The 69,597-nt window shown below is 53.6% G+C and overlaps 2 protein-coding genes across 6 annotated transcripts in view; one reads left to right on the top strand and one right to left on the bottom strand.

Moving 5' to 3' along the window:
- Window positions 1–735, bottom strand: part of RFT1 (RFT1 homolog) — a 44,072-nt gene extending 43,337 nt beyond the window's left edge. For 2 of the 3 annotated variants that reach the window (XM_003894296.4, XM_021934325.2), the window contains exon 1: window positions 606–735. In XM_003894296.4, coding sequence (XP_003894345.2) covers window positions 606–668 — 63 coding nt within the window. In that variant the 5' untranslated portion in view covers window positions 669–735. The remainder of the gene's footprint in view (window positions 1–605) is intronic. The other variant, XM_017955394.3, reaches the window with a different exon arrangement.
- Window positions 736–36,614: 35,879 nt separating this feature from the next.
- On the top strand, window positions 36,615–68,064 carry PRKCD (protein kinase C delta). Of its 3 annotated transcripts, none has more exons than XM_003894293.4 (19): window positions 36,615–36,839; window positions 40,438–40,549; window positions 53,710–53,843; window positions 54,908–55,107; window positions 56,542–56,602; window positions 56,780–56,942; window positions 57,037–57,068; window positions 58,458–58,543; window positions 58,784–58,913; window positions 60,188–60,288; window positions 60,918–61,014; window positions 61,257–61,357; window positions 61,495–61,668; window positions 61,931–62,022; window positions 62,665–62,727; window positions 64,036–64,174; window positions 64,365–64,553; window positions 65,166–65,294; window positions 67,448–68,064. In XM_003894293.4, exons 3-19 carry the CDS (start codon window positions 53,729–53,731, stop codon window positions 67,604–67,606), a joined length of 2,031 nt encoding a protein of 676 aa, XP_003894342.1. In that variant the 5' UTR covers window positions 36,615–36,839; window positions 40,438–40,549; window positions 53,710–53,728; the 3' UTR covers window positions 67,607–68,064. The 3 variants fall into 3 exon arrangements, with proteins under 3 accessions (XP_003894342.1, XP_003894343.1, XP_009198820.1); XM_009200556.3 differs by having other exon boundaries at window positions 36,623–36,839; window positions 54,908–55,041; XM_003894294.4 differs by lacking the exon at window positions 40,438–40,549 and having other exon boundaries at window positions 36,618–36,839.
- Window positions 68,065–69,597: the final 1,533 nt, after the last annotated feature.

Raw genomic sequence — 69,597 nt, 5'->3', positions numbered from 1 at the left:
TAAATGCATACTAAGAGCCGGGTACTGTGTTAAGTACGTTTATTTGAATGATCCCAATCAATTCTTGCTTATGAGCTAGGTACTACATATTATTACCCCCATTTTACTAGTGAGGAACTCAGGCTCTGCAGGTGAAGTCACTTGTCCTGGGTCACGGAGCAATCCAAGCCTAACTCCAGATTCCTGTTCTTAGCTATGCCATATGGTCTCTCGGAACTCAGTGGGACTCAAAGTTTGAGGGCCGTGTTTGATGAAGGAAATGAACCCCTTGCCTGAAAAATACCAGATTCTCGAGCACGAAACACCAGTCCCTCACCCCGACCACCTGATCTAATTCACTCCTCCTGCCATATGGGAAATAGAATGCTCTGAAGGAAAGCGGCTTGTCTGCAGTCACCCGGCCTAGACTCTGAAGGCAGGCTCCCATCTCCGGGCCAGGCACCCCCCTCACCAACGCCACCGTCTCCGGTAGACCCCCACCCCCTCCATTGCGGGGTCCACCTCGGAACTGGGTCGGCCCTGGGGCAGGCTCTCAAGGGCCCGAGGGCTGCCATCCCGCAAATCTCGGCTGCAGTACAAGCTGAAACCTGACGGGCAGAGAGTACCTGCAGGATGAGACCGGAGGAGGCCAGCCGGGCCGCCTGGCCCAGCACCTCCTGGCTGCCCATAGCCTGGCCGCCAGGCTCAGACACCGGGAAATGCCGCCGCCACTCCGCTTAGTCGCGATAAGATGGCGTCACGGAGCGCCTCGCTCTCTGATTGATGGCCTTGAGACAGGGGGGCGGGGCACGAGAGGTTCTGGCCCTTTAAGTGGGCCCGGCACGGTCGGTCTGTTATGGCGCCTGGCTCTTCCTATTTCAGTAGGTCCTGCGCTGTCTGTCGCTTGTGCGCTGTCTGTCCCTCTCTTCCCCGTATAAACGAAATAGTGTGGCGAGTACTAAGAGATACTGTTAAAGAAGTCAACATTCCTTCTCTGAAGCTTTCAGCCACCAACCAAGAAGCACTAACTTTCCTGGCCTCATCTGCCAAAAGGGGAACAAACTTCTCATTGGCCTGTTAAGAAGATTCTTACCATTGACCTTTGCTTACAAAATCACAGCCACAGCCCCACTGAATTAGGCTGGACAGGAATTGTCCTCATTTAACAGAGAAAGAACTGAGGACCAGAAGTTAAATACAGCACTGCCATGAGAATGGTTTTGTGAAGTCCATCGGAAAGCTCTGAGAATTGGCCCCTGTGGTTAGAGATGAGTAAAGCCTTGGAGATGGGAAGTGACTTGTCGAATCTACACAGCTTGTTTCCTGACTGAGTAGATGTCAGGCTCCTGATCCTAAACGTATCACTCTTACCTGTATGCTAGAAATTGTGAGGGCAGAGTGGAAGAAGGACTGGAAGTGCTTCGTAAAATGTAAAGCGCCCAACATACACAGTAAGCCGTTGCTCTGTCAGCGATAATCTGTGTTCTTATTATCTACCACGCAGGCTGTAGGAAGCCCAGTCTTTCCCCAGTCTCTTTTAGGCCTCACATGATTTGGCCCCAACCTATCTTCTACTGCCTTTCACACGATCATTGCCCTTCCCAACACTATCTAGGCCATAGCCATTCCGAGTCCTTACCGGTCCTCAAACAGGCGGTGACTCACTGGCCTTTGCTCCTCCACCCTCTCTGTCCAAAGTGTCTTCCCTGACAGCACCCCTTGCGCTCCTAGACCACACTGTCCTGACTTTCCTGGCCAACCACACCTGGTACCTGCTGTGGACTAAATGTTTGTGTCCCCTCAGGATTCATGTGTTGAAGCCTAATCCCCAGTGTGATAGTATTAGGAGGCAGGGCTTTTGGGAAGTAATTAGGTCATGAAAGTGGAGCCCTCATAATGGGATTCATGTCCTTATAAAAAGAGATGTCAGAAAAATGATCTCTGTGTCTACCACTTGAGGATACCGCAAGAAGGTAGCTGTCTGCAACCAGGAAGAAGGCTTTGTAAAATGTAAAGCGTCCAACATACACTTAACAGGAACCAAACTGGCTAGCACCTTGCTCTTGGGCTTCCAGCCTCCAGAACTGTGAGAGAGAAATTTCTGTTTTTGACTTACCCAGTCTATGGTATTTTGTTACAGCAACCCAAGCAAATTAAGACAGTATTCCTAAAATACTTTGTACCCCTTTACAGTTCCTGGTGCAACCTGCATTATAGCAGAAAGACTAAAATATGTGTCTTTATTTAATCAGCCCATGAGCTCCAAGAGGGCAGAAGTGCAGCCTGCCTGGTTTTGCCTCCCGAAGTAGTGGTACAGAGCATTCCTAGGGCTTGCATAAATGTCTCCTGACACATGATTGCTGTTACTGCTGCTGAAAGCAGACTGTGGAACTCAAAGCCTATACACTCCCATCTTGCCTGGTAAAATGACCTCTGTCTTAGTGTGGAGGCCCAGAATGTGAGGTATTTTATTTTTCTTTTCTTGTCTTGTCTTTTCTTTTTTTTCTTTTTTCTTTTCTTTTCTTTTCTTTTTTTTAAACAGGGTCTCACCCAGGCTAGGGTGCAGTAGTACAGTCTTGGTTCACTGCAGCTTCCACCTCCTGGGCTCAGGTGATCCTCCCACTTCAGCCTTCCGATTAGCTGGGACTACTGGCACGCACCACCAGACTTGGCTAATTTTTTTGCAATTTTTGTAGAGATGGGTTTTTCCCACGTTGCCCAGGCTGATCTCCAACTCCTGGACTCAAGTGATCTGCCTACCTCAGCCTCTCAAAGTGCCAGGATTACAGGCATGAGCCACCGCACCCGGCCCAAGAATGAGAGCTTTTGACTGTCAGAGAGAACTGGCCTTGAATCTTCATTCTACCACTCACTGACTAGGTGACCTTAGTATGCTCAGCTACTAAATAGGGATATTATCTGTCCTGTAAAAAGAGTCATAAGGATTATATCAGACAAGTCTGGCCCTCAAGGAGCTTAAATTCTAGTGAAAGGGAAACTGAAAAAAACTCAAACAAATAAAATTTCACATAGGGCTAAGTGCTATGAAAGAATGAAACCAGATAAGATCATAGAGGCTTTGGAAGAGAGAGAGGGGTGCTGTTTTAGGAGGAGTGAGTCGGGCACCCACCTGGGGAGGAGTGTACTTGGAGAATAGAGAAAGTGCTAGAGGGTCCAGGTATTTGGCATAATGACTGAGATGCTAAAGACCTTGACCTGGGCAGCCTTCCCACCCCCATGGACTGTGGGCCAGCAGGTGAGACGGCCTCCCACTTCCTTTATTCCCAGCCAAGCAGTCTCCTCCTCCACAGCTCATCGCCAGAGAAGAACCAGCCAAGAGTTCATCATGTGCACACACTCCTAAGCCTGGCATCCGTGTAAGCTGCTTTGGGAGGGAAGAAGTGATCATTTTGCTAGGGAAAAAAAGCCAAAGGGGAAAAGCTCTAAGCTAAGTATAAAGGGCAAAGCATTCTAGGACCCCAAGGTATGGACTCTGTGGGGCTCCTGGGTGAGGAATCCAGGGACTTTTTCTCTTATTTTGGAAGTTAACACTTGGCAAGGAGGGACTGAGCAAAGCCCAGAGCCATGCTGGATTCTGGGGTGGGTGGGGAAAAAGGAACTGTGAGGAGAATCCACAAACATTGACCACTGACTCCATGTCAGGCACCTGTCTGAGCACTGTACATGCGTGTACTCCATCCTCTCAATACCTATGAGACAGGGACTGCAGATCAGGAAACTGAGGCACAGGGATGTGAAGTAACTCATCCAAGGTCATTCAGCAAAAGAGTGGTCAAGGAGGTGTGTGAACTCGGGTCCCTTCTAATTCCAAATGTGTGAACAGTAATGTTCTTCCCCTCAAAAAACCTTCTGATTGTAAAGGAGACTTAAGAGTCCCTATATGTAAGCCACTGAGAACATATGTGGCATTGAGAGAGTGGAGTCTGGGAAGGCTGCAGTGGTAGAGCTGTGGTAGGCTTGGGGGCATACCCTCCTCCCCAGCGAGGCTCTCCAAAGGTCTTGACCCTGTTGGAGATACTGGCCTGCACACTCCACTGGGTGTCACATACTCCATGGTCTTGCCCATGGAGGACTCAGCTCAGGGCTGGCAAGCAATGGCCCACTGGATGTTACATTTTGTATGGCCTACAAGCTAAGAATAGTTTTTACATTTGTAAATGGTTGGAAAAAAATCAAAAGAATATTTCATGACACATGAAAATGGCTGGCCGGGCGCGGTGGCTCAAGCCTATAATCCCAGCACTTTGGGAGGCCGAGACGGGTGGATCATGAGGTCAGGAGATCGAGACTATCCTGGCTAACCCGGTGAAACCCCGTCTCTACTAAAAAAATACAAAAATTAGCCGGGCGTGGTGGCGGGCGCCTGTAGTCCCAGCTACTTGGGAGGCTGAGGCAGGAGAATGGCGTAAACCTGGGAGGCGGAGCTTGCAGTGAGCTAAGATCTAGCCACTGCACTCCAGCCTGGGCGACAGAGCGAGACTCTGTCTCAGAAAAAAAAAAAAAAGAAAATGGTATAAAATTCAAATTTCAGTGTCCACCAGGTACAGTGGCTCACACCTGTAATCCCAGCACTTTGGGAGGTCAAGGTGAGTGGATCACTTGAGGTCAGGAGCTCGAGACCAGCTTGGAAACATGGTGAAACCCCACCTCTACAAAAAAATACATAAATTAGCCAGACATGATGGTGCGTGCCTGTAGACCCAGCTACTGAGGAGGCTGAGGTGGGAGGATCATTTGAGTTTGGAGAGATCAAGGTTGCAGTGAGCTATGATCATGCCACTGCACTCCAGCCTGGGCAACAGGGTGAGACCCTTGTCTCAAAAAAAAAAAAAAAAAATTTCAGTGTCCACAAATAAAGTTTCATTGGAACATAGCCACACCTACCCATTTGTTTACATATCAATAGCTACTCTCTTGCTACAACAGCAGAATTAGGTTGGTCCTATTGGGATAATATTGGCTAGCTGAAAATATTTGCTAGTTGGCTCTTTACAGAAAAATTTTGCCAATTCCTGGTGATCACCATTGAGCACCTGGGATATAGTAAACATTTCAATATTGAATGAATGAATGCATGGGTAAGTGCATTGGAATAAATGAATGATGAAGGACTAGGAAAGGAAGAAAAACAAGTACATAGGGCTCTTTCCTGGGGTCACCTAGTTTGGAGAGGAAGTGGCCTCTTGAGAATACCAGACTGTAATTGATGGTCATTAAAGGAGCCGTTTTCCCCAGCCTTCCTCCCCGCCTCCCATGTTTGTGCCAGGTAGCCTCCCTGTCAGGGAAATCTGACCCAAGCCACCTATTTTATTACAAAGCTGGAGGGAAGTGCCAGAGCTGGTACCAAGCCAATTAGGCTCCCAGGGCAGAGGGGCAGGGAGGGAGGCTGCCACTGGGCCAGGAGACAGGGTGGAACCTCTGGTCAGCTGGGCCATGGATCTCAGCTGGGTGGAGGCAGGAGAGCTGGGCATGGTCTCACACACCAGCCACTAGGTGGCAGATGGTTCTGGGTGAGGGCGCTGCCTGGCCAAGGCTTCTGCTTTCCAGAGCACCACCATCAGAGCCCCTTCCAGAAGCAGGACCTCAAGGCTCTGCCTCTCTCAAAAGTCCCAGGGCATGAGAATGCGGCTGTGATACTAGTCGTCCACATCTGTCCATGTAAGCACTGTGCTGGACACCTCACTTTCGTGATCTCATTTAATTCCCATAGCAGCCCTACAATGTAGGCACCATTATTATCCCCATTTTACAGGCCAAGAAACTGAGGCTTAGCAAAGTTAAGGGACTTGCCTAAGTACTAGTGAATGGTAGTGCCAAAATTTGAACTGGGTACGTACTTTCAGTCCCCTTTAACTGACGAACCCAGAAAGCGATATACGCTGATTCCTAATTCCACCTCAGTTAATCTGTGGCCTTTGTGGACCCAGATTTCACTCAACACTCTGCGGGCTTCTTCTTCTTCTTCTTCGTCATTGTCGTCGTCTTCGTCGTCGTCTTCGTCTTCTTCGTCGTCGTCTTCTTCTTCTTCTTCTTCTTCTTCTTCTTCTTCTTTTTCTCTTTCTCCTCCTCCTTCCTCTTCCTTTTTGAGATTTTGACCTCACTCCTTGTTGTTCAGGGCTGGAGTGAGAAGGATCTTGGCTCACTGCAACCTCCGCCTCCCAGGTTCCAGTGATTCTTCTGCCTCAGCCTCCCAAGTAGCTGGGATTACGGGCATGCGCCACCATGCCTGGCTAATTTTGTATTTTTGGTAGAGGTTTCACCATGTTGGTCAGGCTGGTCTTGAATTCTGACATCAAGTGACCCACCTGCCTCGGCCTCCCAAAGTGCTGGGATTACAGGTGTGAGCCACTGTGCCCAGCCTCTGGGGGTTTCTGATACAATGGCCTAGGCTCTGAGAAGCACTGCCTGAGGGCAGATCTTCAGGTACCCTGGAAAAGCTGCCTCCTTCAGTGAGCTAGAAAAGTCTCTCTGCCTCAAAAAGCAAAGCAAGTTCTGAGATCTGCCCCCAGGCTGGACAAGCCTTAGCGTTGGGCCCAGGGCCAGAGGTCAGAGCAGTAGGGGCTAGAGGCAGTGCCTACGTGAGGGCCTAGGGGGAATTCAGCACCAGGAAGAGTATACAGGGCAGCCCCTGGGACCCGGGGTCTGCCCATGGGTTGCAATGAGCAGTCATGGGGCTTTGGCTTTGCCTGCTCCTCTGGGCATTGATTTGGGTACAGAGAAGAGAGTGACCTGCAAAGTTGACACATCAGTATGTTTCATTCCATTCAGCACTCTGTGGTGGGCATCGGGAGGGGGCACACGGATGAATAAGCCACAGTCACTACTCTCTCAGGCAGCAGTGCTTCCTCCTTTTGAGGGGAACACAAGTGTGATACCAGGTACATTGAGGTGGTAAAAACTGGTAAGGGGAACTCAGGAGTCAGGGGGCAGAATTTTTTGGCTGGGGAGTCAGGGAAGCTTTCCTGTAGGGGGTGTTTTTGAAGTGATTCTTGAAGGGCAAAAGGGCTTAGTCAAAAAGAGGGACATGCTAAGCAGAGAGCACAGTAACAATGAAGGCTCACAGGCAGCAACTTGCCGAGCCTCTTGGAGGACCTCTGGGGACTTCTGATACAATGGCCCCTGTGACTGCTCCCGAGTGCAGAGGTTCTTCCACTCTCTGGTCAGTGGCCGATGCTGAGCTGGTGGTCCTGAGAAGAGCAGGCTCATGGGTGTGGATGTGAGGATGTGAATGAACACAAATTCAGGTGCATATGTTCACGCGCATGGGGGAAAGTGAGTGTGCATTTGCATGTGTGTACAGGCCCATTTGCCAGTCTGCATTCAGATAGACAATGTCCATGTGTGGGTGCATGTCTACCTGCATATGAATGGGCATGCTTGTAAGTTTACCTGGAAGCATGGATGTGAAAGCGGGAATGCAAGGTCACGTGCAGTGCATGTAGTGTTGGGGGTGAGTATGAAGGTGTGCATGGCTGCAAGTACACAAATATGTGTGCTTGTCTAGGGTCAGCCTTCAAGCTCTCTGATTCTGAGTCTGTGGGCCCCATAACTGTAATCATGGTTGATATTGTAGTCTTTTCCCCTGAGTCAGGCCTCCACCTTCCATGCATCACTCCAATTAATCTCGTTGATCTTATGAAATGGGATTACAGTAATATGCTGTTGGCCCTCAGAGGCCCTCTTTACCATTTTCTACAAGCTGCTCCTTAGCAATTGAAAAAGCTCCTGGTGAGGAAGTGCCCCTGGCACATGCAGGGCTGGCCTGGATCAGGGGTTCTCATGCACTGAGTGGGAACGGACAGTCCCTGGGGCCTGGATCTTGGGACCCAGACCTACACACATAGAAAGGTCACACAGAGGTGAAACGAGGTAGCCCTTATTTATCCAAACACCCAAAGAATTTGGGCCAGAGCCAGCTGAGGCCCCCAGCATGAGCACCTGTTATGTTTCCTGCCCCTTCGAACAACAGCCCAGCTTGGAGATTTGTCCCAGATTCTCCTGGGCCAGTTTCTCAAAAGCTACTCATAAGCACCTGCTCCTGAAGAGGGCTGTGGTCCCAGCCTGGAGACCTGCTCATTGCTGGGAACCAGGATGCCCTTCCTGAGCCCTGAGCACCTGTCAGATGCAGCAGCACCACCAGCTTGCATTCCTGCCTTTCCTCTTGTATTGAGGATGGTTTGCCATGTAAAAAACAAAACAAACAAACAAACAAAATAACGGCTGGTGCAGTGGCTCATGCCTGTAATCCCAGCACTGGGAGGCCGAGGTGGCGGATTGCTTGAGCTCACGAGTTTGAGACCAGCCTGGGCAACATGGGGAAACCCCGTCTCTACAAAAAATACAAAAATTAGCCGGGCGTGTTGGTGTGCACCTGTAGTCCCAGCTACTTAGGGGGCTGGGGTAGGGGGATGGCTTCAACCCAGGAGGCAGAGATTACAGTGAGCCGAGATGGCGCCACTGCATTCCAGCCTGGGCGACAGAGCCAGACCTTGTCTCAAAACAAGAACCACCACCACTGGGTCACTCAGAACCATTTTCCCTACCATCTGGAGATGGACTAATTTAAGCTGAAATGCCTCTTGGGCAAGTCACTTCACCTCTCTGAGCTTCCACTTCCTCATCTGTAAAAATAAGGATAATAATAACACTCACCACATGGGTTGTGGTGAGAAACGAATGAGATAATGCATGTGGAGGCATCCACACCATCAGGCACATGGAATGAGTGTGCTTAACAAACAGGATCTGTTAGTGTCATTTTTACATAGTATTTACTGCATCATGGGGAGCTGACATCATTTTCATCCAACGGCATTGGAAAAGTTAATATTTCTGGACCTCCATCTCCATCCCCACCGAGATTCTTCTGACCTTCAATCCTCCCTTCCTTTCGCCCTTATTTCTTCTCTCCCTCCTCCTTCCTTCTTTTTCTTCTTTTCTTTTCTCTTCTCTTCTCTCTCTTCTTCCTTTTCTTCCTTTCTTTCTTTTCTTTTCTTTCTTTCTTTACTTTCTTTCTTTCTGCTTTCTTTCTTTCTTTCTTTCTTTCTTTCTTTCTTTTCCTCTTTTTCTTTCCTTTCTCTCTCTGTTTTTCTTGCTCTCTCTCTCTCTCTCTCTCTCTCTCAGCATAGCACTGCAGCCTAGCTGGGTTGCGTTTTCCCAAAAATAGACCAATAATTTAGGGCCAGGCCAGGTGAGGCTCAGTACATCCCAACCCTTTGGGAGGCAGGCAGGCCGGATCATGAGTCAGGAGATCGAGACAAACACAAGCTGGTGAAACCCGTCTCTACTAAAAGTACAAAAACTAACTGGGCGAGGCGGCGGGCACCTATAGTCCCAGCTACTCGGGAGGCTGAGGCAGGAGACTGGCGTAAACCCGGGAGGCGGAGCTTGCAGTGAGCTGAGATCCGGCCACTGCACTCCAGCCTGGGCGACAGAGTGAGACTCCATCTCAAAAAATAAAATAAAATAAAATAAAATAAAATAAAAGGACAATTTAGTGAGTTTTAGTATATTTACAGAGTTGTACAACTATTACTACTATCTAATTCCAGCACATTTTTCATCACCCCCAAAAGAAACCCCATACTCATTAGTAGTCACTCCCCAAACTCTCTTCTTTCCAACCTCTGGCAACCACTAATCTACTTTGTGTCTGTTTGGATTTGCCTATTCTGGACATTTTATATAAAAGGCATCATACAGAATGGAGTTGTCTCCATCTGGATTCTTTCCCTTAGCATGCTTTTGAAGGTTATCTATGAAGAAGCATGTATAAGTACTTCATTCCTTTCTTAAGGCTGTATAATATTCCACTGTATGGATATCCTATATTTTGTTTTTCCATTCATCAGTTGATGGACATTTGGGTTGACTATTATGAATAATGCTGCTGTGAACATTTGTATACAGGGTTTTGTGTGGACATGTGTTTTTAATTCTCTAGGAGTGGGATTGCTGAGTCTTGTGGTAACTGTATGTTAAACAGGCTGTTTTCCACGGTGGCTGTACCACTTTACATTCCCACTAGCAGTGTTTAAGGGCTCCAATTTCTCCATGTCCTCACCAATACTTATTATTGTCCATCTTTTTGGTTATTGCCCTCTTACTGGGTATGGAGTGGTATCTCATTGTGGTTTTGATTTGCATTTCCCTAATGGCTAGTGATGTTGAACATCTTTTCATGAGCTTATTGGACATTTCTATATCTTTTATGGAGACATGCCTGTTTAAATCCTTAGCCCACTTTTTTATTCTTTTGGTTTTAGCTAACATTTACTGAGTACCTCCTGTGTGCCAACATACAGGGGGACAGGAAGGGGCACACAAAGCCAGGGACTCTGCCTGGGGCATGAAGGCCTACCCACCCCTGCTCTGCCTCCCAGGGTTGTCACATGGCAGCATGTGTGTAAAGGAAGGGACACTGGCCCTAAAGGGAAGGAGGTATGGCCTGGACAAAGGCTTTAGGTTTCAGTCTCTATCTGTGCAATCCACCCTCCCAGAGGCCTGCCTGACATACCCAACGCCAGTGAGATCAATACCTGGCAGCTAGAAGCTAAACACACATGGCAGCCACCCAGGCCACCAACACAGCAGGCACCCCCTGGGTATGCACCCTTGGGAGTCCCAGTTTAAACCCACCACCCAGCCAAAGCCAGCCTCTTAGTCCCCGGTCACCAGCAGGCAACTCTGCAGGGTGAGTGCTAGAGACAGTGGGGCTGCTGTGGCCTGAGCAACAGGAAGACAGAAGGACCCTGTTCTGTCGCCACTGCTGTGTGCCTTATGCATGTCCCTTGACCTCTTTGAGCCTTACTTTTCTTATTTGTGAAATGAATAGCACAACCTCTTAAGGTAGTTATGAGGCTGCAATGATATCTTGCGTGCCAAGGAAATGTTCACTGAATAGAACGCATTTTTTTTGGTCATGTAAAAACTGAGAGGGACAAGATGATCCATAAAGGCTGTACTCTTTTATAGAAAAGAGCAGCAATAAGGAGCCAGGGGCACCCCCAGGTCAGATGGAAGAAGTAAAGAGGGAGGTCAGACTCCCTGAGACACAGTCACGTTTATGGGGAGCAGCTGCCCTGAACTCCAGAGTTACCCAAAAAGGACTTCAGAGGCAGTGGCCCTGGCTCAGGCTACTAGACCATCTTGGGAAGCCCTGCCGCCTCTGCGGCTTTCTGGCCTCCGTCCTGGCTGGGCCTCAGCCCTCCCAGCCCACACCACATTAGCCAGGAGTCTTCTCACTGATCTGCCGAGCTCATAACCGAGAGGAAATATGTTTCCAGATAAGATGAAAATAGATCCTTCTCCAAATATGCTCATCATGGCTAAGAAAAATAAATAGAACCAAGAGGGAAAAGAAAGCAGGGAGCAGCCATCAGAGGAGGCCAGGCCTGGATAGCCTGGAGGGGCAATCTGCCCATGGGTGGGGGTTTAGCTTGTGCAACAGAAGGGGGTGAGTGTGCATGTGTGCATGTGTGTGTGATCAAATGAGTTTGCATGACTACATGAGTGTGCAGGTGGGACAGCAAATGTAAGTATGTAGATGAGTGTGAGTGAGTGGGTATGTGTGCATGTGTGTGAGGGTGTGTACCTGTAGGAGGGTATGTGTGCTGGTTGAGCATGTGAGCATATATGTGAGAGACTGTGTTAGTGGATTTGTGAGGTGAAAGTGTATGAGCATGTGCCAGCGTGAGGGATTGTGTAAGCATTGTGTGAGTGTGAGTAATGCAAGTTAGTGCATATATGGCCGTGTGCAAATGAGTGTGTGAGCGTGTATGAGTACAAATGTGTGTGATCGTATGCCTGTGTTCATGAATGTGTGTGTGTGCATGTGTGAGAATGTGTGTGAAATAGGATGTATAGGAGTACATATGTGTGTGTGTTCACCTGTGTTGTGTGGTGTGCTTGTGTGACTATATATGGGCAACTGTGTGTGGAGGGCATGCATGCAGGTATAACTCTGTGTGTGTGTGTGTGTGTGTGAGAGAGAGAGAGAGAGAGAGAATGAATGTGTGTGCATGAACTGAGCATGCGTGTGCATGTGTTCCTGTGAGTGGTACTGTGTGTATGTGTGCCCTGAGTCACGTGCTAGGGTAAGTGGCCCCAAAGGAAGGGAGAAGGGAGAATTCTCTAGGCTTACTCACTCATGGCTCAGGCACAGCCAATCAGAAAATATTTCAAAATAGACTTGCTTGCATTTGTCATGGCAACTTCCTGCTACCCAGTGGCCAGAAGGCTTCCTAGAGTTGCAGCTTGTCAGGGACCTCTCAGAGGCACAGAATGTTGGAACTCAAAGGGGTCTTGAAGCTCATCTCCCCAAAGACCTCATGTTAAGGTGGGGAGACTGAGGCCCAGGGTCACATAGCTGTTGAGGGCAGAGCTAGGCTTGGAACTCAGGCCTTCTGTCTAGTGTGCTTGTGCCTCCCACCACCTCTGCCTCCCGGACTGTCATTCATTCATTTATTCAGCAAATGTCTACCGGTCCCTATGAAGTTCTGGGCTCCAGGGTACAAATCCTGCCTCAAGGAGCTTTCCTCCCAGTGCAGGGAGGTGGGCCGAGAATTCTAGATCCCGATAAGTACCCTGAAGACAGGAAGGTAGGGTGATGTGATGTCAAGGCCTGCTTCAGCTGGGGGTCAGGGAGGGCCTCTGCAGAGTGACACTGTGGTGGAAGCCAGGTGGGTGGAGCCAGCACCTCACAACCAGGTATCCTGACCCATTTCCTAATCAGCCTTGTGGGAGCTGATGCAGCAGTCAGAAGAGCCCCAGGTCAGGAGGTCTCCTCCATTTTCCAATTCTGATGAGAAGTGGTGGAGAAAAGACTCTTCCCTGTGGGTGCTATGGGAATCCTCCTTCAGAGAAGGCCAAAGCTGGGAAGCAAGTGGGTCCTGAGGCTGCTGGGGACGTGGGAAAGTGTCACCTTCAAGTCATGCTCTGGAGATCCGGTCCCATCCTCATGAAAATCATAGACACCGCTGATGTTAAATAATTGTAACCGCTGATGTTAATGAAGCCTGTAGCTTGTCTCAGACATGGGCTGGGGCTTCAGAAGCATTATTGTTTTTGATCTCCTCAATATACCTTAGGAAATGAGCAGATATCACCCCCATTTTACAGATGAGGAAAGTGAGGTCCTGCTGAAGTAACTTGCACGAGGTCATACCACCAGGAAGGGGCAGACCCTCAGGGATTTTGTGACTCCAAAGACAGGCACCTCTGAGCACATACCCAGCCCCTCCTGCCTACCTGACTTCATGTCTCACTGATATGGGCGCTTCTGGCTACGCTGGCCCTCGCAGATCACCCTGCCTGCCCTTGGAGCTCCTACTGACTCAGCTTCATGACCTGCCACAAACCCTGAATATGCCTCCCTTTGCAAAGGTTGTGATCAACATCAGTGTCCTAACAGCACCTACTGCTCCCCAGGAGCATCGGGACCTTTACAAGCATGATCTCATTCTTCAAGAGACCCCTCCAAGGTCAGGCTCTATGTGTCTCATCTTACAGGAGAGAAGGTAAAGGAACTGGCTGAAGGTCATGCAACCATAGGAGGGGATCAGGTAATCTGACGCCACAGCCTGAGAGTCCCCCATGCCTTCCTCTGGGGGTCCTGGCCAAGAGCTCAGCCTGCTTCACCTCGCTTAAGCCCCCACATCAGTCACTGCTTCCTGCCACCAGCCTTGACCTACGCAGAGCTCAAATTCATGCCTCAGCAATGCTGCAAATGACAAAATCCCCGACATTTGAAGTCACTCTCGAACACTTATAACCTCAAATATGGAGATGGTAAATGCAGAAGGTTGTCCATGTCTGCACTTCAGGGCAGTGAGAGAATACATCTAAAATAGCACAGCCTCATTTTGGAGTAGGGACCCTGGGCAAGTGACTTGACCTTGCAGAGCCTGTTTCCCCATCTATACAATGGGATTATACAACAATGCCTGCCTCATAGGTTCCAAGTCAGGTAAAACCAACTTAACATAATGGTGTCTGGCACACAGCAGATGCTCAGTAAGTGTTCATCAGTTTGTTGGAAATTGGCCTCAAGTCTCTGAGGGGTTGGCGCTATTTGGAGTCTGGACAATGGGATGGAGATTTCAACTTCCTGGGTTTCTGGGGCATTGCTTGGAGGACCTCTGTCCTCAGCTCTCTTCCCAATCCCCTGGTGATTGGGCTCAGCAGGCACTGGCTCTCCCTCTGGACACTGTAGAGGCAGAGGGGCAGCAGCACAGGCCCCAACCTCTCCAGCTTGCAGACAAGCTGGGCAGGGGAAGCAATGGGTTTTCTAGCCAGCTGTGTCCCCGGGCCTGCAGTCAGGGAGGGAAGTATGTTCTCAATGGGGAAGTTTCTGCCACAAACATTTCGGTTGAGAAACATGGTGGGGAAAATCCAGCAGGCTGCTGGTCTCTGGGTGGCTCATGCAAACGACTGCCTCCTCCCTTTGTCCCTCTAGCCTGGGAGTGGTGGTAGCTTCCTACTGGTGCTGCCCTCTGGACTGCCTTTCCATTCCCTTGATAGCTTCTTCAGTCTTTCATCACTTGTATAATGGATTCCCTACCTTCAATTCCCTCTATTTGAAATACCTAGAATGGCTTCTCTTTTCCTTTTGGACCTTGAAGTCCAGAGAAGTGAAGTCGGCCCTCTGTTCTTTTGGAGATCTGCCTCCCTCACCCTGGCTCTGTGCTAACCTTTTTGCCAGCTGCCATCTCTTTTGTGGAGTTCTGTCTGAGAATGCAGTGAGCTTAAGGAAGCTCATCAACTGATTGTTACTAAAGTATTACTGACTGATACTTAGGTCATGTGGAAGAAGCTGGAACATCATGGGGTCTGTCTAGGGGAGTCTGAGGCCACAGAGGAGATGCAGCCACAGCTGGAAATACTGCCTCAGGTGTCTCTCTTCCTGCCTCCTTCCATTTTCCCCTGCAGGCCAAAGTAGGCCACACAGCATGGAATACAGCCTGAAGAGGCTAGGCCTTTCTGCCTTAGGCGAAGATCAGAGCAGGGGAAGGGTGAAGAAGGATTTGAGGCAAACAGGCCCAGGATGGGCACACTCCCCTTCTGTGTACTGTGGCAGGGGATTGGACCAGATGGTCTTTGAGGACCCTTGTTCTCTGAAACTCTACAGATCTAGGATTCTTAGGGCAAGGACATAATTTCCCTGGGTTCTGTCACAACTCTGATCTCATGAGGCCTTCTGATCCCTCCTCTATCTGGCCTCAGTGTGCCTATCTGCTCCGTGGAGGAGTTGACCAGCCTGGTCCAAGAGGGCTCTGGAAGAAGACCCAAGTGTGTAGGCTGATTGCTCATCCACGCTCCTCCAAGGAATATTCTGCCCTCACCATCCCTGACTACTGATGCCTTCTCCATTCTGCTGTCCCAGAGTGTAGTGTAGTCCTGTGCCCGCTTCTCTCTCTCTCTCACTCTCTTTTTTTTTTTTTTTTTTTTTACTGAGTCTCGCTCTATCATTAGGCTGGAGTGCAGTGGTGCGATCTCAGCTCACTGCAACCTCCACCTCCTGGGTTCAAGTGATTCTCCCACCTCAGCCTCCCTAGTAGCTGGGATTACAGGTGTGTGCCACCACACCCGGCTAATATTTGTATTTTTAGCAGAGACAGGGTTTTGCCATGTTGACCAGGATGCTTGCAAACTCCTGACCTGAAATGATCTGCCCACCTCAGCCTCCCAAAGTGCTGGAATTATAGGTGTAAGCCACCACACCCTGCCATGTGCCCACTTCTCTCCATAGCTGTGAGCCCATCAGCCATGGGCCCAAACCTGCCAACCCTGTGAGGCCAGGAGTGACTCCAGATGTCCAGGCTCCACCTTCTGCGTGGGGATAAGGAGCCCTTTCCCCTCAGAGGACTAGGAGGCACCTCCTAGCCTTGGGCAGGAGTCCCCTCGAGCCCTGCCTCATATGTCCAGAACTCCTCCTTTCTTCTTCTCCAGAAAAGAAGAATGGACCAGTTTCTAGAAAAGTTTATAGAAAGACTCCAAAAGAGGTGTAGACCATAAGAGACAACTGGACTCCCTCCATAGAAGCAGAGGTCAGACCCTCCCAAAGCTTCTGCATACTCTCAGCTCTCAACCCAAGTAGGTTAAAATGCACCCACTTCCCACATTATAACTTTTGAATCACTTTGTATGAGTTAAGGTGTGCTACAGTTGACAGGTTGTCCTAATATTACATTTTGCAGATGTTTAATTAAACATGCAGGAATTTCAAGCTTCCTGTGACTGAGCTCAGCTCAGGCCTTTTTCTGTGTGATCTCAATCTAGTCTTCAAAATTGTATTATTATTAACCCCATTTTACCAGAGAGAAAACAGGATGCAAGAGATCCAGCATCTTGTTGCAGGCCACACAGCCAGGGGCATGGTGGCATGTGCACTGGCTGCTCTTCCTGTGCCCTGGTGGGCCTCTCCCTTAGCCTGACATCTGTCAGTGTCTCCCTGCCACCTCTCCAGTTTCTGGCTCTGCCCTGGGCTGACTGGGCCGGGGACCTCAGGCCCATGGGGCTCACATCTCTCTAGGAGAGGGAACGATCTGACCTGCTGCTGGACCAGAGCCCTCCTCCTGGTCCAGTTAGGACCATGGTGCCAGCACCCCAGGACCGCTCCCTGGGGTGAGCTGCAGGGCACATAATTTACCTGCCAGGAGCCCGGAGGTAGGAAAGCAAACACCATAAATCATCAGGATGCCCGTGTAAATATTTTATAGCTGGGACAGTAAATAATGCAGCTCCCTAGACACTCCCCACCCAGTTCATCTGTCCCACATCCAGCACCCAGGACAGTCTGGGCCTCTCTCTTACCTTGTGTTTTTAAAACAAATGCTATGGCCCAGTGCTGGGCATTTTCACGTGCACATCTTCACTGATTAGCCTTTGCTCAGGCCTGGAACAACTTTCTCCCTCCTCCTTCAGGAGTCACGTCCTCCTGGAAGCTTTCTTTGATTTCCTGAGTGGGGTCAAGGTTTCCTCTGGCTCTCAGTCCCTAGGCTTCCCTATCTGGGCTCTGCTCACTCTTTGTGATCATTTCTTGGCTCCTATTATGATTCCTGGTGACTAGTCTGCCCTCCCTCTGACCGTCAGCTCCAAGAGAGCAATCATATCGCCAGAGCTGAGGGCAGAGGTTGGTGTAGAGCAGGTGCTCAACAAATAATGTTGAAGGACAGAATGAATTATCTTGCTTAATCCTTAAATAAGTCTGTGGTATAGGCATTATTATGTGTATTATTTCTATTATCCTTATTTTACAGACAAGAAAACAGGCCCAAGTGGCAGTACTGGGATTGACCTCAGTCTGTCTGGCCCAAAGTCTAACACTTCAATAACCCATCTGGGAACTTGACTCTTTCCTCTGAGGACCCCAAGTTCCTTGAGTCAGGGACCCTCTGTTTTTGCTCAGGGAAGCTCTTGACCCCTCCCATCGGCTCTGGTGCCCAGTCGGTGCTAATCCTGGTGTTTGAATGGCTGGAAAGGGCAAGGGAGAAGTCAGACTTCGGTCCTTGACCTGGGAAGGAATGCACAGTGAGCACCTTGGGAGCAGAAGGCTGGGCAAGGGGACCTGTGATCCCTGCATCCCAGAGCAGCTCTGAGAAGATGTTTGTCTGCGGAGGGTCTCAAGTCCTGGATGGAGGCGGGTGTGGAAGGTGCTCTGATGCAGCAGCCCAGACGCCTTCCATTCAAAGGCACTGCGCCACTGTGAGCCCGCGTCCCTAACCAGGCTATTGCAGCCTTGCAGGAACCTGAGACAGAAGACAGATGATACTGTCTGCCTTCTCCCCATCTTGTGTCAGGCATTGAGAACGAGGACAAAGAAATCAGGGCATGGGCAGTGCAAGGGGGGGACAGGACAAGGACAGCTTTGCACAAGAAGCCCTGGCCTGACCCTGGCCTCAATCCTTGGCAGGAGGTGGGCTGCAGAGGGATGGCCAATGGATTTCAACTGATATATCAATTCTAGCTGGTCGCCAATGGCTCCCCGGAGCTGTGTTGACAAGGATTCTGAGCTATATCCCTCCAGGCTCAGCAAGAAGCGCTGTAATCACTTAGCAATATCTGCCTCAAGCACAGAAGTGGGCACAGTAGCTCACCTAGGAATTTGCCACCCCCTCCTTCTACCTTTCCTCAACTCTCAGCAGAGTAGGGATTTAATAAAGCTTTGTGGATTCATTGTTGACTAACAAGGTCAGTGCAGAAGTCATTTGGAGTTACCATTTTCTGCGTAGATGAGAAATATGAACACATGGCCTATTTACTATTGTCTCTGCAAGAACCAGAAAGGGAACCAGGGAGAAGAGAAAATGACACACAGCAAATGATAAGTCAGTTAGACGCCCATAAGAACTTCCTAGCAGTATGGGCTGAGACCTTAGCCCAGGGACAAGGGAAGTCGCAGCTCAGCCCTCACGAGTCAGCAGAGACTGTGAGTCTCTGCAAATTCCAGACAGCAAACTTGGCTAGGGTCCAGGCAGTGAGTCTTGTGTGGCAGGAGATGGGGCGCGGTAGACTCACACACCCCCACTGGGCCCAGGACAGTGCGAGGGGCACAAAGGGGTCCTGGGTGGAACCCCTGCCCTCACACCACTTCCCATGCTGTAGGTGGGGAAGAGCAGGCAGGGACACACAGGTTCCCTCTAGGCCGGGAAGATCTGTGCAGGCTGCAGGGGAGATGGCATGGCCAAGAGTGCCAGCTGTGAGGCAGCCAGATTGTGTGCCTACCCTTGCCTTCCCCAGTCTCTCGTCTCCCCCCAGACACCCACCCGTGAGGCCATGCAGGCTGACTGCACAGCCTTCACAGTTGGCGAATGAGCTTTCAGAAGGGAAATTCTGTCCTTCCCCTGCCAGCTGCTGACGCCTCCATGCCAGTCACTTGTCTAACTCCACCCAGGCCGGCTACCCACTGTCTCACTCTTGCCTTTGTGGCTATAGGGACAAGCTGGCCTAGTGGTTGTGAAGTCTGGCCCAGAATCCAGGGTACTGTGGGTGACCATGGGCATGTCACTTAGATTCCCCGGGCCTCAGTATCCTCTCCTGTAAAATGGGACTAATGATGATACCCACATCATAGGGGCTTTGTGGGAGGCTTGTGAATTAAGGAACATCAAGTGTTAGTTCAGGGCCTGGTAGATAGTGAGTGCTTGATATGTGGGGGCTGGAATTACTATTCTTGTTATGATGTGAAGCGGAGACCTAGCTCTCTTCACACCCTCTGCAGAGTCTGGAATCCACCCAGACCCCCTGGGGAGCACAACCAAGATCCGGAGGCCTGTAGGCTGATGGAGGGCCCTGGAGCTGGGACTTGGAACACTCTGCACTACGCCTGGTGCAGAACAAGGGGGGCAGGGGCAGGGCTCCCTGCAGCCTGTGGCCCTGGGCCTGCTGAGCTTGGGGCTATAGGCAGAGCTGGCCACCCCAGGCCACCTATAATTACCTTTTGGCAGCGCTCTGCAGTACTGGGTGGGGTAGCAATTTTCAGGTTTTATTTTGATGCCCAGACAGTGCCTTTGGGCAGCCTAGCACCAGCTGCTGTCAGACAGGGTCAAAAATTGAGTTCTTCAGGGAGGAGGCCCTTCCAAGGAGGCTGACCTCTGAGTGCAGGGTCTAGAGTTCAAGATCCCATGGTCTCCGCCAGGCACGGTGGCTCACGCCTGTAATCCCAGCACTTTGGGAGGCCAAGGTGGGTGGGTCACCTGAGGTCAGGAGTTTGTGACCAGACTGGCCAACGTGGTGAAACTCCATCTCCATTAAAAATCAGCCGGGTGTGGTGGCATATGCCTGTGGTTCCAGCTACTCAGGAGGCTGAGGCAGGAGAATTGCTTGAACCCAGGAGGCAGAGGTACAGTCAGCCGAGATCACACCACTGCACTCCAGCCTGGGCGACAGAGTGAGACTCCATCTCAAAAAAAAAAAAAGAAAAGAAAAGAAAGAAAAGATCTCCTTTGAAACCAATGAGAACAAAGATACAATATACCAGAATCTCTGGGACACATTTAAAGCAGTATGTAGAGGGAAATTTATAGCACTAAATGCCCACAAGAGAAGGCAGGAAAGATCTAAAATTGACACCCTAACATCACAATTAAAAGAACTAGAGAAGTGACTGGGCGCAGTGGCTCAAGCCTGTAATCCCAGCACTTTGGGAGGCTGAGATGGGAGGATCATGAGGTCAGGAGATCGAGACCATCCTGGCTAACACGGTGAAACCCCGTCTCTACTAAAAAATACAAAAAAAGTAGCTGGGCGAGGTGGCGAGTGCCTGTAGTCCCAGCTACTTGGGAGGCTGAGGCAGGAGAATGGCGTAAACCTGGGAGGCGGAGCTTGCAGTCAGCTGAGATCTGACCACTGCACTCTAGCCTGGGCGACAGAGCAAGACTCCGTCTCAAAAAAAACAAAAACAAAAACAGAAACAAAAACAAAAGAAAACAAACTAGAGAAGCAAGAGCAAACACATTCAAAAGCTAGCAGAAGGTGAGAAATAATTAAGATCAGAGCAGAACTGAAGGAGATAGAGACACAAAAAACCCTTCAAAAAAATCAATGAATCCAGGAGCTGGTTTTTTGAAAAGATCAACAAAATTGATAGACCACTAGAGCCAGACCAATAAAGAAGAAAAGAGAGAAGAATCAAATAGACACAATAAAAAATGATAAAAGGGGATATCACCACCGACCCCACAGAAATACAAACCATGCAATAAAAAATGATAAAAGGGGATATCACCACTGACCCCACAGAAATACAAACTACCATCAGAATACTATAAACACCTCTACACAAATAAACTAGAAAACCTAGAAGAAATGGATAAATTCCTGGACACATACACTCTCCCAAGACTAAACCAAGAAGAAGTTGAATCCCTGAATAGATCAATAACAGGTTCTGAAATTGAGGCAATAATTAATAGCCTACCAACCAAAAAAAGTCCGGGACCAGACGGATTCACAGCCAAATTCTACCTGAGGTACAAGGAGGAGTTGGTACCATTCCTTCTGAAACTATTCCAATCAATAGAAAAAGAGGGAATCCTCCCTAATTCATTTTATGGGGCCAACATCATCCTGATACCAAAGCCTGGCAGAGACACAACGAAAAAAGAGAATTTCAGACCAATATCCCTGATGAACATTGATGCAAAAATCCTCAATAAAATACTGGCAAACCGAATCTAGCAGCACATCAAAAAGCTTATCCACCATGATCAAGTGGGCTTCATCCCTGGGATGCAAGGCTGGTTCAACATACACAAATCAATAAACGTAATCCAGCATATAAACAGAACCAAAGACAAAAACTGCATGATTATATTAATAGAGGCAGAAAAGGCCTTTGACAAAATTCAACAGCTCTTCATGCTAAAAACTCTCAATAAATTCGGTATTGATGGAACGTATCTCAAAATCATAAGAGCTATTTATGACAAACCCACAGCCAATATCATACTGAATGGGCAAAAACTGGAAGCATTTCCTTTGAAAACTGGCACAAGACAGGGATGCCCTCTCTTACCACTCCTACTCAACATAGTGTTGGAAGTTCTGGCCAGGGTAATCAGTCAGGAGAAAGAAATAAAGGGTATTCTATTAGGAAAAGAGGAAGTCAAATTGTCCCTGTTTGCAGACGACATGACTGTATATTTAGAAAACCCCATCGTCTCAGCCCAAAATCTCCTTAAACTGATAAAAAACTTCAGCAAAGTCTCAGGATACAAAATCAATGTATAAAAATCACAAACATTCTTATACACCAATAACATACAGAGAGCCAAATCGTGAGTGAACTCCCATTCACAATTGCTTCAAATAGAATAAAATGCCTAGGAATCCAACTTACAAGGAATGTGAAGGACCTCTTCAAGGAGAACTACAAACTACTGCTCAAGGAAATAAAAGAGGACACAAACAAACGGAAGAACATTCCATGCTCATGGAAAGGAAGAATTAATATTGTGAAAATGGCCATACTGCCCAAGGTAATTTATAGATTCAATGCCATCCCCATTAAGCTACTAATGACTTTCTTCACAGAATTGGAAAAAAACTACTTTAAAGTTCATATGGAACCAAAAACCCTCATTGCCAAGCCAATACTAAGCCAAAAGAACAAAGCTGGAGGCATCATGCTACCTGACTTCAGACTATACTACAAGGCTACAATAACCAAAACAGCATGGTACTGGTACCAAACCAGAGATATAGACCAATGAAACAGAACAGAGCCCTCAGAAATAATACCACACATCTACAACCATCTGATCTTTGACAAACCTGACAAAAACAAGAAATGGGGAAAGGATTTCCTATTTAATAAATGGTGCTTGGAAAACCAGCTAGCCATATGTAGAAAGCTGAAACTGGATCCCTTCCTTACAGCTTATACAAAAATTAATTCAAGATGGATTAGAGACTTAAGTGTTAGACCTAAAACCATAAAAACCCTAGAAGAAAACCTAGGTGGCCTGGTGCGGTGGCTCAAGCCTGTAATCCCAGCACTTTGGGAGGCTGAGATGGGTGGATCACGAGGTCAGGAGATCGAGACCATCCTGGCTAACATGGTGAAACCCCGTCTCTACTAAAAAAAATACAAAAAACTAGCCGGGCGAGGTGGCGGGCACCTGTAGTCCCAGCTACTTGGGAGGCTGAGGCAGGAGAATGGCGTAAACCCGGGAGGCGGAGTTTGCAGTGAGCTGAGATCCGGCCACTGCACTCCAGCCTGGGCCACAGAGTGAGACTCCGCCTCAAAAAAAAAAAAAGAAAACCTAGGCAATACCATTCAGGACAAAGGCATGGGCGAGGACTTCATGTCTAAAACACCAAAACCAATTGCAACAAAAGCCAAAATTGACAAATGGGATCTAGTTAAACTAATGAGCTTCTGCACAGCAAAAGAAACTACCATCAGAGTGAACAGGCAACCTACAGAATGGGAGAAAATTTTTGGAATCTACTAATCGACAAAGGGCTAATATCCAGAACCTACAAAGAGCTCAAACAAATTTACAAGAAAAAAACAACCCCATCAAAAAGTGGGCGAAGGATATGAACAGACACTTCTCAAAAGAAGACATTTATGCAGCCAACAGGCACATGAAAAAATGCTCATCATCACTTGCCATCAGAGAAATGCAAATCAAAACCACAATGAGATACCATCTCACACCAGTTAGAATGGCAATCATTAAAAAGGTTGGGAAACAACAGGTGCTGGAGAGGATGTGGAGAAATAAGAACACTTTTACACTGTTGGTGGGACTGTAAACTAGTTCAACCATTGTGGAAGACAGTGTGGCTATTCCTCAAGGATCTAGAACTAGAAATACCATTTGACCCAGCCATCCCATTACTGGGAATATACCCAAAGGATTATAAATCATGCTGCTGTAAAGACACATGCACACATATGTTTATTGCAGCACTATTCACAATAGCAAAGACTTGGAACCAACCCAAATGTCCATCAATGACACAATGGATTAAGAAAATGTGGCACATATACACCATGGAATACTATGCAGCCATAAAAAAGGACGAGTTCATGTCCTTTGTAGGGACATGGATGAAGCTGGAAACCATCATTCTCAGTGAACTATCGCAAGAGCAGAAAACCAGACACCGCATGTTCTCACTCATAGGTGGGAATTGAACAATGAGCACACTTGGACACAGGAAGGGGAACATCACACACCCCAGCCTGTTGTGGGGTAGGGGTAGGGGGAGGGATAGCATTAGGAGATATACCTAATGTAAATGATGAGTTAATGGGTCTAGCACACCAACATGGCACATGTATACATATGTAACAAACCTGCATGTGCATATGTACCCTAGAACTTAAAGTATAATAAAAAAAATAATAAATAAATAAAAGATCCCATAGCCTCCACAGACACCCCAACTTTTGTTTTGTTTTGTTTTGTTTTGTTTTTGAGACGGAGTCTCAGCAGCCTGAAGTGCAGTGGCATGATCTTGGGGCTCACTACAACCTCCACCTCCCAGGTTCAAGCATTTCTCATGCCTCAGCCTCCCGAGTAGCTGGGATTACAGGCACGTGCCACCATGCCCAGCTAATTTTTTGTATTTTTAATGGAGGCAGCATTTTACCATGTTGGCCAGGCTGGTCTCAAACTCCTGACCTCAAGTGATCCATCCACCTCAGCCTCCCTAAGTGTTGGGATTACAGGCGTGAGCCACTGTGCCTGGCCCACAGACTCCCTTTTGCCCAGTCCCTGGAGGCAGGGGCTGCGCCAGGGAGCCTGGGTAGCTGGGAGAGTCAATGAGAAGCAACGCAGGCCCTCTGGGACACAGAGTAGAGCATGCAGGAGGATCCAGGCAGGGAAGGCACGGCGGACTATTTTCCTTGTCCTCCTCTGCTCTGTCCCCCTCCCCTCCTCCCCTCAGGAGGGAAGGCCTTGGTCTTATGTGGAAAGAGGTTGGCAAAACTTCCTCTGGGGTGGTGTGGAATGAGGGTGTCTCGGGGGTGGATCCTGAGCCTGAGCCATCTCTGGAGGTCACACACTCTTGCCTGCTTGTACCTGGCACCTCCTACCCTCCTGCCCCCATGCCATGCCTCTTAAGCATAAGAATGCATGCACATGTGTGTCCTTGCACATTCACCCAACAGCGACCAGGGTGATGATAAAGAAAGTGATGGTAGCTTCCCACCCAAAACTCCCTCATCTTGAAGCAGGCAGAGAAGGAAGTCAGGCTCCAGGTAGGAGAAGCAACCCTATGTGTGCCTGAGTACTTACGGACCCCACGACCATTAGCATGGCAGGCCTGCCCCACGGTGCTTAATCATGCCCCGCTGCTCCCTCTTCTCTTGGGCACATTCCTGCCTGCTGCTTCAGACCCCCATGGCAGAGATCAAATATCTCTGGATTCCATAGAGACTTCAAGGGCAGGGTCTGCTAGTGCTCCTGGGTGCAGGGAGCCCCAGAAGTCCAGGCCAACCCCATGCAGTTTAACTTTCAGCCCTTGCCATACGGAGGCCGGGGGCTGAAGAAGCCAAGAAACATGCAGTCACTAAGGTTGCTGAGTGCTGTCTCTGGGCACAGCAATGTCAACACAGGAAAGCTGGTCTTCACTGAGTACCTGCTGTGTAACCGGCCCTCACAGGGTGGGAGTCATATATGTGGTGGCAGTGGGGAGTGATCAGGAGGACAGGACATGGCACTCAAGGGGTGACCTTGCAGCTAGGGAAGGAACGAAAACATCCAGGATCTAAGGCTCAACTGCCAAAAAGGATGGCTCCTGGAAACCCAGAGACCTGTAGACTCAGGTTCTAGAATTGACAGTGAAGGAAAGGAAGGGTTCAAAGTGGCCCAGGAGCACCCTATACTCACCCCTGAGTCTGCTGGCCAGAGTCCCAGCAGCCCATCATCTAAGGGCTGAGCCAGCCAAGTTTGCAGAGCAAAGGTCAGAAGGGCAAAGATTTATTGGAAAGTCTCCTTGCACTCATACCCAGGAATGCCCTTTCATGTGGGCACATTTTGTGCTTCTGGAGCAGACTGCAGTTGGCCTTGGGTACTTCCTTGGGACAGGGAAGCTGGGCATGTGGGCTGGTGGGAGTCTTGGGCTCTGAGTTTCCACCCCTGCATCGGGCTTGGGCATGACCAGCACTCTGGTTCCTGCCTGATTGGCTCTGGAGACCCAGAAAGCATTCATATGAATCATATAGGTCATGGCTTCATTTTTCCACTCGTTTAAAGGTGCCTGGTGCACTCACACCTGCCTCTAGCCTTTGCTCTTACTGTGTCCTCTGCCTTGAGTGACCTTCCTCCAGATCTTCTCCCCTCCAGTTTCTGCCTGGAAAGTCCTCTTTCCAAGCTTCATTTCCCATGATCTTCACCACAAGCCCAGGCTTTTGTATGGCACCCAAGGCCACTGTGAGTGTGAATCTTCAACTGGCCCCTGGGGCACCTGCCAGCAGTAACCAGTGCCCTGTGAATCCCACCCTGCAGCCCCTCAGCCTTCCCTAGAGTCAGCCTCGGATGCAGCAGGCTCATTACCTTCAAGTCTTTGCTCAGGCTGTTCCTTCTGCCTGGAGTGCCTTCTCTGCCTTCCCACCACTGCCCACTAAGGAATTCTTTCTTGCTCTTCCTGGCCCAGCACCAAGGGCACCTTTTTGGTGAAGCCTTCCCTGCTTTGTTGGCCCTCACACAGAACATTTTTTTTTTTTTTTGAGACGGAGTCTCGCTCTGTCACCCTGGCTGGAGTGCAGTGACATGATTGGCTCACCGCAGCCTCTGCCTCCCGGGCTCTAGCAATTCTCATGCCTCAGCCTCCCGAGTAGCTGAGATTACAGGCATGTGCCACCACGCCTGGCTAATTTTTTGTATTTCGTAGAGATGGGATTTCACCATGTTGGCCAGGCTAGTCTCAGACTCCTGACCTCAAGTGATCTGCCCGCCTTTTCCTCCCAAAATGCTGGGAATGCAGGCGTGAGCCACCGTGTAGCCATGCCTTAGATTTTATACAGAGGGCTTGAGGCCATGCAAGCTTTCCTGTCCTACCCTAAAATACACCCTGAGGATATCAAATTAAATCATAACAACAAAGCTGGCAATAATCCACTGAGCACTGCGCTCACAGTCCGGAGACACGGTGCTAGGCCCTCCTCTTGTCTACTCTCTACGAGCCTCTGTTAGCGACGAGTGGAAGCCAGAGAAGGAAGGTGATGTGCCCAGGGTCACATAGCTGAGTGACTGAGCTCCCTGGGGCTGCAGCCCCCAGTAGCCCCAGGACACTCCTGATTGGCCACCACCTTCTTTTTTTTTTTTTTTTTTTTTTTTGAGGCCAGTCACCGACTCTGCTGCCCAGGCTGGAGTGCAGTGGCCGAATCTCAGCTCGCCACGGCTCAGCCTCCCGGGTTTCGCCATTCTCCTGCCTCAGCCTCCCGAGTAGCTGGGACTATAGAAATACGCCCACGTCGCCCGGCTAGTTTTGTATTTTTAGTAGAGACAGGTTTCCAGCGTGTTAGCCAGGATGGTCTCGATCACCGACCTCGTGATCCATCGTCTCGGCCTCCCCAAGTGCTGGGATTGGGCTTGAGCCGCAGCCGACCCACGGTCACCCACTTCCAGCACCTCCGGTAAGAACAGGCCCTTTCACTCATGCATTCTGACTCCCTCAGCAGACTCAGGCTCAGGGGCTTGGGCTGCCCCTCAGGCATGAGGAGAGGAAGAGGGGACCCTGGAGGGCAAAGGTGGGCAGAGCACTTGAGGTCAGGAGTCCGAGACTAGCCTGGCCAACATGGTGAAACCCCATCTCTACGAAATACAAAACATAAGCCAGGCGTGGTGGCACATGCCTATAATCTCAGCTACTCGGGAGGCTGAGGCACGCAGGCATGTGGCAGCAGGGAGGCTCCAGCCCCGAACCTCTGTGGCAGAGGAAAACGGTATTTGTGGGCCTCCCTACCTTCCTCTGGTGGGCCATGGGCCGAAATCCAGGCCACTATCTGGTCCCCCGCAAGCAGGTCTTGCAGAATGTCCGCCCCTGCTCTAGTTTCCTGAGACGTTGTCCTGGCCATGTCCCCGTCAGAACTGACTACCAGGCAGCAGAACTGGCCCCACAGCAGCATCCATCTTCGGCTAGGGAAGGGGCTGAGACCCTCCGCAGGACATGTGAACACACCAGGTCTTGGACTCCTGCCTCAGCGCCCTGCAACAACCTGTGTGGCCTTAGGCTGGGCTTCCCCTGAGCCTCAGTTTCCTTGTCTCTGGGATGGATGGGAATCCCTGCTTTGCCCCAGGTGTAGGCACTTAGACAGCAATGAGGTGGCTGCCCACTCCTGTCCCTCCTCCCATCAGGCCCTGTGCTCAACTGGCAAGGAAGCCAGGCATCTTCTTCCTCCTCTCCCTTGCTCCATCAGTCAGTCCACACGACCACTGACCGCTGGGTCTTTCATCATCCTCCCATCGTGTTTCAGAGAAGCTGAGCCACCTGCCTGAGGTCACACAGTTAGAGTGGGCCGAACCAGGAGGAGAAGCCTGCAGCTTGGGCACACCTGCCTCTGAAGCCACCAGGTTTTCATCCTGACCTTCATCCAGCCTTGCACAGATGCGGGGCCTGGCCCTGCCACCTGGCCTTGGGCTCGCCTCTCTGAGCCTTGGTTTCCTCCCCTGTAAACTGGGGTTGCTTTTACTCTGCAGGTTGTCCTGATAGATGGTTTTTAATCACTCAGCCTCTCCCTGGTAGCAGGGGTAAGTTAGTTTCTACTATCCCATCACCTTTTCTGGGTAGCTGGAGCCACAGAGACCAAGAGGGGCAAGGCCCTGCCGGGATCCTGCAGCTGGTCAGAGGCATGGCTGAGCAGGCCTCTACCTGGGGGTCCAGCATCTTCTCAGGCTCACTGGCATTGTGTGTGTCCACCGAGGGCCCGTGGAAGCCTCAGTGCTGCCACAGCTCACTGCCTGGACACAAACCCGCTCACTAATGTTTGCCCAGGCCTACCCTAGTCTGGTAGGCACTTTAGCGCTTAGCCTTCTCCCAGAAGCTTCACCCTACACCCACCTGGGCCCCCCATCAGACAAGACCTGGGAAGTTGGCCTGCTCCTCAGCTTCTAGGGTTCCCTCAGAGCTGGGGATAGCCAGGGGACCTGGAACAGTGGGGGTGTGGGGTCGAGGCAATCCAGGGGAGGCAGATTTGGGGGACAGTCAGTGGTACCAGCTGCCATGTGAAGGACAGGGTGGTAGGCATCCTGATGCCCCCTGGTCATCCCCCGCCCTCACTTCCTCCTGGTCACCCTATTCTGTCTTCCTCAGTAAACTGGGAGATGAAATGGAGCATCAGACTGTGGCTTGGCAACCACACATGGATTGGTAGGGAGGCAGAGGGAGGAAGGAGGTCTTAGATTGTGTTGTGGGATGAAAGGCACACATTGCCCTCATGTCTGAGCACTACCTAACCTGGCTTAAGAGGTTAGCCAGGGAGGCTTCCTGGAGGAGGTGGTAACTAAGCAAGAATCTACCAGAAGACTGAGAGGAGTTAGCTAGGCATGGTGTGCTAAGCAGAGGGAAGGGCATGGGCAAAGGCCCAGGGGTCAGAAGTTGAAGGATGTTGTCTGGTGGGAACTGGAAGACGTTCCTATTCCTGGAGATCTGAGGCTGGCAGGGGGACGGAAGGCAGAGGCTAAGTCACACCGGGCCAGTGGCCACAGGAGAACTTTGACCTTTATTCCGAGAGATCCATGGTCAGCCTCAGGGCTAGGGAGTGAGTAGTCCTTGATGCTTTAGGAGGATTGTATGGCTGCTGTGAAGGAAAAGAATTGCTGGAGGTGGGGAGGTGGTGTTCTGAACAGAGGAGACCGTCACAAATGGCCAGACAAGAGACACTGGTACCCAGACCAAGGTGATGGCCTGGAGACAAACAAATGAATTCAGAAGTCAGGATGGGGAGTGTGAGGCACCAATGTGAGAGAGATCTGTGCAAGATTCTGCGGTGAACTGGGGCCTGGCTGGGGTGCAGAACATTGTGTGTGCAGAAGGTTGATAGTGGGGCCAGGGTAGAAGGCTCCCCAGTGCAGGCCCACTGGGATCTTGCCCAGGGCCTGGGAGTCCTTTCCTCTCTCACCCTCTCTCTTGGAGAAAGGCTTCGGCCTGGGGAAAAAAAGTTCATTTTTTCTTCCTTTGCACCACGGCTATGCCGTGCACACCCACAGAGCACACCCACGGAGGCTGTGGTTCCGCTGCTGCCTGCCTTCTCCGGAGTCTGGGGAGTGGTGGAAGCTTCCTTGGGGCCTTCTCCTCTGGATTCCAGTGGCTTGGTGTGGGTGGGGTGGGAGGAGGGCACTTGAGGAACAGGAGGGAAGACTTGGCATTTCCATTACCCCCCTTCCCTCGAACTATCCCCTACCACTGACACACATACACATCAGCTGGCACCTAGGAGCACACACCTGAATCCAAAGTCAGATTCCACAGAGCACTCCTGCCACAGACCCTACAGCCCAGCACTCAAACCCACTGACACTTCCCCCAAGTCTCCCATGCAATCCTCCAGCTCTCCCTCCAGGGAGGTACCCTAAGGTTGGAGCAGCCCACACACCAGGGACCCACCCTTCCACTCCAGCAGACAGACCAGCAGGTCTGCTCTAGCAACATGAGGGTGCTAGGACAGACATCAGCATGAACTTCCCAGATATCCAGGTTGTAAAACACGAGGGTAAGTTGAAATTCTAGTTCATCATTTTCACAAGGCCCCCCGGCAGGGTCCCAGACCTCCTCCACACCTGGAGACCCCTATGATCCTGGGCCTTGTACCTGAAGCTGAGGCCTCAGTTCCAGTGCCCACCCTGGCACAACTATTAATAAATGTCAGAAGCTGGCAGGAGTCCCCACTCCACTGGCCTAGAGTGAAGGTGTAAGAGGCCCCACATGGGGCCCACCTGAGGGCTTAGATTCAGTACCCCAGCTCTTGACCCAAATTCCACCGCTTACTCAGAAATCCCAGCCTTCTCCCTGCTCCCTACTGCCCTGGGATGCCTGCCCACTACCCATGGGCCCTGAGGGGCTGCCCTGGGAACTGGCTGTGTTTCTGGCCCCAAGGCCTCACCATTACTGCTGCCCAGGCCTGCCCAGTGGCCTGGCCGCCTGCCTAGCCACCGTGGCCAAGATGGTCACAGCCTGTGCCCGCAGAAGCCTGCAGGCAGAGGCAGGGCCCAGGCGTGTGAAGGTGGTGGGGTGGGCAGAGCCTGAGGGTGAGACTCATCTCCCTGGGGAGGCTCCTCCCTTGCCAATTTCTTCCTCTGCCCACTGCAGGCTGCTGGGCATTGGGGGAGGAGGCATGTCTCTGCCAGGGGAGCTCATGGTCTGGGGGAGATGGACATGAACAGTCCAGCTGCCTATTTCTAGTGCTGGGCACAGAAATGGGCACTCTGCTTCCAACATTTTAATTTATCTTCAGAGCAGCCCCAAGGGCTGGAGATTTTACAGATGAAGAAACTGAGGCTGAGAGAGGGCTGGCACTTGCTCCAGGTCACACAGCCAGTCAGCATGGGGGCTGCATGCTAGTTCTTCCCACTCTGAAGCCTCTGCACTAGACAGTGTGGAGTTGGGGGGTTTACAGGAAGCAGAGGATGCCTCTGGTTAGGGGCAGGGATCTGGGAGCCTCCCTGGAGGAGGACAGTTTGCAGGAGGACCATTTGCACAGGACCTCGTCAAATGGCTAGAGCTCAATGGAAAGGCATTCCAGGGCAAAGCACAACCCGAGCAGAGGCTTGGTAGGGAGGCCTCGATGGGCAGTGGCTGGGGGAGTGGAGGGAGTTGGCAGAAGTGCCCTCGTACCCAAGGCCTCTCATATCACTGGAGGACCTGGGATGGAGGGTGCTGGCTGCTCAGGCTCTGCCAGTCCAACTGGCCCAACCACTTATCTCTGGCACTGCCCACTGTCCCTGCTCATAGTCCTGCCAAGAGTTGTTGGCAAACCCTGGGTGAAGTCTGGGTCAGGGGCCTAGGATTCCCCCAATCCCTGTCCCAGGGCAAGGATTACGGAGTCCTGAGCCCCAGGCTGCTCTGCTCAGTCTCAGAAGGCCTCACAGCAACCCCCTTCACAAAGCCTGCCCCAATTGTGTCCTCAATAGACAATTTGTAGCAATGCAATGACAGTGCGGAGGGCAGGTCTGTCTGGGGAGATGAAATGACCTGTGCGATTACGGGAGATTCCTACTTTCCTTGGTAAACTTGTCTCTGTCTTCCTTGCTGTAATAGACATGTATTACTTTTTTTTTTTTTTTTTTTTTTTTTAAATCAGAACAGCCAACGTGTGTGGCTACTTTTCTAGGTTTCGGTGACTCTCCCTCTTCACCTCTCATCCCATATCCAGCCCCCAGTCCTCAAGGTCTTCTCAGAGTTTCCCACTAGGAGGCCAGCTGTAGTGCCCCGGACAACCTTCACACTTAGGACCTCAGTTGCGCCATCCAAGGAATGGGCGAGCTCGGGTCGTCCTGACTTTCCTGGGAGGAGAACAAAGGGGGCAAGGAGGCAAAGGCGCCACCCGACGGCTGGAGCCAGGTGGCTGCCAGACCCGGGAATAGAGCCGGGTGTTTTATAGTGGGGCTTGCGTCACCCGGCTGGGCGGGCGTCTCCGCCCCGGGCTCCGAAAGGCTTCCCTGGGGCGGGGCGGGCACGGGGAGGGTGGGGCCCCGGGGGCCTCTCTGTGCTGGTGCACGGGAGTCGCGCCGACCAGCGTGTGCGCGACTGTGCTCTGAGTATGGAGGTGTGTGCATGGCTTGGGGGACCCTGCTGTGCCTGCAGTCAGTCCTTCCCAGCCTGCCCACGTCGAGCGGCTGCCTTTCAGCCCAGGGCAACCCCCCACACTGTTTGCCATGGGCCAAGCTGGGTTTGGTGAGCTGTCCTCTGAGGATGTGGAGGATGGGGGGTTGAGGGGTGGGGACAGGGAGCTGAGGCACCCTCAGGCCAGGGAGCGAAAGGAAAGGCGGGTGAGGCTCATAGCCCTCCCTGCCCTACCTCCCCACCGTGAGTGATTAAGCCCCAAGAGCCTCCCAGTAGAGACCCTGTAAATCAGAGCTGAGTGGGTGGGGGCGGTGGAGGAGAGCTGGGAGGTCCCCTGGCCTCCGTGCGAGGGAATAGCTCTTACTGATGACTATCCCAACACCAGTGCCCCTTCTCCCCACCTACACACACGTTTGGGGGCGGGGCAGAGGAGCCAGGAAAGGGGACTCAGGCTGGCAGGAGCTATGCTATTTTCAGTGCAGAGAAGGGACAGTCCAGGGTACACAACCCGGGAGAGCCACAGGAAAGCCCTGTGTTCTGCACTCCCAGGACGCACCTTCCCCTTGTCTACCCCCAAGTATGTCTCAGGTTTCACCCAAACACAAATGTGTTGAGGAAGGAACATGGAGGCAATTAGCCCAGCCTCACTAACTCTCTGCCTGGCAGGTAACACCAACATGGGATGAACTTGAACTCTTCCATCCCCTCAGCCTCAGGAGGTCGATCTTACCAAACTCCACTTCACAGATGAGGAAGCTGAGGCACATTTAAGCTGCAGTGCGGGGCACAGCCAGGATGTGAACCAGCCCCTGGCCTGGCACTTCCCTGCTATGCAGTACTACCCACAAGGCCACTGTCCCCTCAGCCTGTCCTTGCTTGTCCTTAACCTAGTGCCTGAGGCTGACACTCCTGTTGATGACAGTCTTGGTGGCCTGAGGCATGGGCATGTCCCAAGTGTCCTTCCTACTACACTGTCCCCAGTGGTCACCTCCCAGGCTCTTGCCCAGGTGCACTATCACTGTTGACTGTGTCTCCTGCTCCAGAAACACAAGCCCACTCTGTCTTGGCCAGGCCAGTGCTCTGGGTGTGATGGGGATTGCCGTGGCAACCAAAGCTTCAGGGACAAGGATGGTGACACAGAGAGACAGAAACAGAGAGAAGGTGCAAAAGGCAGAGAGGCCAGGACAAGGACCAACTCTTGGCAGGGATCAAGTGAGGGACCCCATTTGCCTTCAGCTGTGTGGGCCTCAGGGACAGAGGGAGGCCTTTTCCAGGTTGCTTGGCCGAGTCTTAGACTTCAGGAGTGGAGGAGTCTGGAGGCCTCCCAGGGTTCATGGCCTTTGGAGGAGGCAGAAGTGACAGGGGTCAAGCTGCTTCTCCTTTGGATAAATCCTCCAGGAGGTCCACAGAGGGAACAGCCCTGGGTGGATGCCGTGGGTGGGAGTCTGGAAGCTGCCTGGCGCCACCCCTAGCCCATCTCCTTGGCTGCAAACCTGGAGGAAGAGGAAAAGTATCACCTCTAGGCAGCTGCTATGAGTCTAGCCCTGCTCAGGGATTTACGTCCCATGTCATGAGAGGCCATTGAAGGCTCTTTCAAGGCTGACGGCCTATGACTTGGCACATGACCATGCCAGGTCACAGGCTGTAACCCTGGGCAATGTGTCTAGCCTGGCTGAGGCTCTGTATATATCATCTCATTTAACCCTTATCATCTCATTCAACCCCTGACATGAGTCTGTCATCAGCTCTTTTCATAGGTGAGAACTCTGAAGCTGGGAGAGGCATGCTCTCAGGCTTCAGCAGGCCCTTCTTGTTGATGCCAGGCAGATTATGGGGACACAGATACCAGCTCATCTGAACCCTGCCCTGGCCCACCAGTGTGGCACCCAGAAGCAGCTCCAAGATGCAGGTTGGTTCTAGTCAAGCATGGCCTGGACTCTCTGGACCTCATGCAAACCTGTTCTCCCTGGGGCCCTTGGACCTAAGGCCTGGAGGGAAGCCCCCTTCATCCCTTCTCTGCCCTTGCCACAGCATAGCCAGCACAGCCTTAGCCCCTCTGCCCCCCTCTGAGTACATCACACTTCCCCTTTCTCCAGAGGAGAAAGATTGGCTGAAGCCAGTGTGTGCTTGCAGCCCCTGAGCTCACAAGTCTGCATATCCTGAGGATCAGGAAAGTGCTTCCTGTTGTCTAATGTAAATCTTGTTCCTGTAACACCAGTATATGTCAAAGCAGTGATTCTCAACAAGGGGTGATTTTGCCCTGCAGCGGACATTTGGCAATGTTTGGAGACATTTTTGTCTGTCACAAGTTAAAGCAGGGAGGTACTACTGGCATCCAGTAGGCAGAGGCCAGGAATGCTGCTAAACATCCTTACAGTGCACAGGGCAGCCCCCACAGCAAAGAATCATCTGTCCCAAAGGTCAGTGGTGTTGGAATTGAGATCCCTGATGTAAACTATGGGCTTTGGAGGCAGAGAGACCTCAGTCTGAATCCGCCTCTGCCACTGACTAGCTGTGTACTCTGGAGCAAGTCGCTTCTCCTTTCCCTGAGCCTGTTTGCTCATCACCAAAACTGGCACTAACAGTAGCCCTCACCTCTTAACTGTTCAGACTGCACACATCCAGCACCCAGCACAGAGCCTGGTGCTGGGTAGCCCCTATCAGCGATAGCCATGATTATTCATTTCCTTCTTCCAAGGTGAACCACAGGGAGTGGGAACAAAGGTCTGGTGCCTGGACCTGGAGGCCACAAAGGTCTGGTGGCTGGACCTGGAGCTCCACAAGGGTCAGTCCTCCCTCTGGCTGCAGTCCCTGGCACAGGGTGGGCCTATTGTTTATGTTGAAGGAGAGGCTGGGTTGGCTTACTGTGGACCTGAAGGAGGAGCCAGAAGGAAACCTGATCCCAAGTGGGCAAAGGTCACTTGAGGCTCACCTTGTGCACCCTTTCCTCCAGTCCAACCCCAGGGAAGCCATGGGGCATGATGGGTGGGGTGGGATGGTATCAGGACACAGAACATGCTAATGAATATGGTCCTTCGCTCAGGGAAGTGCTGTGCATTACAACTGGGCATCAGGGAGGAGGGGCATTTGAATGGACACAACCAGGGCAGGTAGAGGTTTGGGGGTGGGGTGGGAAATGGCATTCAGGCCCAGAGAACAGCATGCTCAAGGCCTGGGTGTGAAGAGAAAAATGTCTTTCCCAAAGGATAGTCCTGGAACCCACCTGGTCTGACCTTTTCTCCCCATCCATCTTCCCCAATCTCAACCCAGGTGGCTGACAACATGGCAGCCCTTCTGTCCCCTATCCAGCCTCTCCTCTGCCCTGCAGTCCCTCTGCCCCATCTATCCCGCAGGAGCCCTCTAGAGCCTGTCGTCCTGACTGGTTGTAACAGCTTTCACCACCTTCTCATTGCTCCGTGAGAAGACCAAAGTCCAATAACCTGTCTCTGTCACAAGCCCCTTTCTCAGCTCAGGCCACCTCTGGGATTGTCCCCCACTTCCATCCCTTGTGTTTAGACTTTCCCTATCCCTTCTAGGTGGTTCCCCAGGACCTGGAACCCTCTTTTTTGTCTCCTGGGAAGTGACATTTCTTTGGATCAGTATAAGGATAATGTCTTGGCTTTCTGAGCTCTGGGGACAGGGGAATGGACACCCTAGAACCCCAACTGGTCCCTAGACTTTGAGCCTAGGGGACACTCAGTGAATTGATGGATGAGTGTATGAATGAATGAATGAATGAGTTATGGCTGACAACCAAGTTCCACGTCTGGAAAGGAGGCTCAGGCGCCTGCCAGGAGCAATAGAGAGGTCTCGAAGATGGGGGCAGGAGAGCAGAAGACTGCCAATCGGGGTAGGGGCAGGTCCCAGAACCGCCTGAGGAGCAGTGCAGCGGCCGACCAGCGAGAACCTCCGGCCCTGGAGTGTAACCAGCTCAGACTTTGGGGCAGAGCCGGGACAGCGGGCTTGGCGGCGGGCACCGAGCCCGGCCGCGTCCGAGTTCCAGCCAACAGGAAGAGCAGGAGTGGGGCCAGGGGAGGCGGGCCAGCTGGCCAGTGGGGAGTCCCGGGCGTGGGTGTGGGGAGCGGGGGAACCCCCGCTGGCGCCTCCCAGGCCCCAGCGGGCGGGGGGCGCCTCCCTATCGGGCCTCAGCGGCCTCCTCTGTAAAATGGGCCCCTTCTGAGGGCTGGCTGCGCGTAATGGCGGGAGGATGCGAAGCGGGCCACAGAGGGCAGAGGGGCCGGGAGACTCAGTGTCCCGCGCAGAAAGAGGCAGAGGGACACAGTCCCTGGTTGCAGCTGGTGGGGCGGGGCCTGGCGGGGGCGGGGCCTGGCGGGGGCGGGGCCGGCGGCACCTGGGTGAGGTCGCGCCGCCCCGCCCCCTCGCACTTCCGTGTGCCGCGGCGCCGGAGCCCGAGGCTGCTGCATCCCAGATCCCCCGAGCGACCCCCGGCGCCCGCCCGTCGTGCCGAGGCCCGGGCCACACCTCACTGGCCGCTGGACTCGTCCCAGTCAGCGCCGCGCCGACCGCCGTCCGCGCGCGCCAAGGAGCCGCCCGCCCGCCACCGCCGCCGCGACCCTTGGCGCCTGCCCCTGCGCCGGGAGGTGAGTTAGGGCCGGGACCCGGCGCGGGATCGGGGCTACCCCGAGGGCGCGACGCCCTTCTTTCCCCTCCCCGGCCCGGTTCCCGTTTCCGAAACTGAGAAACTGAGCCGCGGTCAGCGAAAGTCCCGCCGCGCCGAGACATGCCGGTGACTCCGTCCCCCCGTCCGTCTGTCTGTCCGTCCCTCCGCCAGATAGTGGGGGCTGAGGTCTTTCTGTCCGCCCGCCCGTGTGTCTCCCGCTCCTCCGAGAGGCCCGTCCGTCCTTCCCGACTGTCTCCCGGGCCCTGTGACCGTCCGTCTGTCGCCACCCACTCTGTGTTCTCCCCTTGCGCGCCTCTCCGAGACCCGATCCGTCTGCCCCTCGCCCTCCGCGTGCTCCATCGCCCCACCCCCACCCTTACCCCCGCCGGCCGCCCCCTCGATCCCGTTCTCCCGGAGCCGCGCCCCCGGCCCACGCTTGCCGCCCCCTGCCGGTCCAGCCGCCTATCCGCTCTACCGCGGAGCCCAGGCCAGGCCGCCCGCCGGGCCTCGCCTCCCGCCCCTGGGTCCCTGGAGGCCCGACTCGCGCGGCGCCTCCTCCTCGCTGTCTCTTCTTTCGGTCTCAAGAGTCTTTCTCGGTCCCTTCATCCGTCTCTGGGCTGGGCGTGGCTCCAGTCTCCACCATCCCCCTTACTGCCCCACCCCTCCGCCCCTCTGAGACCCCTTCCCAGGGTGGCCCCTGCCCGGTGTGGTCTGCACCCGCCCCCTACCCAGATGCCACTCGCGTTGTGGGGGCTCTGCCAGGTGAGAGGAGGGAGGGAGGAGTCCTCCTGGCTGGTGGTGGAGAGGCAGAAGGAGAGCACCATCGGAACTGCTCCCACTTCCCCAATTCCCTCACTCTTGGGGCACAGGAGAGCCCCACTGAGCCCCCACTTAAACCTGGTCAGAAGGATTTGCTGTGAGTGTGTGGGGGGGTCCCGTTCTCTGATGCCTACCCTGTATGCATGGACGCTATCTCCTTGTGCTAAGTCACTGGTATCTGGGTGTGTGGGTATGTCGTGTGTCTGTGTCAGCTTCTGTGCTGTCACTGTGGGACTTGCCTGTGCATGTGTGTCCTTTTTCGCATGTGTGGCTTGCTTGTGTGTATGTGTGTATGTCTGTTTGTGTCCTGAGGCTCTGTGTGTGTCTTTTGCAACTGTGTGTACCATTCTTGGTGTTTTTGTTGTCACCAGACTTGTGTGTGTGTGTGTGTCCTTGTCTGCCAGTGTGTGTGTCCCTGTGTGTCTGGAGATTTCAGTGTTGCATACTGGGTATATCATGGGGACCAACTGGCCACGAGTACCTTAGATCTGTTCATTGTGGAAGCCCCTGGTGTTGGGTGCCTGCCCACCAGGCTCATGTGTGAGTGTATCTGTATGAGTGTGTGTATGTGCGTGTACTCATGTGTGGCTCTCCCTCTGCCACTGAGCTTCTGTGACCAGGCTCACCTGGTCACTAAGGGAGGGGACTGATCCCTGGGGTTTCCTCGTTCCTACTGTGGAGTGAGCTGGGGCGTGGTGGGCAGGCCAGCAGAGGGAGGCTGTATGGCGCATGTGTGATGTGTGCAGTTGTGTGTGTGTGTGAGACAGAGAGGTGTGGAGGTGTCTGGGTAGCTGTACCTGGCTGAGGGGTGGTGTGAGGGCTATGTGATGGGACAGTACTGGGGTAAGCCTGGCAGTGTGTGGTCATGGTAGGAGTGTGTGACTGGTGGGACACAGTCTATGCTTGGGGAGTGACTGTGATTGTGGGGAACGGAGAGTGCCTGGGCGTGGGTGTTAGCGGCAGGAGGGGGTGTGACAAGGTGTGTGGTGACAGTGCTGGGAGGGAAGGTGAGAGCCCAGTGTGGGTGTGTGAGTGTGTGGGAGACCATGAGGATGTGGGTGTGCACATGGAGAGGGCTAGAGGGCAAGTCTTGGGGTTAGCAGTGTTGTGACCAAGACCTCGGGCTCTGGATCCAAGAATGATTTGGGCTCCAATACTTGCTTGTGCCTGTTAAGAGCAAGAGACCCAAGCTAGGCCTCTCAAGGCTGAGTGTCTTTATCTGCAGAATGGAGAAAGTTGTGTGGACAAAAGGTCCTATGTTAAAGGTCCTTTAACACAGTCTTGGCCCATAGTGAGAACACAGCACATGCAAAGTCTTATGTTGTCACCACCCCCGGCTATATGGTTCCCATTCTCCTGGGAGCTGGGGTTAAAGAAAGCCCAGACAGTATCCAACCCAATTTCCTGCCTGTCTGTTGCCCCTTCCCATCTCCTTGACCAAGCAGCTTGAGGGAGGGAGGATGCCCAGACAGAGCCCCTAGTACCCAGCCCTGTTCAGCCTGCATGACAGCCCCTCCCTCACCAGCCCTTAGTGTCAGTAGCAGCAATGGGGGAGAGAGGGGTGGGGAGTGATTCAGAGCTGTGACTGCAGGGCGCTGACACCATTTAGCTGGCACAGTTTAGATTAAAATTAGAAATAATTTAAAGTACAGACGAAAAGATAAAGCCAAGGATGCCTCTATCCCCAGGGAATGGTGATGGGGGTCTCCAGCTGGGGGAGGGGCTCACATCTGGGGAGCAGAATCTTTCTTAGAGGCTTGAGCTGGCCGTCAGAAAAAATGCTTAGGCCTTTCAGCCAGGAGACACAGAGTTCCTTGCTACCTTTGCCATTTCTTCCTTCCAGGATATCTCCAGGCCTCAGTTTTTTCAGCTGTGTAATGGGCACAATAGTAATGTGAGAATCACCTGAACTATAATGCACAAAACAAGAGATTAAAAAATGTCACTCTTCAGGCTGGGCACAGTGGCTCATACCTGTAATCCCAGCATTTTGGGAAGCCGAGGCGGTGGATTACTTGGTCAGGAGTTTGAGACCAGCCTGGACAACATTTTGTCTCTACTGAAAATACAAAAATTATCTGGGCGCGGTGGTGCGCGCCTGTAATCTCAGCTGCTCAGGAGACTGAGGCACAAGAATCACTTGAGACCAGGAGGTGGAGGTTGCAGTGAGCCAAGATTGTGCCACTGCACTCCAGCCTGGGCGATAGAGCGAGACCCTGCCACATTTAAAAAAAAAAAAAAAAAAAAAAAAAAAAAATCAGTCATTTGGCATTCTCAATGTGAGTCCAGCACAGGAGCTGGCACGCCACATCATTGGAACCTCAGAACCACCTGGGGAGAGGGGGCTAGTAGTTTCTCCATTAAAAAAACTGAGGCTCAGAGGAATTGCCCCAGGCCATAAAGTGGTGTGGTACTTCATTGCACCCTAGGACTCCTAAGCCTGCAGGGCAACCTCCCGCAGACAGGAGAGTCAGGAACAGGTTTTTGCTGTGTTATTGGCTTCCTCACCAGGCTGTAAATGTGCTGAGGGCAGGGACACAGTGTTCCAGCCCCTAACATGGAATGGACACATAGTGGTGTCCAGGAAAAGTTGGACCCAACACGACATTTCAAGGAAGGGAAAGCCACATCCAGAGAGACCCAAGGTTTTAGGGCCAGGAGAGACTGAACTGGGCCTGTCAGCCATGCCGGGACTGGCGGATGGGGAGAGCCTGTTTGGCGGTGCCTCCGGGTTCAGCTGTTTCCTCCTGTTCCTGCAGGTCTGCAGGGAACTGGCCAGGCAAGGGTGCAGGCCTGTTTCTCCTGGTGGTTGGTGCGTTGCAGCAGCAGCGGGAGCCAGGACTAAGGACAAGCGGGAGCTGGGAGCCCCAGGTAGGACTGAGTTCTCTTAGGCAGATGGACGGTGCGCAGGCGTGGCCTTCCTCTCTGTCCTCCCTGTCCTTTGCTGTGGGACTGGATGGGGTTGGGCATGCATGCAGAGTCCTTGATCTGGTTGTGGGCCCTATGTGCCCAGGGGCCGCAGCTGTTTGCCCTGTCTATGGAGGGGCTTTCTGCTCATGAGGAACTTCCCGCCTGGAACCTGGCTCTGGCCCCGAATGCTCTCGCCTTGGAGCTCAGAGGCCTGGGGCCTACCATGAGTTTGGGGCAAGAAGTAGTAACACTTTTTTGGTCAGTTAGAGAGAGAGTGGCTCGTGGGCCAAGGATTGAGGGTGGATGTATCAGCTTTTCCTGGCCCTGTATCTGCCTCCGACTGTCCTCATCGTCACACAAGGACACTGAAATTCCCCGTGGGCCCCACAGTGGGTTGGACGCTGTGGGGGGATGGAATGGGGTCTCCAGCTCCAGGTACAGCTAAGCTGTCTTCCACACCCCAGGCCCCTCCATTTTCCCCACTTCTCTAGAGCCCGAGCAGGGCTCAGTCCCTCTCGTCAGCTTCCAAATTCAAGGGGAGCTAGGCAGAGTCTGGAACAATGCTGGGAAGGCTGCAGTCTCTCTGAAGAGCCTCAGAAAGCTGGAAATTCCTCGTTTTGGGGCAAGCCTTGCCTCCTTCAGCCCCATTACCATGAAAACACTGCTGTGGGTGACTCCATACTCACTCCAGGCTGGTGACTGGGTGACTGGGCCCCAGTGAGCAGGGTTCTGGTGGTGGGTATGGGTGCTAATGAAGCTTGAGCCTGGGAATGACGGTGGGGGGATAGCAAAGACCGTCTTTCCTCCAGGAGCGCTCCCTGAGCAGACCCCCGCAGCCAACCCCACTGGCTGTTACACACTTATAGGTCTGTGAGTAGAGCCATAAGGGCTGGGCTTCCTGGGCCTGACTCTGGGTTAGGGGGCAGAAAGGAGGTCAGGGCCCTCACTCCTGGGGTAGGAGTTGGGGCAGAACAGGAGTCGTCTTCACTGGGCCTTCTGTGTATTGGACCTATCCCTAAACCTGGTGTGGAGGAAGTGAAGTGCCTTTGGCTGTGTAGGGGCCTCTGCCACCGGAGTTCTGAAGAGCCAGCCCTTTCTGTCACTCAGCCTTGTTTTCTAAGGAGTTTGATTAGTCTTGGAGACAGCCCACGGTAAATCCTCAGACATCACTCGCCTGCTGCACAGACATATGCGTGCTCACACAGGGATATGGCAAGCCAGGCTGCAGTGGCCATGCACACCCACAGACTCATGAGTGCGTGCACTACCCATGTGGGCATGCAGGTACACAGGTGCTCACATGTAGCCACCCATGGCACACTCACACACACACAGATGATCTCCCAGTTACCATTGGCATCCATGCACTCAAATGCCTTCCCACACATACCACACTGTGCCCATTCTGGGGTCAGGAAGGGGGGCCCTGGTCAGAGTCACAGCCCAGCAAGGTCGCCTGCATCTGGCACCTGAGGGGGAAGTTCCAGGTGTGGCTGTGATCTCAGGGGGTTAAGGGGGGCTGGGCCACCCTGGTAGGTGGGCCCTGCCCATGCATTCAGCAGCCACCCTCCCACCTGGCCCCAGGCTCCAGGACGACCAGGGCTTGGCATGGGAGATGGGAGATACGAGTGCAGGGGAGAGGCGTGTCAGCTATGCCAGCACCGTGTGCCTAGTGCCACGGCAGAGGAAGTAGGCTTTCTGGCCATGAGGCCAGTGTGCCCACAGTGGGTGGGGGTCCTATCACAACGCCTGTGTCCCCCACAGCGTCCATGGCTAGAGGGAGTGGAGTTGCTGGGCTCTAGGGACTAAGAGGTTGGCAGGGGCGGTCTGTTCACTTCCCAAAGGCTGGGCCTAGGGGAGAGGCCTGTCTGTCCGAGGCGTTTCCGGAGGCTCACTTCCTCTGGGCTGCCCAGGAAGTGGTTTTGGAGTGGGACTGACCAGCCCTCCGTCCGCAGCTCTACGCCTTGCTCCGCCCCTGCCTTGCCTGCCCAGGGGAGCAGCATCTGGCCACCGGGTTAGGCTGACTGACCAGGCTTTTCACTGCCAGGGCTGCCCAGGCTTTTTTCGGGAGCTCTAGGAGAAGGGCAGGGGCCAGGTCATGAAGTCCCCTGCAGTCTCCACAACTTTCTCGTCCCAGCACCTTTCTTGCTCTGACCCTGTAAGCCGAGGCTCAAGAGCATCAGCTCTGGTAGTCATGGCCCCCTTGAGAGTGGTGATGGCTGGGCTGCATCTCAGTGACTAGGCAGCTCCCAGCAGCTCTATGAATGAGCCTGGGCAAGTGGCTTTGCCTCTTAGTGCCTCAGTTTCCCCCGACAGATGAGATAATGATAGCATCCATCTTGATGAGGTTGAGCAGAAATGACAGATAACATATGCAAAGTAGCTAGCATCGTGCTTAGCACATTGTCAGAGTTGAATGAGTAGAAACTGTAGTTATGTAAAGCATTTAGTGCCCAGTTCATGGGAACTATTCAAAAAATAGCAAGTGGGACTGATGAGGGGGTACTATGATCTGAGGGGCTGGGCACTGGCCCAGTGTTACATGGCCAGGTGCTATGGAACCTGGCCGAGGAGCCAGGTCTCTGACTCCCTCATCCCCCTCAATTCTGCCTCTAGTGGCAGCACCCTACTGGTTCAATAGGTTCCATGTCTTCTGAGGAGAGGAGCTCCCGGTGGAGCAGCTCCGCCCACTCAGCAGCCCAGCCCTTGCCTGCTCTTCTCCCCCTCACTCCCTTTCAAAAGGAGAAAATAGATCTCATGACAAATGGATGCAGGGAGGGGAAAGGCAGTCTGCAGCTGCCTGCTGCCCCCTCAGGGCTCCCCTTGGCGCTCTCCAGCTCTGGCCTCCTGCAGGACATTAGGCTGAGAGAATTGGCTGGGAATGAGGGGGTGGACGTAAGCCCTCTTGCCAGCCTGCTTACCCTTCAGACCCCTGGAGTCAGCCTTTGGGCTGGGGCAGGGAGTGGGCATCTGGTTATGATGGAGGCTAGAAGAGTAGGGGGAGCTAGAAAACCCCCTACATACACAGCAGCTGGGGGCAGGGCCCAGCCTGTCCCAGGGACACGAAGAAGGTCAGCACAGTCAGGGTTGGGCTGAGCATTGGCCTTCACTGTGTGGGACCCAGAGGCTAGGGGTGAGAAATGTTGAGGAGTGGTAAGGACAGTGATGCAAGCATCAGGAGCCTGAGGGCTGGAGAGCGAAAGATGAATGGGCCTGGGCGAGGAGTGTGGGTAAGGGTATCCTGAAGGCTTAGGAGCAGGACTTATGCAGGCATCAGACAGACCCTGATTGAATCCTTGCTCAATATTTCCTGGCTGTGCACCCTTGAGCCAGGGACTGGACTGCTCCCCACTTTCCTCATCTGTGAAATGGGCAGATCAGGGAGTGTCCTGTGAGACATGAATGATGGGAAAGAGCCACTGTGTGGGGGTGGGGTGGAGCAGGAAGACGGAACAGCAAGCCCAGAGGCTTCTAAGCGGGAAGGAACTGGCTGCTCCGGGAACTGAAAGGGGTCAGCGTGGCTGGGGCACAGGAGTGAGGGAAAGGCAGCCACCTGAGAGGTCAGGGAGGTAACAGCGAGGGGTTGGGAAGCGGGCGTGGCGGGGACCAGGCTGCACGGAGCAGGCTGAGGGGAGGAGTCTGGGCTTGTCAGAGGGGCAATGGGAGGCACTGGGGGCTTGGGCAGGGGGTGACAAAATCCGTCTGAAAAGCCCCGTCTGGTGACTGGAGCAGCGGGACCGTGGGTGCCGGGGTAGAGGATAGAGAGCAGTCAGAAGGCAGGTGCAGAGTCTGGGGATGGTGGTGGTGGGAGAAGAGAGGATTTGAGACTTGAGGACAGGCTGCAGCGGCAGACGGGATGGCCTTATTGTGTGGGGAGCAGGAGGAGCTGTCTGGCCTGAGCCACTGCATGAGCTCGTGCACTCCTAGTTCAGGAATGCTGGGAGGGGAATGGTGGGGTACTGGTGTGGGCAGGCTTGAGCTCTTCTGGAGTCATTCATGTGGTGAAGCCAGGGAGGCAGGTGGGGCCACAAGCCTGAAGTTCAGGAGGGTCTGGGCCCAAAGTAGAGACAGGGAGCCTAAAGTCAGGATTGGGGCGGAGAGGGCTCAACAGGCCTTCTAAGGGGTTGGGGAGCGTTTGAGAGGCCCCAGGAACAGGACTGGGATGGTTGTCCCTCAAAGGTCCCTGCCAAGGCACCCAGGAGGACAGGCTTGTGGTGGCTGAGCCGCTGTTTTCACAACAGCTCCGGAAGCTTTGGATCATGTCTATGGCCGTGTTGGGTAAACAGGCAGAGCACAGCAGGCAGTCGCCAAGGCCTGAGGCTGGATCAGATGTCTGCCGTGGTGTAGGTTGTGGGCTGGGGTTGTTGGGGTGGGAGGAGGATCTCAGGGTCCTCCAGTGTCAGGGATGGAGAAAGCTTAGAGGTCTCCATTGTTGAGGTAGGGAGGCTGGAGTCCCGGGAAGGGCAGTAGCTGGCCAGCCTCTGGAAGTGGATTCATGCTGCCTGCCTCAGCCCGGTTCTGCCTAGAGCCTCAGGCCGGAACAGGGTACTCTGTGGCTGGAGGGCTTAACAGAGCCTCTTTTCCCACCGATCCAAGGAAGTCTGGAAGACACCAGAGCACTTGGGCCAAGATCAAGGAGCACCCAGGCAGCAGATCTAAGCTAGACCTGTCTAGGTCCAAGCTTGCCGGTTCCTCTGTCAGCTGCCTGCTATGGGATGGCCCACCATGCAGGATGGTCCTGCCTCTCTCCCAGCTTTCTTAAGATCCCCCAAGTAGGAAAGCATCATGTGGACCCTGCCCAGATCCTGGGGATGGCTGGCAGAAGGCTTAGGTGGCCATCTTGGCTTCTCCCAAACACAAAACGATTGTTTCCAATGGTAAACAATCTGGAAAATCATGGAAACTGTGGGAGAAAGAAGGGCTAAGGAGTAAGGCTCTTGTATTGGGGGCTGATGGAGGAGCTGTTCCTACCTCCAAACATGTACCCTCACCCCATTGGAGGCCAGATGGACAGTTCTAGGACTAGAGTTGGAGGCTCTCTCCCCACTTCCCCCTGGGTCTGCCCCATTGGCTTTGTGGCTTTGGTTGAATTGCTCAACCTCTTTCGGTTTTGCACAGTGAGCCTGGAGCTCATGGAACTTGTGCCTGGGGTGTCCAGCTTACTGCCCTACCAGCACAGGTTCAAGCCCTCCCCTCCCTCTGTGCGCCAGGCCTGTGACTGCCACCTGTGACCGTCAACCTCCACCACAGCCTCAGGTCCCTGCAGGCAGGTGGGCGGGCGGGCAGAGGCCTGCCCAGTGATGCGCCTGACCAACCCACTCCTTCTCTTACACACTTTAGACTTTGCTTTGGACCAAGAGGGACTTTCTTCGCCTCCCTGGGTGGAAAGGCCCAGCCTAGCCTGACACCAGCTGCCCTTCTGCCCCTCCTCCATTCCCCAGCCATTGTGCCTGGGGGCTGCGGTGGAAAAAGCTAAATTTGGACTTTCATGGTGCCAGACTAGTCAGGGATGTGGGGTCCTTCCAGGCCTGTATGTTTGTTTCTGTGTCTGCCTGGAGCATCTCTGTGCCAGTGTGTACATTACAGCTTGTGGCACCCCACATGCATGTGGAGCCTGTGTGGTCGGGTGTGGTCTGTGTGGGCCTGGGTGTCTGTTGAGACGTGAGAGCCGGTGAGGGGGTGTGTTTCTGTGTGTGTGTGTGCCCCTGAGTCATCATAGCAGTGTGTGTACGTACCTGTGGCTCCAGCTGTGTGCGTGTGTGTGTCTGATGTTGAGCGGGGCTCCCTGTGTGCTGTTTGGGTTGGCGGGTATGCCTGTGTGTGCACACATGTGTGGTTATTCACGGAGAGACCCAGCTGCGTCCCCCACCCTGGCTCCTCACAGAGGTCCCTTGTCCTCACAGGATCTGGCTCTCTGGCTGTTGCCATGAAGGGGCCTTTATTCCTCTCTCAGGGGTACCTGGGGCACGCCCCTCTGACTGAGCCCAGGACTCCTCATATCCCAGGGCTGGCTGGTGACTTGAGGCCTGTGCCTGGTGGCTTCCTTCCAAGGAGGCCCTACCCCACACAAGCTGGCAGGGGTGGATATGAGCCGATGACAGCCAGGCTCCCAAGTCCTGCCCCTCTGACCCTTCCAGACCCTCTGGCAGGGCAGGTCATTATGCTCCTGCTGACCTCTCAGATCAAAGGCCCCCAGCCAACAGGTCCCTGCAGCCTCCATTCTACTCCAGCCCACATCACTCCCTACTACTCACTGCCTGTGCTGCACATCCTACAGAGGTCTTACCCTTCTTTGTAATCACATATTTATGTGACTGGCTCCCACCAGGCTGTAGGTCTATGGGCCTGGTGTGGCAGAGGTTACCAGTGGGAAAGCAGCTAGCTTCCTGAGAGGTGGGAAGAGTCCCCCAGGGCCAGCCTTCTGAGCTGCCTGGAAGGATCTGCGAGAATTCAGAAGGCCGTTCCAGCTGAGGGAACAACATCTGCAAAAACATCGGGGCTGGAAATGAGACACATGTTCACAGAGTAGCCAGAGCAGGGATTGAGGTAGAGAGCAGGACAGGGCCAGGGAGTGGGGAGCCTGGAAGGCCTGGAGAGGTCTGGGTTTTCTCCAGGGGCAGTGAGAGCCTAGGAGGTTCCCAGCTGTGGGAAGAATGGGTAGGGGAGGGACCAGAGGTGGTGACAGCAGGGAGGGAGCTGGGTAAGGGGAGGAGAGGCTATAGGCAGTGGTTGGTCTGTGTGGGGTGAGGGAGGGGCCCAGGAGGAGCCCTGGCTGGGCGATGAGGTACCTGTCCTGGGAGGAGCAAGTATGGGGAGCATCCCTTGCTCCGGGACTTGGCTGTGACCTGAGTCCATAGATCTGGTTCTTATCTCAGCACATGTGGAGGCTGGGGGATGGGCCCTGGTGGAGGAACCCTAAAGGGTCTTGCTAGCCCTTCCCCTCCCACCTCCTGTTCCTCTTGCTGAGCCCACTTCCTGGGTTGTGAAACCCGCATGGCCTCCTTGCCTTGTTTCCGATGGGAAGGCCATCTAAACAGCCAGCCGCCCAGCCCAGCTACCACCCACCTGCCTACCCAACCTGGCAGCTCCACCATGCCTGGCCCCCTTGCCCTGCCATGACTGCCAGGACCAGTCCTGCACCCTCCTGCTGATCACACTTCCTCTTACTGTCCTTCCTGCCCCTGCCTGGGCCTTGGTCTCCTCCGCCCTCGTTTATTCATCCGCAAGGCTGTGGCAGGCTGCACTGTGGACTCCCCCAGGCAGAGTGTGCATCCTTAGGAGGGCCCCCACTTTGTGCCACCTGCCATGCAGTTTTGGCTTCCGTGACAGGTGTCAGGTGTGTGTGGGACAGGGCTGCAGTAGGTGGCATGGGGGACATCCCCTGCTCCCCGGTAGTCTGTTCAAGGGAACCAGACCCCCTATACCCACGAGGGGCTGCAACTGGTCTTTCATTACCCTTGCTTTGACTGACCTCAATGTGCCACCTTATGTCTCCCTTAGACATTTCTGAGGCAGCCTCCCTCTGCTCTCACACACCTCCCCCCAGCAGCCTGATCAAGCCTCTTTCCTCCAGCCCAGCTTACCCCTCTGACCGACAGGCATAACCCTGTGGCCTGTGAGGCAGAATCGAACACCAGGGAAGGGATGGGGTGGAGGGGCCAGGCCGGATCTGGGAGCCAGGGGACCCTCACTGCACTACCTTGGCCTCAGTCTCCTCTTCTGTACAATGAGGAGATGGGCATGCCAGTCTCTGAAGACCTGTCTCTTGTAGAGAGATTGGCTTGTTAGGGTTTTTCACCTTTGACAAAACCATTATCCAACAAGTTAGCAAATGCATTCCTGTTCCTGCTGGCGCTCCTCAGGCCATGTCCCTCACCCCAGCCTCCTTTGCTGGTATACACCAGCACACATGTGGATGTGCAGCACACATACTTGTCTGCTGGAGATAACCCGGAGTTCTGTGCCTGGGAGCTCCAAACCCAAGGTCGCTCTGATCACCTCGAGGCCGGCTTTGCCCGCTGCTGGGTACTGGCTGGGAACAGGTTTCCATTTGTCCCAGAAGAGGTGACCTGCCTTCTCTGGCCTGGCCTAGCTACTGCCTTTCCTTACCTCTGGGCTGCTGATTTGGGGCTCACATTCACTGGGGCTGGGATCCAGTGTGACCAAGCCTTCCCTAGGTTTTGTTTTTGTTTTATTTGTTTTTAATTTTTTTTGAGATGGAGTGTCACTCTTACCCAGGCTGGAGTGCAGTGGCATGATCTCGGCTCACTGCAACCTCTCCCTCCCGGGTTCAAGCAATTCTTCTGCCTCAGCCACCAAAGTAGGGGGGATTACAGGTGCCTGCCACCACACCTGGCTAATTTTTGTATTTTAGTAGAGACGGGTTTTCACTTCTTGGCCAGGCTTGTCTCAAACTCCTGACCTCAGGTGATCTGCCCGCCTCGGCCTCCCAAAGTGTTGAAATTACAGGCGTGAGCCACCGTGCCTGGCCCTTCCCCAGGTTTTGGAAATGGAGGCTGGTCCAAGCGGCGAGGTCAGCGGGGAAGACCACTGGTCAAGCATGGGGTACCTGTCTCTTGGAGCCCTTACCTCCCTGGTTTTTTTTGTCTTCGTGTGTGTTTGTGTGTGCTCTTCCTGGCACATTTATCCATCTCCACCTCTACCCTCCTCTCTCCACCTCTACCCTCTTGTCTCTCTTGGTCTCTTCTTCCCAACGTGGCTTACTGGAAAGGACCTGGGCTGCAACATCAGGCAGGCCTGGATTTATCCTTCCACCACTTACTGGCTGTGTAACCTTGGAAAGTTACATAGCTTCTCTGAGCTTTGGTTTCTTCATCAGTAAAATGCCCATCAGTAAAATCCCTTCTGGATCCGCATAGGGATAAAGTGAGCTAATGTAATTACAGAGGTAATCCGCGACATTGTCGGCCTCAGAAAAGGACTGTCTTTCTTGTACGTGGAGGAGCCGAGATTCATACCTAGACACTGACCCTTAGTCTGGTGCTCTCTGCTTCATAAAACCGCCTCTGCTGTAGGCTGGAGAAGCAGAATAGAGACTAGGAGCCCTTAGGCAGCTGGGAAAGGCCTGGCTGGCTCCAAGGAGCTTGTCCCCGTGGAGACTGTGTGGGTCCAGCCCCAGGCATCCCCTGGCCCTGCAGAGCGGCCATGAGTCTGGCTGAGCTAGCAGTCTTCCTCTGGGGCCTCCGTGGACTGGGTCCTATTTGCATGGGGGCTATAAATAGTCAGCACACCTTGCTTTTGTGCTGCTGCTTCACCCCCTCCTCCCTGCCATACACTCTGAGAGGTAGGGGGCAGACTCTGACTCTGCTGTGCAGAGCAGGGACTTGTGGCCCAGAGAGGCCCAGGACCTCTCTCAGGGTCACACAGTGATGGAAGAAGATGTGGGGCTCTGGGTAGTACAAATAGGGGCAGAGGAGGTGGCAGAACCTGGCCAGAGCCCGTGCCCTGGTTTTAGTCCTAGGAGGTTGGGTCTGACCCTATGGTTACTGCTGGTTAGCCTTGGGGCAGCCCATGAAGACCATGGCTCCCCAGTTCTCATGGCGCTGCAGCCTGGCGGTGCAGGTTTAGGCTGGGGCCTGCTGTGGTTGTGGTTTTCCCTCCAGTGGCTTCTAACTGTGAGCAGCAGCTGCTCTGAGTGTGGCCTGAGAGAGCTGGAGGGCCATCCTCGGGTGGGAGGGTCCTGGGCTCTGCCTCACCCTCGTGGGGCTTCTCTGACCCACTGTCTCCTCCACCCTCCATACAGTCCTGGGGTGGTCCCCACGCATACCTCCTGCTGGGCAGGCTGGGGGCAGGGGAAGCCATGGAGCCTATGGGCTGTCAGGGCTGGGCCCCAAGGGTTGGTGGCTGGGAGGAGGACCTGGCTGGCCGATGTTGGAGCATCTGGTGCTCCTGAGTGAGTTATATGTTCATGGAGACCTGGTTTCCCTTTCTGAGCAGTGGGATCTGTAACCAAGGCTGTCTTCCCGGGCTGCTGGGCAGGCGGAATGGATGCGGTGGGGGATGCGAGTGCGCTTTGTAAACTGTGAAGGGAGGTGCACAGTGAGGGATGGATGCTGCAGTGAGAGGGGGTGACAGTGGTAAGAGGACCTCCCTCCCCAAGGCCTGTTGGGTTGATTGTACCCATGATCCTACATGAGTTTTCATTCTCACCACAACCCTGGGCCAAGAGACTATTCCTCATCAGGAAATGGGAAGGCTGAGGCTCGGGAAGGCCAAGTGACCTGCACAGAGTCCACAGCCAAGGCAGCGTTGGTGTCAGGGTGCAGCACCCAGGCAGTCTGGCCATCATTTTGCCACATTAACTGCCCTGAGCCTCTCTCCCCTAGGAGTCCAGGCCACCTGCAACATACTTGCTCCTCCTTTATCTCTGCGCCCCTGTCCCCTCAACCCTCATCATCCTCCGAGGCACTCAGAAGTTGCTTACTGCTCCAGCTGGGTCTCCAGGTTTTCCTAACAGCAGAGCTGCATCTGCTGGATCAGGCCCTGGATGTGTGGACACAGACCTGCCAGTCATTCCAGACCCAGGGAGTACTCACCTGGGTGCTGGATCTCTTGGACCCTCAGGGCCAAGCCAGGCAGCAGGAGGGGCAAGATGTCCGTCTTGCTTACGGGTTTGGGATGCTCAACCAGACTCCTGCATATGTGTGAGGCCAGGCCCACGTAGCTTGCTTTTCACTCCAATATTAACTGAGAGCCCACCATGTGCCACCCACTCCAATGGCTGCATATAATCGCATGCACCAGTAGACCCGTGCAACCTCACACGCACCAATTCATGCATGCTGCAGCCTGGGGAGCAGTCAGCAGCAGCCCCCAGCTGGCCCTCTCTCTGTGGCCCACCAAAAGGTCATGGGCAGCTGGCCTGGCACACAGGCCACCTGCTGGTGTCAAGCTGAAGGCTTTGGGACTTGGGCACATGCATGAGCTTGCACACCTACTCTCACATCCACTGAGTAGGAGCCAAGGCCGAGCAGGGGATGTGGTGGGGTCTGCCTGCCTGGGTCCTGCTGTCTGCTCTGGTAGCTTCTGGCCTCAGAGGGCTGCCTGGACTCACTGGGCTGGGCTGCAGGGTGAGGTCAGCATTTGCTGTGAGCTCATCTGAGCTAAGAGCTCCCAGCAGATCTGGCTGCTGCTCTGGCCACCTTGTGCAGGAGCTGGAGGAAGTCATCTGGGGCTGGGCATCTGTTGTGTGTGCATGCACACGTGTGTGTCTGAGTGAGCCCCTGTGTGCTGGCTTATGTTCAGGATGGAGTGAATACACGTGTGTGTGCACAAAATCGAGTGAGCGCTCCCTCAACCAAGGCTATGGAGCAGCCTCGTGGGGCCTGGGCAGAAGCCAGTGTGCACATAGGTGCTTACACACCTGAGTGTCCTTCACAAGTGGCAACCTGAGGAGCCCCTTGGGGTCACTTACTATAGTGAACATTAACTTAGAGAATGGTGAGAAACCCAGGAGTGTGGGAGCTGCTGTGTGTGAATCTGCAAGGCACATTCAGTGTTACATTGAACATTAAAATACAGTTTGGGTTTTTTTTTTTTTTTTCCTGAGGCAGAGTCTCCCTCCGTTGCCCAGGCTGGAGTGCAATGGCGTAGTCTCAGCTCACTGCAACCTCTGCCTCCTAGGTTCAAGCCATTCTCCTGTCCTCAGCCTCCCAAATAGCTGGGATTACAGGCATGCGCCACCACGCCAGGCTAGGTTTTGTATTTTTAGTAGAGACGGGGTTTCACCATGTTGGCCAGGCTGGTCTCAAACTCCTGAACTCAGGTGACCTGCCCGCCTTGGCCTCCCAAAGTGCTGAGATTACAGGCATGAGCCACCGCGCCTGGGCAGTTGGGTTTTTTTTTAAGAGATAAGGTCCCACTCTGCTGCCCATGCTGGAGTGCACTGGTACGATCATGGCTGCCTTGAACTCTTGGCCTCAAGTGATCCTCTTACCTTGGCCTCCTGAAGTACCGAGATTATGGGAGTGAGCCACCATGCCCACCTGTTTTATATTTGGGGAAATAATTAGTTTGAAGGTGCAGGCAACTTTCCAGGCAGGCGAGAGGCACTTGACCCCAAGGGATCAAGTTAGAAGGGTCAGGCACACTGATGTAGGCAGAGCCTCTGATTGCCCTGATCCCTGAACAAAGTGGGTGCCAAGTTAGTGGAATGTCAGCTTTTGGTTCTGATTCTGCTTTAGAATTTCAGTTTCCCATTTGAAAAGTGGGGGTGTTTATCTTGGCCCTGCTTGTCTGCCTGGGTGGTTATGAAGAAAAAACCCCAAACTTAGAAAATCACAAAGGGCTGCATGGGGCAGGATGGGAAAAAGAGGTGGCACTGTCCTGTCCCCTTACCAGATAACAATGGCACATACCAGGTGCCTGGCATGGAGTAGGTGCCCAGCAATAGGGTACTTAGGGAGGCACTGAGTGACTCCCCAAATGAATATCTTGGGGTAACAGATGCAAATGCCACCAAGGCCCAGGTAGGTTTTGAGGAGGAGTGAAGAGAGTGCCCTTGGCCTGGGGTAGATTGATGGAGGGCAGCCATCCCATTGCTAGCTGGCTGTTGCCCAGTGGGCCCAACGTCACATTTTCCAGTTTTACCAGAGACGCCACAAATCCAGACTTACATAAACCTCTCAATTTTTTTCTTTTCTTTTTTTTTTTTTTTTTTTGAGATAGAGTTTGGCTCTTGTCACCCAGACTGGAGTGTAGTAGTGCGATCTCGGCTCACTGCAACCTCGGCCTCCCGGGTTCAAGTGATTCTCCTGCCTCAGCCTCCCAGATAGCTGGGATTACGGGTATGCACCACCACACCCAGCTAATTTTCAGTAGAGGCGGCTTTTCACTATGTTGGTCAGGCTGGTCTCGAACTCCTGACCTCAGGCCATCTGCCTACCTTGGCCTCCCAAAGTGCTGGGATTACAGGTGTGAGTCACTGCACCCGGCAGACCTCTCAGTTTTTAACACTGGCAACTGAGACTAGTGTGTATATGCACCATGTGGGCCAAATCCAATCGTGGGAGAGCCCTGGGAGAGTGGGTCCCTGAGTGCTGCCCGTGACTGTTCCCAGTAGTCCTGCCCGGCCGCCTGGCCTCATCCCTCTGTGTGCACAGGCCCACTGCAGGCCCTGCCATGGCACCATTCCTGCGCATCGCCTTCAACTCCTACGAGCTGGGCTCCCTGCAGGCTGAGGACGAGGCGAACCAGCCCTTCTGTGCCGTGAAGATGAAGGAGGCGCTTAGCACAGGTAGGCCTGGAGGCTGGACCCTGGAGAGGGGCTGGGAATCTGGGCCCAGCTGGAGGGACTGGAGGGGGCCTGGCCTTGTTCCCTACAACCTCTGAAGGATTCTGCTCTTCCTCATCCTTGGCTCCCTGCCCCGTTCAGCTATGAAGGCAGAGGCCGCTGAGTCTCTATAGGGCCGCAAACACTGGCCAAATTGAGCCCTCCTTGGAAGGCTTGGAGTTTCTGGCTCCTCCTCCACTGGTTGGTTTACCCAGCAATTTTTACATGTCCGTCTGTGCCAGGGCCTGTGCTGGACACTGAGGATACTATCATGCTCCAGGACTGACCTGGCCTTGCCCTCATGGGGTTCATAGTCAGGTGGGGAAACCAGGCATGTCACAAAGCAGTGAGTCCTGCAATAGGGAAGCCCAGAGAAGGCACCCTCTGAACCTGAGGTCAGGGAGGACTTCCTGGAGGAAGCACATACCTCACACCATTCCCTCTTGCTTTTGCCCTGGCCTGGTGAACCCCTAGTTGTCCCTCAGGTCTCAGCTGAACTGTGCCTTCCTCTAGGAAATCTTCCCTGACCCTTAGGCTTAACCCTGTGGCCACTTGACCATAGGCAAGTCTAGCACTACCAGCCTTACCCTCTTTAGTCTCATCACAGCTATGACTTAACAGTTACTTGAGGAAGGAGTTGATGCATTCGCCACCCGGGCCTGGGGATCCAGGAGGACAGGCCCGGGATGTAGCTTTTCTTTCAGCTGTGTTCCACGCCTCGAATATTATGGCTGGCATGCAAGAGCTGTCAGCCCATGTTCCCTGAGTGAATGCATAAGGGCAGGCGACATTTAAATGGAGCTGGAGCAAGAGGGACACAGGAAGAGGGACCAGCAGGAACAAAGGCCTGGAGGGAGGACCTAGCATGGTGCCCGAGACAGTTCTGTGCTCTAGAGGACACTGGGGGACCACAGCAGGCCCTCAGGGCAGGAGAGTCGGGCAGATTCTGCCAGGGGAAGGCCGTGGAGATCCAGGAGGGAGGGACAGAGGGGCCCTGACCCAACCTTCCCTGCCTGGCCTTGTTGTAGAGCGTGGGAAAACACTGGTGCAGAAGAAACCGACCATGTATCCTGAGTGGAAGTCGACATTCGATGCCCACATCTACGAGGGCCGTGTCATCCAGATCGTGCTAATGCGGGCAGCCGAGGAGCCAGTGTCTGAGGTGACCGTGGGTGTGTCGGTGCTGGCCGAGCGCTGCAAGAAGAACAATGGCAAGGCTGAGTTCTGGGTGAGGGGCGCACGAGCCGCGCCGTGTGTGTGTGTGTGTGTGTGTGTGTGAGCGCGCGCGCGCGCACACTCGCGCTCACATGCGCACGCCTGCATCAGTGTGTGGGCTCAGTTAGCACAGCTGAAGGGCACCAGGCCCTGTGCTGGCCACCAGTCCAGCCCTGTGGCCAATGTGGCCTGGGTGTGAATCCTGGCTCTGCAATTCACCAGATTCCCAGCCTCTCTGAGCTTCTGCTTCCACATCTGTTAAGGGAGGGCGCTACTAAATGTGCCTACCTCAGGGTCAGTTGTTCAAATGAAAGGAGCAGCTGGATGTACAGGGCTTATTGCAGAACCTGACACATAGCAGGTGCTAAAGACAGCCAACTTCCTTATTGTGACTACTTTTTCCTTTTTAATTTTGGAAAGGCAGGATATGCACATAGTAAAACATTTTTAACTGCACGAAAAGGTGTGTCCCTGCCCCAAAACCAGGCCACCAGGCCTCCTTCCCAGAGGCACCCATTATTCCAGTTCTTTTTGGAATCTTTGCATATATTCTAGACCTTGGCAGCCATTGAGGGGGCAACATAGTGACCTTTAACAGCAAGGAGGTGGGAGAAGGGGAGGCTTACGGTCTCATCTACTTACCTGCTGAAATGGAGACTCAGCACAAGCAAGTGGCCACCTGGCCATGTGCAGCTGTGTGTTCTGGGTGGCCACAGGATGCCAGCTCTGGCAGAAGTCCCCTGGGGTTACATGTGGGATGTAACCAAGATGTCTCCACCAGGAAAGGCCCTGTGACCACTGGAGACTCAGATCAGCCTCCTGCGAGGGGTGAGGGGGCTGGGATGGGAGAGAGGTTGACACAGGGCTGTACTGACCCTTGGCCAGTCAGGCAGAGACACAGAGGGGCCTCTGGCTGTGCTGTCTCCACTCCCCCAAGGGAGGATATCAGTCACCAGGTCTGGGTCTTGGGGGAGGTGAGGGGATAGAGGCTCAGGTCCCACCCTCAAGACTGTCCAGTCTGCATGAGGAGCCCTTGGCACAGATGGAGGGGCAGCGTGTGTGCACGAGGATGAGTGTGTCTGTCTCTCTCCACATGTGCACATGGGTGGGGGCCTCCATTCTAAGATCCTTGCTAAGGGGGCCGCCGTGGGTAGGGGTGGGGAATTTCCCTTCCCGCTCTGTTCCCCAGCTATGTGTCTGGGCTGGGTGTGGGCTGGACCCTTTCACTTCCCTAAATGTAATAATACCCCTGGGTACAGTGTGGGGGTGGGGCTCAGGGGTGGGGCTCAGGCAGGGCCCTGCCCACACTGGGCAGACAAGTGTCTGGCTAAGCCTTGGGGGGCTGCCTTGGCCTTGAGGGACCAGCCATGGGGGCGGGTTCTGAGTTTGGCCTGGCCCAGGCCACCCTCACTGACCTTGTTCTCCCCTGGCCTCTGGCCCCCAACAGCTGGACCTGCAGCCTCAGGCCAAGGTGTTGATGTCTGTTCAGTATTTCCTGGAGGACGTGGGTAAGAACTCTCTGGGGATGGAGGGGGCTCCTTTGCCTGGTTCAGAGGCAGAGCCAGCACTGAGGCGTAGGGAAGCGGCTCCCTTTGGCAGACTGTCCAGGGCCACCCTGGGAGGGAGTGCAGGGGTGCCACCCCTCCCAGATACCAGGGCTGACTTCCCCACTCCATGGTCCCCAGATTGCAAACAGTCTATGCGCAGTGAGGACGAGGCCAAGTTCCCAACGATGAACCGCCGGGGAGCCATCAAACAGGCCAAAATCCACTACATCAAGAACCATGAGTTTATCGCCACCTTCTTTGGGCAACCCACCTTCTGTTCTGTGTGCAAAGACTTTGTCTGGTGAGAACTGGCCATGCCCACTGGTGGTGGTGCAGGGTAGTGGGGGCCGATCCCAGTCCCCACTCACTCACTTTGCCTGGGTGTTGCCTTTCAGGGGCCTCAACAAGCAAGGCTACAAATGCAGGCGTAAGTGTCTCCACAGGCCAGTTTGTACGTATGTACCTGTGTGTGCTCACGTGTGCCAGTGCCTGTGTGTGTGCCGGTGCCTGTGTGCGCTCAGAGAGTGTATGCACGTGAATTTTCCCTGTGTAGACACAGCAGCTGAGTTCAGTGAGTGCTGGGGCTGGCTTGCTGCTGCTCTGGAAAACCAGTTCTGCACCTCTCTTCCCAGCTGCATATTCAGTGACCGGGAGTTGGTGGATGGCAATTGGGCACAGTAGAGTATTCACGCAGAAACCAGCCCAGGCCATGCGCCAGGCCTCTTTTCCCTGGAGAGGCAGTGATACTAGCACACAGTGGCTGCATGTGCTTCTGTGTAGATGTGGGTGTCTCTGAGTACACAGGTGTGAGCACACTCTCTCCCTGAGGGTGCATGCACGAGGCGCCGCAGGCTGGAGCCAGACTGCCTGGGTTTGAATCCTAGCTCTACCACTTCCTAGCTATAGAGTGTTAGGCAAAGTTACTTAATCTCTCTGTGCCTCAGTTTCCTGATCTATAATTTTTTTTTTTTTGAGACTGAGTCTCATTCTGTTGCCCAAGCTGGAGTGCAGTTGCGTGATCTCAGCTCACTGTAACCTCCCTCTCCCAGGTTCAAGCAATTCTCTTGCCTCAGCCTCCCGAGTAGCTGGGATTACAGGCGTGCACCACCATGCCTGGCTAGTTTTTGTATTTTTAGTAGAAATGGGGGTTTTGTCATGTTGGCCAGGCTGGTCTCGAACTCCTGACCTCAAGTGACGTACCCACCTCAGCCTCCCAAAGTGCTGGGGTTACAGGCGTGAGCTATTGTGCCTGGCCCTCATCTATAAATTAGATATAACTGTAATGTATAATAGGGTCATTGTGAAGATCAAATGGAGTAAGATATGTAAGGCTGTATTTTAAGTGCCTTCCGCTGGCAGTCGTTCTGTGTAAGAAGTTTGTTATCATTATTACATGTGCTTTGTGTGTATGTACAGGTGTCTGTTTTGAGGCGTGTCCGTGTGCATGTGTGAGAGAGGGCGTTTAGGAGCTGTTTGCTATCCCAGGGCTTGGAAGAGGGAAAGAACTGCCCCCACTTCTCATATTGCGATGCCCCGTGCCCCCTAACTTCTGCCCACCTCCCTGCCCACTAGGACTCCTTCATTTCTAAGCCCCTGCAGATTGGCCTGTCCTCTCCACCCCGTCCTCTCCAGGCCCCTCCTTCGAGGGCTGGCGGGAGGAAGACTCAAGCGCTGGGCCTCTGCGGGGTGAGGGTGTGGGTGGTCAGGAGAACGGTGGCTTTGTGTAGAGGGCTGGACTGACCGGCAGGCACCAGCTCATAGACTCTGCCCCTCCCGGTGCCCTCCCTTCCCCCTTCTGGGCCTGTGCCTCTTCAAGAATGTAACGCTGCCATCCACAAGAAATGCATCGACAAGATCATCGGCAGATGCACTGGCACTGCGGCCAACAGCCGGGACACCATAGTGAGCCTGGGGCTGGGGCAGGGCTGGGATCGGGGGGCTTAGCCACATGGGAGGGATTTACGCCCTCTCCCTGCCCTCCGGGGATAGCTTACCCTCCCTCCCCATTTTTCTTAGTCTTTCCTTGCCTCTCCCAGTGGAGCTCTCTTGGGATGTTGTGCCCAGGGTTGGGGGAGAGCTGGGGGCTGAAGAAGGGGCTGGAGCTGGCACTTGACCCTCAGCCTGTGATACCCCCACCCCCAGTTCCAGAAAGAACGCTTCAACATCGACATGCCGCACCGCTTCAAGGTTCACAACTACATGAGCCCCACCTTCTGTGACCACTGTGGCAGCCTGCTCTGGGGACTGGTGAAGCAGGGATTAAAGTGTGAAGGTGCGTGCCACCCCGCCCCTGGGCTGCAGGAGGGGCACTCCCAGCTGGTGCTGCTGTGAATTCCAGCCACCTCACACCGCCCTCACCCCCTCACCTAGAGACGGGCACCTCATTCAGGGACCTGATGAGGGTGAGGCCTTGGTGGACCCTCCCCACTGGCCTGACTGGCTCTGCCACTTGCCTGCTGTGTAACCACAGGTGTGTGGCCCACCTCTCTGAGCCATTTGGAGGGGAAAAGCAGGACCTAGAGAGTCCCTGTTAGGGGCCAGTGAGCAGAGGATGCTGAAGCCAGGCGTGGTGCACACCGGCAGGCGCCCAGACACGCCTCCACTGCCCTCTGCTTCACTTAGAGATGAGACAGAAGACCCTGGAGGGAAAGCGGCTTAAGTTGACCCAGATGTTCTTTGAAGGGTTTTGAATTAGGTCCCATGTCTTCTGGTTTTTCCTTTTTCTTTAAATCATGAAAGATTGGCCGGGCACGGTGGCTCACGCCTGTATTCCCAGCACTTTGGGAGGCCGAGGTGGGCGGATCTTGAGGTCAGGAGATTGAGACCATCCTGGCTAACATGGTGAAACCCCGTCTCTACTAAAAAAAAATACAAAAAAATACAAAAAAATTAGCCAGGTATGGTGGCAGGTGCCTGTAGTCCCAGCTACTCAGAAGGCTGAGGCAGGAGAATGCCACGAATCCGGGGAGGCAGAGCTTGCAGTGAGCCGAGATCACGCCACTGCACTCCAGCCTGGGTGACAGAGGGAGACTCCATCTCAAAAAAAAAAAAAAAAAAAAAAAACATGAAAGATTGAGGTGCTTGGCCAGGCGTGGTGGCTCACACCTGTAATCCTAGCACTTTGGGAGGCCAAGGTGGGTGGATCACTTGAGGTTGGGAGTTCGAGACCAGCCTGGCCAACATGGAGAAACCCCATCTCTACTAAAAATACAAAATTAGCTGGGTGTGGTGATGCATGCCTATAATCCCAGCTACTCAGGAGGCTGAGGCAGGAGAATCACTTGAACCCAGGAGGCAGAGGTTGTGGTGAGCCGAGATCACGCCATTGCACTCCAGCCTGGGCAACAAGAGGGAAACTCCATCTCAAAAAAAAAAAAAGAGATTGAAATATATATGATGGCTTCAGATCAATGTTTTCCTAAAAACTGGAACCCAGCAGACCCCGCTAAAGCCCTCCTTTCTCATGCTCTCCTGCCCCTCTCCTACACTGTCCCCTGCCCTTGGCTGAGCTCCAGGACTGACAGCCCCACTTCTCCCTCACCCCAGACTGCGGCATGAATGTGCACCATAAATGCCGGGAGAAGGTGGCCAACCTCTGCGGCATCAACCAGAAGCTCTTGGCCGAGGCCTTGAACCAAGTCACCCAGGTGGGCAGGTGCTATGGGGACCCTGGACACAGGGCAGTGGGGTCAGGGACAGTCAAGGCTCACAGCCACTGCTGGGGAGCCACAGGCAGCCAGGGTATATTTAGACCCAGGACTCTACTTCGGGAAGATCCAACTCAAGAATTTAGGCAGCAGAGGAAGGGGGGCTTTTTTTCATGAGAAATTCATTATTCAAGCAGTTCTTTCCTTGAGAGTGAACCTGGGGACCACAGGATTGGGTGTTGGAACACTTTGAACTAAGACTTTGGGTGTGGACGTTTGTACATGGGTGGGGCTTGAGAGATGCCACAAAACCTAAAGGTAAAATTTTAGAATCAATCAGAAATGAAGCTAAATAGTCCAATAAAATCTATTGAGTGAGTGGTTGGGAAGGTAGGGTTCCGTTTACAAAACTTCTGTTCGTAATCAGAGCCTTTCAGACCACTGAGGCTTCTCTGGGCTCCGGGAAGAGTGTGCGTGTGTACACGCAGCCCGAGTAGGGGGCCTGGGCTGTGCCCCTGTTGTCTCCTCTTGGTATTGAGGGTGGAGTTATACCTGGGGGTCTTCCTTCTGGGCTGGGAGTTCTGATAATGGTCTGACCATCTGGCCCCCCACCTCTGCTCCCTCCCCAGAGAGCCTCCCGGAGATCAGACTCGGCCTCCTCAGAGCCTGTTGGGATATACCAGGGTTTCGAGAAGAAGACCGGAGTCACTGGGGAGGACTCGCAAGGTGAAGCTGGGTCCAGTGGCCCTGTACAGTTTGTATTCCCCCTGAGGCCAAAGAAAGGGGACTGTCCTTCCTTCCGTTGTCAAGTGAGACATGGGAGGAACCCCCGGCCCTGGGGAGTGAGCCCCTTCCTCTGTGAGGCCCCTTCCCCCCTGAGGCCCCTTCCCCCAGCCTACCCCGGGCCCTGGGGAGGGGAGTTGTGTAGACTGAGACCCCGATCTGAGGAGGTGCCGTCTCTCGGGCAGACAACAGTGGGACCTACGGCAAGATCTGGGAGGGCAGCAGCAAGTGCAACATCAACAACTTCATCTTCCACAAGGTCCTGGGCAAAGGCAGCTTCGGGAAGGTGAGGGCTGTGAGCCGGGCACCTGCTTCCCACCTCACCCTGGCTGCTTCCCACTTAGGTGGCTGAGGCGGGAGTCTGAATTGGGCTGTGGCCCCTGTCCTGTCCTCCCCTGCTCAGCACCTGTGCCTCCCCATCAGGTGCTGCTTGGAGAGCTGAAGGGCAGAGGAGAGTACTTTGCCGTCAAGGCCCTCAAGAAGGATGTAGTCCTGATCGACGACGACGTGGAATGCACCATGGTTGAGAAGCGGGTGCTGACGCTCGCCGCAGAAAATCCCTTTCTCACCCACCTCATCTGCACCTTCCAGACCAAGGTGCCTGGGCCTCCTGCCGTCACCGCCCCATGCCACAGCCATGTCCCACAGCCCCTCAGCCCCTCTAAGTCAGGGCTGTGTCTCCCCCTCAGGCCACTTAAAGCAGGGCCATGCTTTCCCCCTCATGCCTCCCAGGGCAGAGTTGTCCCCCTCAGCCAGGGCCTGTCCCTGCTGTTTCCTGTTGGGGCTTGGCCCCAGTGGCCCTGAGTGAGGGAGCCTCCTGCCTGTTCCTCACCCCTGCTCACCACCCTCCCCACCCCAGGACCACCTGTTCTTTGTGATGGAGTTCCTCAACGGGGGGGACCTGATGTACCACATCCAGGACAAAGGCCGCTTTGAACTCTACCGTGCCACGTATGTGAGGGCCATGGTGGGGAAGGGCCCAGCGTGGAGGAAGGGCCACTGGCTCAGAACCCACTGCCAGTCTGCCCTCCATGCCTTCTTCCCTCTCCCTAGAAAAGCCAGCCTGGGCTAGAGCAGCAGCTGGGGAGATGTGGGGGTAGCCTGGGTCCACACCACACAGGAAGCCATGGTTGGCAAGTGAGCTGTGGCTGGGGGCTCAGTGCAAATACTCTGGGTCCTGGCCTCTCTGCGGGCCACAGCCAGGGCAGCCTTGCAAATGGTGGTCTTACACGACTCAGGACACCGGACCCTGGTGCATGGCCCCCAGACCTGCTTTTCCCCATTCACATGCCCCCCCACCCCAAACTAACCGTGTGTGTGTGCATGCATGCAAACACATGTGTACATGCATATAAATGCATATACTCTTAGAGAACTGGCTCACTGAGAGCTTTCCCTTCAGAACTTTCTGCCTGGGCTGCCAGCCCCCACTTACCTGATACAAGATGTACTTGATGTACTTGATCATGCTTAGGTTGTCCATGGAGTTATTTGCAGCATTTCTTGCCCCTGGAAGTGGGGATGAGGGCCCGAGGAGAAGCAGAGGCTGCTCGGCAGAGATCCTGGAACACTTTGTCTCTCTCTCTTGCCCAGGTTTTATGCAGCTGAGATAATCTGTGGACTGCAGTTTCTACACAGCAAGGGCATCATTTACAGGTGCAGGGGTTAGGGCAGCGGGGGGCTCTTGGGAGGGGAGGCTCCAGCCCCATCATATCTTCTGAAATGCTGCAAGCAGGATTCCCCCAACTCCAGTTCCTTCTCTGCTGGAAATCAATCTTTAGCTGGGGATTTGCCTAAACCTCCCACCCTGGTGCGAGCATTCCTGTGGCCCCCATTTGAGGCCGGCTTAGCTCCAGGAACTAGGAACTCACTGCCCATATTTGACACCATCGCCCCGCCCATCCTTGGAGCCATCAGTCTCGCTCGGAAGACCCATCGAGTCATCTAAGCTTCCACTAGAAGAGACTGGTTCCATAAAGTCTCATCTAATAAGTTATGATTCCATCCTATGGTAGGAACTGTACACCCACCAAAAAGGCTGCGGCCAGGCTCTGTGTACTGACATGGGATAATGCCAAGACACGCTGTTAAGTGGAAAACCAACCTGTGGGAGAGTGTGTATCGAATATTAGCATTCAGGCTTTAAAACGTGGGAGAGAGGCTGGGTGCGATGGCTCACACCTGTAATCCCAGCAATTTGGGAGGCCGAGGTGGATGGATCACCTGAGGTCAGGAGTTTGAGACCAGCCTGACCAACATGGTGAAACCCTGTCTCTACTAAAAAATACAAAAATTAGCTGGGCATGGTGGTGGATACCTGTAATCTCAGCTACTCAGGAGGCTGAGGCAGGAGAATTGCTTGAACCCGGGAGGCAGAGGTTGCAGTGAGCCAAGATTGCACCACTGCATTCCAGCCTGGGTGACACAGCCAGACTCCATCTCAAAAAAAAAAAAAAAAAAAAAGGGGGAGCAAGCTGCATGCTGCCATATGCTTGTCCACGCCTAGAATTGCTCTGAGGAGAGCCTGGTGATTGAGCTCAGTGGAAGGCAGACTTTGTACTGTTTGCCATTTCTAGTTCCCATATGCATAAAGTATCTACTCAAATGACTAATTACTGAATATAGACATGGTCCCCACCTTTGGGGAGTAGACAAAACTGAACCTGGGGATCACTTCTGCTGCCGACTGCTAGGGGACCCTGGACAAGTGACATCACCACCTGTTTGAGCCCCATTTGGGTTTCAGGAAGTAGGGCGGTGTGTGCCCAGCATTTAGCACACAGTAGGGGACTTGCAGGAAGCACCTGTTTTTAGGATCTCTTTCTCCTGCTTCCTTTTCTCTTTCTCATTCCCTTGTACTCTTGGGACAGTCCTGGACTAATATGGCTGAAAATTAGGACATGGCGGGCAGGGTGGGGAAGAAGAAATGGCTCCTGCTGACTCTTACCTGTCCCCTGTCCTTAGGGACCTCAAACTGGACAATGTGCTGCTGGACCGGGATGGCCATATCAAGATTGCCGACTTTGGGATGTGCAAAGAGAATATATTCGGGGAGAACCGGGCCAGCACCTTCTGCGGCACTCCTGACTATATCGCCCCTGAGGTGAGCTGATACCCTTCCATACCCCCGCTCAGTCAGGCACCTTGCCTCCCCACGGTGGGCGGGGGAAGGCTTCCCAAGGGCAGTGAGGTCCAAGCCAAAGCCCATAGGCCGAGGCGGCCTGGCTAGGGCTCATGCCCAGGGGCCCCTCTCAGCCCCAGCACCTCAGCTCCTGCTGACCTGCTCCCCTCAGATCCTGCAGGGCCTGAAGTACACATTCTCGGTGGACTGGTGGTCTTTCGGGGTCCTTCTGTATGAGATGCTCATTGGCCAGTCCCCCTTCCATGGTGATGATGAGGATGAACTCTTCGAGTCCATCCGTGTGGACACACCGCATTATCCCCGCTGGATCACCAAGGAGTCCAAGGACATCCTGGAGAAGGTGCAGGCCCTGGGCTGGGCTGGGGCAGGGGCAGGGGCTGGTAGACACTGGGCTTTGGGTGAGGAGCTTCCTGTCTCTGGAATGGCAGCCTCAGTGGTGCCACAGTCCTAACATACAGGGTATTGCTCTCTCACCATGTTCCCAGGAACTCCTGTCGAGTCCTGTGCATGGCATCAGCCTGACATGGTGACTAAGGGCCCAGGGTCAGGAGACAGACAGACCCGAGGCCAAACGCTGGCTCTGCTTGGGACTAGCTGGTCACAACCTCTTAGAGTTTGTCTCCTTATCTGCAAAATGAGGCTATGAGCAGTCTTGCCTCACAGAGTTGTTGGGAAGAAAATAGAAACATACGATGCTCAGCTGTCGGCCAGGCAGATAGTAAATAATAAAAAGTCCCATTAGCAGAGTCGTGGATGTCCAGCCCAGAGCCTGTCATCTCTGGGGAAACTGGGAGCACTGCATGCCAGAGTGGCCTCCCTCAGCCCCACTGTTCCCCAGGCTGACTGCGGGGCTGGGGCAAGCCTGGCTTTGCATCCATGGGCCTGCTGGGGATTTGCTGAAGCTCCAATTTCCCATGGCCCTTGGGTGCTAACCTGGGTTGCTGGGTTGCAGCTCTTTGAAAGGGAACCGACCAAGAGGCTGGGAGTGACCGGAAACATCAAAATCCACCCCTTCTTCAAGACCATAAACTGGACTCTGCTGGAAAAGCGGAGGTTGGAGCCACCCTTCAGGCCCAAAGTGGTACGTGATCCTGCCCTGCACTGTCTTCGGGCTGGGCTCCTCCTCCCCTGCCCTCCCTCTCTCCTACATCACTCACACGCTTTCCACCTCTCCCTTCTTCCAGCAAGTCTACTTCCCCGATCTCCACAGCATGTTCAGTCACAGCTGCTGCCCTTGTATTCTCATCCTCTCCCTCCTGACTCAGTGAGCACACACTGGGGACTGTGGATCCCACTGTATGCACAGGACCCTGTTTTGGGAAATAGAGTTAAAACCTCATGTTATTACTCCATTCAATCCATTCTCCAATACATATGGGGAGTCCTGAGTCCCTGTTGAATGCAGAGCACAGTGCTTGGCTGCACAACAAAGTGGGAGACACAGTCCCAGAACCGGAGGAGTTCGCAGCTAGTTGGAGAGATAAGAAACTTGCACACCGATGACAATTTGTGATACGAGATGACAGCCTAAGAGATACCCCAGGACACATGATCAGTTGCTATTGAGTGGGTCTGTCAGCAGGAGCCCAGGCGGCAGAGAAGAGGGTGGGTCTGAGAGGCCCCCTTGGAAGAAGTGAGACTAGCAGGGCTGGGAGGTCTGAGAGGCTCCCTTGGAAGAAGTGAGACAAGGGACAGCTGGGAGGCATTCCAGGTGGAAGAGGGGATGGTTCACTCAAAGGCCCAGAATCTACAGGGCCACCAAGGAACCAGCCTGAGAGCAGAGGCAGGTGTGGCCCCTCTGTGACCACAGTTCTTCCTTCCCACTCCCTTTGTCTCCTCTGATTCCCTTCCTCCACCAGGGCACACAGTTCCCACTGGGCAGCCTGTGTAATGCACCCCACATTTGTGCTTTGAGGCTACAGAGCACTTCCCCTACACCAAGGACCTCAAACTCAGACGTGTCCTGGCTGAGCATGTAACTGACAGGCTAGGCCAGCTGCAAGAAAGTCACACAGCCTGCTTTCAGTCTCACTTTTGATAGATTTCCTTCTCTGCACTAAGAAACACAAAGCAGGTGTGATGTACCCCTTGTCAGTGGGGCAGGGGCTGTCCAGGGGGCTCTCATCACCAAGAGTGGGCAGGAAGTAGGCCCATGGCTGCTTTAATCTGCCAGTTTTCAAAAGAAGCTGGAAATCTGGATTTTTATGTTGCATTGTTCAATTTTAAAATATAGGTTCAGGCTGGGCGCGGTGGCCCACACCAGTACTTTGGGAGGCTGAGGCAGGCAGATCACCTGAGGTCAGGAGTTCGAGACCAGCCTGGCCAACATAGTGAAACCGTCTCTACTACAAAAAATACCAAAAAATCAGCCGGTTACGGTGGCACGTGCCTGTAATCCCAGCTACTCAGGAGGCTGAGGCAGGAGAATCGCTTGAACCCGGGAGGCGGAGGTTGCAGTGAACCGAGATCATGCCACTGCACTCTAGCCTGGGCAACAGAGTGAGACTCCATCTCAAAATATATACATCAATAAAAATAAATTAAATAAATAAATAAATAAAATACAGGTTGAAATTCCATTAAAACCCAGTTCAAGCTGAAATGATTATAGTTGCCAGTTCAGTTTGGCCAAAGGGCCACCAGATTGCGGTCTCTCTGTGTGACCATCCCATCACATCCTTAGAAGCAGAGAATCAGCAAATTTCTCCTGTCAACAGCCTGATAGTATATATTTTGGACTTTTCAGGCTTGATGGTCTCAAAGCAGTCACAGACAGTACATCAACAAATGGGCATGGTTGTGTATTACAAAAGCTTTATTTATGGAAAGTGAAATTTGAATTTCACCTAATTTTCATGTCATGAAATATTTTTCTTTTGTTTTTTTTTTCCAACCACTTAAAAATGCGAAAGCCATTCTTAGCTTGTGGGCCCCACAAAAACAGATGGTGAGTGAGATTTGGCCTCCATGGGCTGTGATTTGGTGGCCCCTGAGCAGGAGGCTACCACCTCTCCTCACCCAGGCCCAGAGCTCCCTGGTCACTTTCCTCCTCCTCTTGGGGAAATGGCAGCCTCTTTCCTGTGGGGCTCCTTTTAGGCTGCTAGGGGAGGCTCCCTCTTCCGTTCTGGGTGAGGACAGCTCTGGCCTGGCCCAGCCCTGCAGGGACTCCAGCCTGGGGTGTCTGGAGGGCCATTCCCTACGTCCTGTTCGCTCACCCCTGCCCTCTGCTTGTAGAAGTCCCCCAGAGACTACAGCAACTTCGACCAGGAGTTCCTGAACGAGAAGGCGCGCCTCTCCTACAGCGACAAGAACCTTATCGACTCCATGGACCAGTCTGCGTTTGCCGGCTTCTCCTTTGTGAACCCCAAATTCGAGCACCTCCTGGAAGACTGAGGTTCCTGGACAGAGCAGGCTAGCCCCGCCCTCCACCCACATCTGCCCGCTCCCCACGATAAGCACCAGAGGGACTGTGGTGACTTCTGCTGCTGGCCCCGCCCCTGCCCCCAGAGCGGCCTTGGCTCCTGTCTGGCCAGGCTCTCATGGTACTTCCTCTGTGAACTGTGTGTGAATCTGCTTTTCCTCTGCCCTCGGAGGGAAATTGTAAATCCTGTGTTTCATTACTTGAATGTAGTTATCTATTGAAAATATATATTATATATATAGACATATATATATAAAATAGGCTGTATATATTGCTCAGTAGAGAAAAACCATGGGGGACTGGTGACATGTTGATCTTTTTCAAAAAAATATATATACGACAAAAAAAAAAAAAAAAAAAAGGAGCACAAGCTGTTTGAACCACCAGGTTCTTTTATTTGTGTGTCTAAATAAACACCAAATGGTACCAACCTGGTTGTCAGGACACATTTGTCCCAGGAAGCTGGTGGCGGCCACTCCCACTTTTGGCAGCACTGGCCCGGAAGCTAACTGCTGGGCCTTCATGCAAATGTGTTTGTATTTATGGGTTTCCTCTGGCCCAGGACGCTGGGCCTAAAGCAGAAGACTTTTCCAGGTGGCTACAGGGAGCCCCAGATGTCTCTGTGGGGTGATGGGCCAGCTGTAGCTGTCTCTGGAAGGGCAGAGACGTAGAAGGCAGAAGCAGAGGCTTTGAGGCTGGCCCCAGATGAGGGAGGAGAGGAAGAAAATACAGCTCAGGCTTCAGGCATATCTGGATTTAAATCACAGAGTAGCCAAAGGATGTGGGCACGTCACTTGATCATTTTAAGCCTCAGTATTGGGTGGGCGTGGTGGCTCACACCGATAATCCTAGCCCTTTGGGAGGCTAAGGTGGGAGGATTGCCTGAGCCAAGGAGTTTGAGACCAACCTGGACAACATAGCGAGACCCTGTCTCTTTAAAAAAAAAAAGAAGGAAAAAAAGGCTCAGTTTCCTCTAAAATGGGGGCAAGGCAAGGAGACCATAGCTGTAACTCCTCATCTCATTACCATTTATCCCTGCCTTTGCCGCAGAGGAGTCTGTGTCTAAGTTCTAGAATCTATATCATAGCAGCTTTTGCCTACCTGGGGAAGGAGACACAGGCAGGGTGGGAGAGAAAGGTGGAAAAATGATGAGTGACTGGGCCAAGGTTGACAGACGTGCTCCAGTGTGCCTGTCGTGCAGGTGAGGAATGGCTCCAGGAGACCAGGAGGCGCCGGCATCCCCCCTGAGTGTGCTCAGCTGGAGACAGTGAGTCTACTCTGCCCTCCTCCCCACCGACTCCATGTCTCCCCCTCTCCTGGCTTTTCATTGCTTCCGCCTCCCTCACTACCTCTCCCTGTTTCTGTTCCCGCCCTGCTGTCTCGGGCACCGGTCTCAGGCAGAGCCTGCTCTTCAGACCCTCTGGTCTAGCCCTGGCCCTCTGTCCCTAGAGGGGGGTGAGACACTCCTAGCACCAGATTGGCTGGCCTGGGCAGCCAAGCAGCTGACTTCCAGCAAGTTCATTTTTCTGGGCTTAGGTACAAGTTTCCACAACTGGAGAGGGCGGGATGGTATGGGGCTGGTGCTGGCTCAGGGAGGGGGCTGCAGGGATGGGGGCCAAACTCTCCCCAAAGAGACCAAATGTCCCCTTCTCCCCACCTCCTATCTTAGGAAAACTTCCTCTTGAATTCCTGCTCTGCCTTGGGCCAGCCTGGGTGTCCAGGACAGCAGGGAAAACCTCAGAAGTGCTTGTCCCGTGGGCTCACAGGTGGAGGAACTGGCAGCATGGCATGGGCTCTGTTCTGGGACACTGGGGCTGTAGGAGCCCAGAGGAGATGCCTGGGGGCCCCCTGTTCCCTGCCTCTGCCACAACACACACATTCCCCAGGAACCGCACGGAGCCATTCAGAGGGAGGTTAGAACAAAAACGTGGTTGGTGTCTGAACTCAGAGCTTCCCAACATCC

This window comes from Papio anubis, chromosome 2, assembly GCF_008728515.1.
Source record: "Papio anubis isolate 15944 chromosome 2, Panubis1.0, whole genome shotgun sequence".
NCBI lineage: Eukaryota > Metazoa > Chordata > Mammalia > Primates > Cercopithecidae > Papio > Papio anubis.
This window is presented reverse-complemented; position numbering and strand designations above follow the sequence as displayed.

Excerpts from the sequence above, each read along its gene's own strand:
- PRKCD (XM_003894293.4), top strand. The coding sequence starts at position 53,729 with ATGGCACCATTCCTGCGCATCGCCTTCAACTCCTACGAGCTGGGCTCC. Across the intron at positions 53,844-54,907 it reads GAAGGAGGCGCTTAGCACAG|AGCGTGGGAAAACACTGGTG; the intron begins GTAGGCCTGGAG and ends GCCTTGTTGTAG. Across the intron at positions 55,108-56,541 it reads ATGGCAAGGCTGAGTTCTGG|CTGGACCTGCAGCCTCAGGC; the intron begins GTGAGGGGCGCA and ends GGCCCCCAACAG.